Here is a 72,089-nt window from a genome sequence, read left to right on the forward strand (position 1 = left end):
GGTAACATTACCGCCCACGTCCGTCTTCTTCTTAAAGATCCATTTATCTCAATGGCTTGCCGATCATCGGGCAAGTCCACCAAAGTCCATACTTTGTTCTGATACATGGATCCTATCTCGGATGTCATGGCTTCTAACCATTTGTCAGAATACGGGCCCACCATCGCTTCTCCATAGCTCGTAGGTTCATTGTTGTCTAACAACATGATATCTAAGACAGGATTACCGTACCACTCAGGAGTAGTACATATCCTTGTCGACCTACGAGGTTCGGTAGCAACTTGATTCGAAGCTTCATGATCACTATCATTAACTTCCTATTCAATAGACGTAGACGCCACAGAAAACATCTTTCTGTGTTGCATCACTCTCTGGTTGAAGTAAAGGTTCGACAACCTCATCAAGTTCTATCTTCCTCCCACTCAATTCTTTCGAGAGAAACTCCTTCTCGAGAAAGAACCCATTGTTACGACAAACAATTTGCCCTCGGATCTGAGATAGAAGGTATACCCAACTGTCACCTTTGGGTATCTATGAAGATGTGTTTGTCCGCTTTTGGGTTCGAGCTTCTCCAGCTGAAGCCTTAAGCATCGCAGCCCCAAACATTAAGAAACGACAACTTTGGTTTCTTGCCAAACCATATTCATACGACGTCGTCTCAACGGACTTAGATGGTGTCCTATCTAAAGTGAATGCAGCTGTCTCTAACGCATATCCTCAAAATGAAAACGGTAGATCGGTAAGAGACATCATAGATCGCACCATATCTCATAAGGTTCGATTACGACGTCCGTACACACCATTACCCTGTGGTGCTCCAGGTGGCTTCAACTACGAAACAATTCCACAATGTCTTAAGTGATTGCCAAACTCATAACTCAGAAATTCTCATCGATCAGATCGTAGGAATTTGATCTTCTTGTTATGATGGTTCTTAACTTCACTCTGAAATCACTTGAACTTTTCAAATGTTTCAGACTTGTGCTTCATTAAGTAAATATGCCTACATCTACTCAAATCGTCAGTGAAGATGAGAAAATAGCGATATCCACCGCACGCTTCAATTCTCATTGGATCACACGCATCAGCATGTATAATTTCCAACAAGTCACTTGCCTGTTTTATTTTACCTGAAAACGGGATCTTAGTCATCCTGCCCATGAGGCATGGCTCGCATGTGTCAAGCGATTCAAAATCAAGTGACTCCAAACATCCATCGACATGGAGTTTCTTCATGCATCTTACGCCAATATGACCTAAGCGGCAGTGCCACAAGAAAGTGGTACTATCATTATTAACTCTACATCTTTTAGCGTGAACATGTGTATTACCACGGCCGAGATTCAATGTACCATTCACATAGGGTGCATGACCATGAAAGGTATTATTCATGTAAACAGAATAACCATTATTCTCTAACTTAAATGAATAACCATATTGCAATGAACATGATCTAATCATATTCATGCTCAACGTAGACACCTGATAACATTTATCTAGGTTCAATACTAATCCCGAAGGCAGATGGAGCGTGCGATGGTGATCTCATCAACTTTGGAAACACTTCCAACACACATCGTCACCTCGCCCCTAGCCAGTCTCCGTTTAGTCCGTAGCTTTTGCTTCAAGTCACCAATAATAGCAACTGAACCGGTATCCAATACCCAGGTGCTACCAGGAGTACTAGTGAGGTACACATTAATAACACGTATATACTTTGTTGAAGTTGCCAGCCTTCTTATCTACCATGCATTTGGGATAATTCCGCTACCGGTGACCGTTCCCCTTACAATAGAAGCACTTAGTCTCGGGTTTGGGTTCAACCTTGGGTTCCTTCACTGGAGCGGCAACTGGTTTGCCATCCATGAAGTTTCCCTTCTAGCCCTTGCCCTTCTTGAAACTAGTGGTCTTGTTAAGCCATCAACACTTGATGCTCCTTCTTGATTTCTACCTTTTGCGGTCTTAAGCACCGCGAACAGCTCCGGGATCAACTCCATCCCTTGCATGTCATAGTTCATCATGAAGATCTAGTAGCTTAGTGATAGTGGCTAGAGAACACTATCAATCACTATCTTATCTGGAAGTTTAACTCCCACTTGATTTAAGTGATTGTAGCACCCAGACATTCTGAGCACATGCTCACTAGCTGAGCTATTCTCCTCCATCTTGTTGGCAAAAGAATTTGTCAGAGGTCTCATACCTCTCAACACAGGCATGAGCCTGAAATCCCAATTTCAGCTCTTGGAACATCTCATATGTCTTATGGCGTTCAAAACGTCACTGGAATCCCGATTCTAAGCCGTAAAGTATGGTGCACTAAACTATCAAGTAGTCATCAGGATGTGTCTGTCAGGTGTTCACAACATCCACAGACGACGTTGTAGGGGTTTGCACATCGAGCGGTGCATCAAAGACGTAAGCCTTCTGTGTAGCAGTGAGGACACTCCTCAGACTACGGACCCAGTTCGCATCATTGCTTACAATATCTTTCAACTTGGTCTTTCTCTAGGAACGTATTGAAACAGGGAGCTACAACGTGAGCTATTTATCTAAAACATATTTGCAAAGATAATTTAGACTATGTTCATGATAATTAAGTTCATCTAATCAAATTATTTAATGAACTCCCACTCAGATAGACATCCCTCTAGTCATCTAAGTGAAACATGATCCGAGTCAACTAGGCCATGTCCGATCATCATGTGAGACGGACTAGTCAACATCGGTGAACATCTTCATGTTGATCGTATCTTCTATACGACTCATGCTCGACCTTTCGGTCTTCCGTGTTCCGAGGCCATGTCTGTACATGCTAGGCTCGTCAAGTCAACCTAAGTGTATTGCGTGTGTAAATCTAGCTTACACCCGTTGTATTCGAACGTTAGAATCTATCACACCCGATCATCACGTGGTGCTTCAAAACAACGAACCATCGCAACGGTTCACAGTTAGGGGGAACACTTTCTTGAAATTATTACGAGGGATCATCTTATTTAAGTTACCGTCGTTTTAAGCAAATAAGATGTAAAACATGATAAACATCACATGCAATCAAATAGTGACATGATATGGCCAATATGATTTGCTCCTTTTGATCTCCATCTTCGGGGCTCCATGATCATTGTTGTCACTGGCATGACACCATGATCTCCATCATCGTGTCTTCTTGAAGTTGTCTCGTCATCTATTACTTCTACTACTATGGCTAACGCTTTAGTAATAAAGTAAAGTAATTACATGACGTTTATGTTGACACGCAGGTCATAAATAAAGACAACTCCTATGGCTCCTGCCGGTTGTCATACTCATCGACATGCAAGTCATGATTCCTATTACAAGAACATGATCAATCTCATACATCACATATATCATTCATCACATCCTTTTGGCCATATCACATCACACGGCACATGCTGCAAAAACAAGTTAGACGTCCTCTAATTGTTGTTGCAAGTTTTTACGTGGCTGCTATAGGTTTCTAGCAAGAACGTTTCTTACCTACGCCAAAACCACAATGTGATATGCCAATTTCTATTTACCCTTCATAAGGACCCTTTTCATCAAATCCGATCCGACTAAAGTGGGAGAGACATACACCCGCTAGCCACCTTATGCAACTAGTGCATGTCAGTCGGTGGAACCTGTCTCACGTAAGAGTACGTGTAAGGTCGGTCTGGGCCTCTTCATCCCACGATGCCGCCGAATCAATATAAGACTAGTAACGGCAAGTAAATTGACAAAATCGACGCCCACAACAACTTGTGTTCTACTCGTGCATAGAAACTACGCATAGACCTAGCTCATGATGCCACTATTGGGGATCGTAGCAGAAATTTAAATTTTTCTACGCATCACCAAGATCAATCTATGGAGTAATCTAGCAACGAGGGGAAGGGGAGTGCATCTACATACCCTTGTAGATCGCTAAGCGGAAGCGTTGCAAGAACGCGGATGAAGGAGTCGTACTCGCAGCGATTCAGATCGCGGTTGATTCCGACCTAAGCGCCGAACAACGGCGCCTCCGCGTTCAACACACGTGCAACCCGGTGACGTCTCCCACGCCTTGATCCAGCAAGGGAAGATGGAGAGGTTGGGGAAGACTCCATCCAGCAGCAGCACAATGGCGTGGTGGTGAAGGAGGAGCGTGGCAATCCTGCAGGGCTTCGCCAAGCACCGCGGGAGAAGAGGAGGACTTGGGAGGAGGGGAGGGCTGCGCCAGAACTTGGGTGCGGCTGCCCTCCCACCCCCCACATATATATAGGGGCAAGGGAGAGGGGGGCAGCCCCCTCAGATCCAATCTGAGGAGGGGGCGGCGGCCAGGGGGTTGCCTTGCCCCCCAAGGCAAGGGGGGCGCCCCCCTTTAGGGTTCCCCCAAACCCTAGGCGCATGGGCCCTAGGGGGGGAGGCGTCCAGCCCACTAATGGGCTGGTCCTCCACACACAGCCCATAGGGCCCTCCGGGGCAGGTGGACCCTCCCGGTGGACCCCCGGAACCCCTTCGGTGGTCCCGGTACAATACCGGCAACCCCCCGAATTATTCCGGTGACCGTATGATGACTTACCATATATAAATCTTTACCTCCGAACCATTCCGGAACTCCTCGTGACGTCCGGGATCTCATCCGGGACTCCGAACAATATTCGGTAACCACGTACATCTATTCCCTATAACCCTAGCTGAAGGAAATATGCCCTAGAGGCAATAATAAAGTTATTATTTATTTCCTTATATCATGATAAATGTTTATTATTCATGCTAGAATTGTATTAACCGGAAACATAATACATGTGTGAATATATAGACAAACATAGTGTCACTAGTATGCCTCTACTTGACTAGCTCGTTGATCGAAGATGGTTAAGTTTCCTAACCGTAAACATGAGTTGTCATTTGATTAACGGGATCACATCATTAGGAGAATGATGTGATTGACTTGACCCATTTCGTTAGCTTAGCACTTGATCGTTTAGTTTGTTACTATTGCTTTCTTCATGACTTATACATGTTCCTATGACTATGAGATTATGCAACTCCCGTTTACCATAGGAACACTTTGTGTGCTACCAAACGTCACAACATAACTGGGTGATTATAAAGGTGCTCTACAGGTATCTCCGAAGGTACTTGTTGGGTTGGCGTATTTCAAGATTAGGATTTGTCACTCCGATTGTCGGAGAGGTATCTCTGGGCCCTCTCGGTAATGCACATCACATAAGCCTTGCAAGCATTGCAACTAATAAGTTAGCTGTGAGATGATGTATTACGGAATGAGTAAAGAGACTTGCCGGTAACGAGATTGAACTAGGTATTGAGTACCGATGATCAAATCTCAGGCAAGTAACATACCGATGACAAAGGGAACAACGTATGTTGTTATGCGGTCTGACCGATAAAAGATCTTCGTAGAATATGTAGGAGCCAATATGAGCATCCAGGTTCCGCTATTGGTTATTGACCGGAGACGTGTCTTGGTCATGTCTACATTGTTCTCGAACCAGTAGGGTCTGCACGATTAACGTTACGATGACAGTTTCATTATGAGTTTATATATTTTGATGTACTGAAGGTTGTTCGGAGTCCTGGATATGATCATGATGAACCAATGTAGCGACCTGACCCGAATGGATCACGTCTACTGTGCTACGGTGTCATCCCTGGATCAGTAATGCTGACACCACACAGTACATCGAGGTTTTATAGCAGAGTTGCAATCACACACTTATTACATCGATGGCTCAAAAAGAACTTATTACACTGAATATGGCTTAAGGCCATATAATAAAAATAACAGCGGAAGACTTGGAAGATAAATGGGTCCATCAACTCCAGCGGCATCACTGAGTATAGGGCCACGACCTAAACGCACCTCAATCGTCGTCTGAAAAGTCTGCAACATTAACGTTGCAGCCCGAAAACGGGTCAGCACATGGAATATGCTGGCAATGTAACACATAGAGAATAATGGAAAGAAACAGCTATACTATATGCACATATGGCTGGTGGAAAGCTCTATGGTTACAGTTTTGCGTAAAGCCAATTTTTCCCTACTGCAAAGGAATAAATTTATTTAACTATCATGGTGGTTGTGAAACATTGAGAATGGTTGACAGCATTCTCAATCCCAATTAAAATAATTAAAAACCCAACAACATTAATTAGAAGTAACATGTTGAGATTCACAATGATATTCAAGTACTAGATACTCAAGTTGTCCATAACTGGGGACACGGCTAATCATGATTAGTTTGTACACTCTGCAGAGGTTTGCGCACTTTTCCCCACAAGACTCGATTGCCTCCGTTTGTTTTCTCGCACTACATGGTGTTTGAGAAGACGGATGACCGAGACACAGTCTTTCAGAAGCGCTAGCACCTTACATGTGGGGTAGACCGTACCACCTACAACCCCTACATCTGCTAGTCCACCCCGTAAGAGTTCGCACAACTTAGTCAACTATGCCAGAGCCCATAATGGCTTGTGGTTGCACACGGAAGTTTCTAGCATGAAAGATCTTATGATCCCTTTGAGCCTGGGTGGCGGTCCAAAAAAAAATAGGCAAGTCCTGATAGACATCAGGTGCCTCAATCCACCCAGATGTGTGTTTAAGTTGCCACCTTAGATAAACCTTTAAAACTTAACAACTCACATATGTCATGGATATTACTCACCCAATCCACGTCTACTAGCATAGCATGGCATAATAAGCAAACGTAGAAGTAACTCCCAAAGGTTTCATAATAATACAGGTAATAGGTACTACCTCATCTACTTCCCATCCCACAATTTAATTAGATCCTAATCATGCAATGTGTGAGGATTGATCTAATGCAATAAAACATGGGTTGTAGAAAAGGTATGATCAAAGTGTTACTTGCCTTGCTGATGATCCGCGAGTCCTAGGGTTTCGAAGTAACAAGCGGCGCAATCCGGGTAATCTATCGCAGACAAACAACAAGCATACAATAAGTACTCATCTAATGCACAGGTAAAACTCGAACAAGAGAACGAACCAGAAAGTTCAATTTAAGAACTCCGGTTGCAAAGAAAGAACGAACCGAACAAAGAAACGGAAAACAAACGGCGGAAGAAAACAACTCGGTTCTAGCAAGTTGAAACTAGGTCAAATTTTTATCGGGGCAAAAGCTTGTTCAAGTTGATTAGACGGAACAGAGGTTTCGAGACGAAACTCCAGGCGCTTGAATCACCTGATTCCGATAAACGAGCGAAAAGAAAAACTAGAAAGAAGATCGGATCTAAGATCGCGATTGCGGAATAAATCCGACGAAAAGAAAAAGAAGAACGGTTAAACGAACGGACGTCGTTAACCTAGAAAAATCCGGTGATCACGTTCGTTAGGACGAACGGTCCGGCGAACGGTCCAAAGACAACTAAATCGGAGAAGAAAACGAATCCGATCTAGGGTTTCGGAGAAGAAAAACCGAACGAAAAACCGATCTAGAAAACCGGAACGGTTTAGGGAAGAAAAGATTCGGAACGATTAGAAGAAAACGATCCGAGAAAAAGAATAGATGTAGCGCGGGGCTACCTCCGGCGAGGTCTCCGGCGAGGGGCTCCGGCGGCGTGGGCGTGGGGCAGCGGCGGCAAGGGCGGCGGCGGCGCGGGTGTGGCGGCGGCTTAGGGCGGCGCGCGGGTGTGGCGGAGCTCTAGGCTTTGGGTTTGATGATTTAGAGGGGGGTGCTTGGGTATTTATATTGGGGAGGGAGGGGTTTACTTGGGGTAGAGGGCAAGGAATTAGACTAGGAATAGGAAAGAATATACGGAGTAGGATTAGGAATAACGAAACAATGGAAAAAGGGGCAAGGGCTACCCTAGAATCCTAAAAGGATTCGTAGAGCAAGAGGCGGCGGCGCCGGCTCCCTGGCGCCTGGCGCTAGGCGCGCGGTGGCCTTCGGCCCGGCTGGGCCTTGGCCTGGCCGGCCTGCTCCAGTTTTTTTATATATAAACGGTTCAGCGCGCAGAGAAAAAAACAAAAAGAGATCTAAACGAACTCCGAAAAATCTAAAGTAAATTTTCCCCGACTCCTAAAAATGAGCCGAACAAAATGAACTTTTCTCCGGACCTAAAATGCAATTTTCGAAAACGCGCATTTTTTCCTATCCAAATAAAATGCAAATAAAACTCCGGCAAACAAAAATTGATCTATTTATTAAATCTTCATTTTCCTAAATTTTGGGAAAGTCATATTATTCCCTCTCTCATATTTTGACACCGGAAAATTTATTGAAGATAAAACAAATAAATCAAACGATCCTCTTTTCAAAATTTGAGAAACTCTCAAATATGAAAATAACGAAATCTCCAACTCTCTCCGAAGGTCCTTGAGTTGCGTGAAATTTCTAGGATCGGCCAAGATGCGAGAAAATATGTTATGCATGATGATCTAGTGTATAACATTCCAAATTGAAAATTTGGGATGTTACAAACCTACCCCCCTTAAGATGAATCTCGCCCTCGAGATTCGGGTTGGCTAGAAAATAGGTGAGGGTGGTCTTTGAGCAAATCTTCTTCTCTCTCCCAGGTGGCTTCATCCTCTGAATGGTGGTTCCACTGAACCTTGCAAAACTTGATAATCTTGCTGCGGGTAACTCTGCTGGCATAATCGAGAATCTAGACTGGCTTCTCCTCATATGTTAAGTCGTCCTTCAACTGAATCGCTTCAAGCGGCACGGTATCTCTTAGCGGTACCTCCGCCATCTCGGCGTGACATCTCTTCAACTGAGAAACATGAAATACATCATGAACTCCTGACAGTCCCTCTGGTAATTCTAACTTATACGCGACTTCTCCCATATGTTTCAAGATCTTAAACGGTCCAACGAAACGCGGTGCTAATTTTCCCTTAACTCCAAAGCGCTTAACTCCTTGAAGTGGGGATACTCGAAGATAAACTCTGTCTCCGGTTTCGTAAACTATCTCCTTGCGTTTAGAATCTGCATAGCTCTTCTGCCTGGACTGGGCTACCTTGAGCCTATCGCGAATCAACTTAACTTTCCGTTCAGACTCCTTAATCAAATATGGTCCAAAGAATTGTCGGTCTCCAACCTCGTTCCATGACAACAGTGTCCTGCACCTCCTTCCGTATAAAGCTTCGAAAGGTGCCATCTTCAAACTGGTTTGATAACTGTTGTTATAAGAAAACTCCGCATACGGCAAGTTATCGTCCCAACTAGATCCATAATCTAGTGCACAAGCTCTCAGCATATCTTCCAAAATCTGATTGACTCTCTCGGTCTGTCCATCTGTCTGCGGATGAAAAGCTGTGCTGAACTCTAGTCTGGTTCCCAAAGTTTCATGCAACTGATTCCAAAACTTTGAGGTAAATTGGGTTCCTCTATCTGATACGATACTCCTTGGAACTCCATGCACACAAATGATCCTAGTCATGTATATCTTTGCCAACTTAGCACTGGTGTAAGTGGTCTTAACTGGAATGAAATGTGCTACCTTCGTCAAACGATCAACTACTACCCATATCGAGTCATACCCTGCTTTCGTCCTGGGTAGTCCTGTGATAAAATCCATGCCTATCTTATCCCACTTCCATTCGGGTATCGGCAATGGTTGTAACAATCCTGTCGGCTTCTGATGCTCTGCCTTTACTCTCTGACATACGTCACAAACTGCCACATATGCTGTAATATCCTTCTTCATTCCGGTCCACCAGAATGTTTCTTTCAAATCCAAATACATCTTGGTATTCCCTGGGTGAATCGAATACGGTGAATCATGTGCCTCCTGCAAAATCAACTTCCTGATCTCCGGGTCATTGGGCACATAAACACGGTCCTCAAACCATAGGGTATCGTGCTCATCCTCACGAAATCCCTTTGCTTTTCCTTTGCTAAGTTTCTCCTTTATAGCAGTAATCTCTTTGTCAGATTTCTGAGCTTCTCTGATCTTATCCATCAATGTTGATTGAATCTCCAATGCGGCTACATAGCCTCTCGGAACTATTTCTAAACATAGCTCACGAAGGTTTTCTGCTAACTCCTTGGGTATTTTCCCTGTCATTATCGTATTGACATGGCTCTTACGGCTCAATGCGTCAGCTACTACATTAGCCTTTCCGGGATGGTAATGCAATCTCATGTCATAATCCTTGATGAGCTCCAACCATCTCCTTTGTCTGAGGTTCAACTCCTTCTGCATGAAAATGTACTTCAAACTCTTATGATCCGTGTACACCTCACAATGATTTCCAACGAGGAAGTGTCTCCACGTTTTCAATGCATGCACTACGGCTGCTAACTCCAAATCATGCGTGGCATAATTCAACTCATGAGGCTTCAGTTGTCGTGAAGCATACGAAACAACTCTTCCTTCCTGCATAAGCACTGCTCCAAGTCCTCGACGTGAAGCGTCGCAATACACCTCATAATCCTTGGTCTGATCTGGCAATATCAACACTGGTGAGGTAACCAATCGTTTCTTCAACTCCTGAAAACTAGCCTCACACTCCTCAGTCCATTTGAACTTAGTATCCTTCTTCAACAATTCCGTCATAGGCTTCGCAATCTTTGAAAAATTCTCAATAAATCTCTGGTAGTATCCTGAGAGTCCAAGAAAACTCCGGATCTCTCCAACTGTTGTTGGTGCTTCCCATTCGGTTACGGTCTCAACCTTTGTGGGGTCAACTGCTATACCTTCTCCGGATATAACGTGTCCGAGGAATCCTACTTCCTTCAACCAAAACTCACATTTGCTAAATTTGGCATATAACTGATGTTCCCTTAGTTTCTCCAAAACCAAACGCAAATGTTCCTTATGTTCCTCTTCATTCTTTGAATAAATCAGGATGTCATCAATGAACACTACGACGAACTTATCCAAAAACTCCATAAATACCTTGTTCATTAGGTTCATAAAATAGGCAGGTGCGTTAGTCAATCCAAATGACATAACGGTATACTCATACAATCCGTATCTCGTGGTAAATGCTGTCTTAGGTATGTCCTGCTCTCGAATCTTCAACTGATGGTACCCTGGTCGCAAATCGATCTTGGAAAACACTTTAGCTCCTTGCAATCGATCAAACAGATCATTTATCATCGGCAGTGGGTACTTGTTCTTGATGGTTACTTCATTCAATCCCCGATAATCTACAACCATCCTTAATGATCCATCCTTCTTTTCCACTAGAAGTACGGGTGATCCCCAAGGTGAAGAACTTGGGCGAATGTAACCCTTATCCAATAACTCCTTAATCTGATTCTTAATTTCCAACAAATCCTTTGCTGGCATCCTATATGGTCGCTTCGATATTGGGCCTGTGCCTGGCAATAACTCAATCAAAAACTCAATGTCTCTATCCGGTGGCATGCCTGGCAATTCCTCAGGAAATACATCAGGAAAATCCTTTACCACTGGTACTTCTTCTTGCACAACTCCTGTTAGGCAATTCACTTGTGTCCTTTTTGGTACATGCCGGGATACATACTTGATCCTTCTCCCTTCTGGTGTAGTAAGCAAAATTGACTTACTAGCACACTCAATATTCCCTTCATACTTTGATAACCAATCCATGCCTAATATCACATCCAATCCTTGAGATTCCAATACTATTAGGTCTGAGGGAAACACATAGTTACCAATCCTTAATGGTAACCGATCACACCATCGTGTAGCCATAAACTCTGCTCCTGGTGAGCTTACTAACATGGGTGACCTAAGGGCTTGGGTTGGCAGGTTATACTTATCCACAAATCCCCTTGATATGTATGAATGCGATTCACCAGTGTCAAAAAGAACGAGTGCAGTAAATGACTTAACCAAAAACTTACCGATTACCGCATCGGGCTGATCTTCAATCTCCTCCACATTAACGTGGTTCACCTGTCCCCTATTGAAAGGGTTCGGCTTCTTCCCAGAGCTTCCATTGCCATTTCCATTCTGGCCTTCAGGACATTCATTGGCATAATGTCCGGTCTTCGAACACTTGAAACAAGTGACATTACTCAGATCTCTCTTGGTTGGGGTCGATGGGATGGTGCGGTTCTATCCATTGCTTCCTCCATTCCCATTACCATTCTTGTGGCCATTATGGTTGTGCGTGCTACCTCCTCCATGGGTGTGCTGAAACTGAAATCCCGGTTTAGGGGCAAAACGGGGCTTCTGCTGGGCTCCAGAGTTATACTTCCCCTGTCCATACTTCCTCTTACGGTTCTCAATCTGTTGTTGCTTCCCTTCAATCATGATGGCACGATCTACCAACTCCTGGTAGTTGTTGAAACTCGCTACCATCAACTGCATGCTTAGTTCATCATTCAGTCCTTCCAGAAACTTCTCCTGCTTAGCTGCATCTGTAGCAACGTCATCTGGGGCATAACGGGCTAGCTTACCAAACTCCTCCACATACTGGCCAATAGTCCTTCCTCCTTGGCGTAAGTTGCGAAACTCACGCTTCTTTATGGCCATAGCTCCTGCTGAAACATGGGCAGTGCGGAAAGCTTGCTGAAACTGATCCCATGTGACAGTGTCAACTAGGTAAGTGGCTGTGAAATTCTCCCACCATGCTGCCGCGGGTCCGGCAAGCTAGTGTGCGGCAAACTTCACTTTCTCACCATCCGTGCATCCTGCAGTGGTCAACTCCCTTCCTATCTTACGGAGCCAATCGTCTGCTACTATTGGCTCGGTGCTACTGGAAAACACCGGCGGATTCAGCCTAAGGAAACGGGCTAAGTGGTCAACAGATGGTGGTGGTGGTGGGTTGTTGTTGTTCTGTTGGTTCTGAACTAACATCTGCATCAATTGATTCTGCTGCTGGATCAACTGAGTGAGCTCCGGTGGAAATCCATTGTCACGTCTTGGAGGCATCTGAGGGTTTAGAAAAGACGAGAATTAAGAATAGAGGGGTCTAAAGGGAAAACACTACCCATATGCACATGAGGCAAATGCACACAAAATCACTTCAATCAATCAAACAAGGGCTTACAATCGGTCTAAAACTATCGCAAAAGTGCTCGACTATAATGTTTACATGGGGAAAATACTACTACTATCTGGCGGTCATCTAGAAATTTGAACCGGTGGAAGACTCCATGATATCTGCTCTAGCTTCGTCTTCAAAGTCGGGTTCACTTGGATCCGAATCGGTGTCGTCGATGATGATGTAGTTGTCCGGACATGTGACGTACTCGTCGTCCTCCTGGGATACTAACTTGCTCTTGAGTTCTTCAATCTCCTACTTAAGATCGCAATTGTGCCTTGCTAGAGCTACGATCTCGTCCATGTAGTCCTTGCGTGTAGACTTCAGTTCTCTTTCTAGCTCAATGATCCTTGCCTTCGCATTCTTCAACTCTATCATATCATTGCACATCTGGTTCTCGTGGCGTCGAATGTGCTGGTTTAACTCCTAGATGAATGTTGCAATGGATCTATCCTTCTTGGTGCTGACTAACTCCCATTGTTCATCTCGGCGTCCGCAAATCTGGTAGATAGTGTCCTTGAGATCTTCTTGATAAACTTCTCCAATGCGTCCTATGGTGATATGGGCTGCCATGCTCCTTCCCAGACTCCAGGTTGGTGCATTGAAAACACTATCTATGGGCTTCGTGCTTGGTGCGAATGTCCTTCCCGGAACATGAGCTTGAATCTTCCAGCGCTCCTCTTCAGGCAGAGTGGCCTTGAAGGTTCCCGTGAAGCTTGGTAATCCAATGTTCAGGTACTTGGTGACTTCCTTCAGGTGAAATCCAAATGGTGTGCCCTCATCCGGTTGAGCGTACTTAATCTTCACGTTCGTCATCCTAATAGAGTAGAAAAGATGAGGAGTCAGAAAATGAGGAGAGAATAGTGATCTATGGCTTTAACTTAGTGGTCGTGTCCTACAGTCAGCGTGTGCTCTGATACCATCTCTGTAGCGACCTGACCCGAATGGATCACGTCTACTGTGCTACGGTGTCATCCCTGGATCAGTAATGCTGACACCACACAGTACATCGAGGTTTTATAGAAGAGTTGCAATCACACACTTATTACATCGATGGCTCAAAAAGAACTTATTACACTGAATATGGCTTAAGGCCATATAATAAAAATAACAGCGGAAGACTTGGAAGATAAATGGGTCCATCAACTCCAGCGGCATCACTGAGTATAGGGCCACGACCTAAACGCACCTCAATCGTCGTCTGAAAAGTCTGCAACATTAACGTTGCAGCCCGAAAACGGGTCAGCACATGGAATATGCTGGCAATGTAACACATAGAGAATAATGGAAAGAAACAGCTATACTATATGCACATATGGCTGGTGGAAAGCTCTATGGTTACAGTTTTGTGTAAAGCCAATTTTTCCCTACTGCAAAGGAATAAATTTATTTAACTATCATGGTGGTTGTGAAACATTGAGAATGGTTGACAGCATTCCCAATCCCAATTAAAATAATTAAAAACCCAATAACATTAATTAGAAGTAACATGTTGAGATTCACAATGATATTCAAGTACTAGATACACAAGTTGTCCATAACTGGGGACACGGCTAATCATGATTAGTTTGTACACTCTGCAGAGGTTTGCGCACTTTTCCCCACAAGACTCGATCGCCTCCGTTTGTTTTCTCGCACTACATGGTGTTTGAGAAGACGGATGACCGAGACACAGTCTTTCAGAAGCGCTAGCACCTTACATGTGGGGTAGACCGTACCACCTACAACCCCTACATCTGCTAGTCCACCCCGTAAGAGTTCGCACAACTTAGTCAACTATGCCAGAGCCCATAATGGCTTGTAGCTGCACACAGAAGTTTCTAGCATGAAAGATCTTATGGTCCCTTTGAGCCTGGGTGGCGGTCCAAAAAAAACAGGCAAGTCCTGATAGACATCAGGTGCCTCAATCTACCCAGATGTGTGTTTAAGTTGCCACCTTAGATAAACCTTTAAAAATTAACAACTCACATCTGTCATGGATATCACTCACCCAATCCACGTCTACTAGCATAGCATGGCATAATAAGCAAACGTAGAAGTAACTCCCAAAGGTTTCATAATAATACAGGTAATAGGTACTACCTCATCTACTTCCCATCCCACAATTTAATTAGATCCTAATCATGCAATGTGTGAGGATTGATCTAATGCAATAAAACATGGGTTGTAGAAAAGGTATGATCAAAGTGTTACTTGCCTTGCTGATGATCCGCGAGTCCTAGGGTTTCGAAGTAACAAGCGGCGCAATCCGGGTAATCTATCGCAGACAAACAACAAGCATACAATAAGTACTCATCTAATGCACAGGTAAAACTCGAACAAGAGAACGAACCAGAATGTTCAATTTAAGAACTCCGGTTGCAAAGAAAGAACGAACCGAACAAAGAAACGGAAAACAAACGGCGGAAGAAAACAACTCGGTTCTAGCAAGTTGAAACTAGGTCAAATTTTTATCGGGGCAAAAGCTTGTTCAAGTTGATTAGACGGAACAGAGGTTTCGAGACAAAACTCCAGGCGCTTGAATCACCTGATTCCGATAAACGAGCGAAAAGAAAAACTAGAAAGAAGATCGGATCTAAGATCGCGATCGCGGAATAAATCCGACGAAAAGAAAAAGAAGAACGGTTAAACGAACGGACGTCGTTAACCTAGAAAAATCCGGTGATCACGTTCGTTAGGACGAACGGTCCAAAGACAACTAAATCGGAGAAGAAAACGAATCCGATCTAGGGTTTCGGAGAAGAAAAACCGAACGAAAAACCGATCTAGAAAACCGGAACGGTTTAGGGAAGAAAAGAATCGGAACGATTAGAAGAAAACGATCCGAGAAAAAGAATAGATGTAGCGCGGGGCTACCTCCGGCGAGGTCTCCGGCGAGGGGCTCCGGCGGCGTGGGCGTGGGGCGGCGGCGGCAAGGGCGGCGGCGGTGCGGGTGTGGCGGCGGCTTAGGGCGGCGCGCGGGTGTGGCGGAGCTCTAGGCTTTGGGTTTGATGATTTAGAGGGGGGTGCTTGGGTATTTATATTGGGGAGGGAGGGGTTTACTTGGGGTAGAGGGCAAGGAATTAGACTAGGAATAGGAAAGAATATACGGAGTAGGACTAGGAATAACGAAACAATGGAAAAGGGGCAAGGGCTACCCTAGAATCCTAAAAGGATTCGTAGAGCAAGAGGTGGCGGCGCCGGCTCCCTGGCGCCTGGCGCTAGGCGCGCGGTGGCCTGGGGCACGGTGGCCTTCGGCCCGGCTGGGCCTTGGCCTGGCCGGCCTGCTCCAGTTTTTTTATATATAAACGGTTCAGCGCGCAGAGAAAAAAACAAAAAGAGATCTAAACGAACTCCGAAAAATCTAAAGTAAATTTTCCCCGACTCCTAAAAATGAGCCGAACAAAATGAACTTTTCTCCGGACCTAAAATGCAATTTTTGAAAACGCGCATTTTTCCCTATCCAAATAAAATGCAAATAAAACTCCGGCAAACAAAAATTGATCTATTTATTAAATCTTCATTTTCCTAAATTTTGGGAAAGTCATATTATTCCCTCTCTCATATTTTGACACCGGAAAATTTATTGAAGATAAAACAAATAAATCAAACGATCCTCTTTTCAAAATTTGAGAAACTCTCAAATATGAAAATAACGAAATCTCCAACTCTCTCCGGAGGTCCTTGAGTTGCGTGAAATTTCTAGGATCGGCCAAGATGCGAGAAAATATGTTATGCATGATGATCTAGTGTATAATATTCCAAATTGAAAATTTGGGATGTTACAACCAATTAGTGAGGAAGCTAATGATAATGATCATGAAACTTCAGATCAAGTTACTAGCGAACCTCGTAGATCAACCAGAGTAAGATCCGCACCATAGTGGTACGGTAATCCTGTTCTGGAAGTCATGCTACTAGATCATGATGAACCTACGAACTATGAAGAAGCGATGGTGAGCCCAGATTCCGCAAAATGGCTAGAAGCCATGAAATCTGAGATGGGATCCATGTATGAGAACAAAGTGTGGATTTGGTTGACTTGCCCGTTGATCGGCAAGCAATTGAGAATAAATGGATCTTCAAGAAGAAGACTGACGCTGACGGTAATGTTACTGTCTATAAAGCTCAACTTGTTGCAAAAGGTTTTCGATAAGTTCAAGGGATTGACTACGATGAGACCTTCTCACCCGTAGCGATGCTTAAGTCTGTCCGAATCATGTTAGCAATTGCCGCATTTTATGATTACGAAATTTGGCAAATGGATGTCAAAACTGCATTCCTGGATGGATTTATGGAAGAAGAGTTGTATATGATGCAACCAGAAGGTTTTGTCGATTCAATGGGAGCTAACAAAGTGTGCAAGCTCCAGCGATCCATTTATGGACTGGTGCAAGCCTCTCGGAGTTGGAATAAACACTTTGATAGTGTGATCAAAGCATTTGGTTTTGTACAGACTTTTGGAGAAGCCTGTATTTACAAGAAAGTGAGTGGGAGCTCTGTAGCATTTCTGATATTATATGTGGATGACATATTATTGATTGGAAATAATATAGAATTTCTGGATAGCATAAAGGGATACTTGAATAAGAGTTTTTCAATGAAAGACCTCGGTGAAGCTGCTTACATATTGGGCATTAAGATCTATAGAGATAGATCAAGACGCTTAATTGGACTTTCACAAAGCACATACCTTGACAAGGTTTTGAAAAGGTTCAAAATGGATCAAGCAAAGAAAGGGTTCTTGCCTATGTTACAAGGTGTGAAGTTGAGTAAGACTCAATGTCCAACCACCGCAGAAGATAGAGAGAAAATGAAAGATGTTCCCTATGCTTCAGCCATAGGCTCTATCATGTATGCAATGCTGTGTACCAGATCTGATGTGTGCCTTGCTATAAGTCTAGTAGGGAGGTACCAAAGTAATCCAGGAGTGGATCTGGACAGCGGTCAAGAACATCCTAAAATACCTAAAAAGGACTAAGGATATGTTTCTCGTATATGGAGGTGACAAAGAGCTCATCGTAAATGGTTACGTTGATGCAAGCTTTGACACTGATCCAGACGATTCTAAATCGCAAACCGGATACGTATTTTTACTAAATGGAGGAGCTGTTAGTTGGTGCAGTTCAAAACAAAGCGCCGTGGCGGGATCTACATGTGAAGCAGAGTACATAGCTGCTTCGGAAGCAGCAAATGAAGGAGTCTGGATGAAGTTCATATCCGATCTAGGTGTCATACCTAGTGCATCGGGTCCAATGAAAATCTTTTGTGACAATACTAGTGCAATTGCCTTGGCAAAGGAATCCAGATTTCACAAGAGAACCAAGCACATCAAGAGACGCTTCAATTCCATTCGGGATTTAGTCCAAGTGGGAGACATAGAAATTTGCAAGATACATACGGATCTGAATGTTGTAGACCCACTGACTAAGCCTCTTCCACGAGCAAAACATGATCAGCACCAAGGCTCCATGGGTGTTAGAATCATTACTGTGTAATCTAGATTATTGACTCTAGTGCAAGTGGGAGACTAAAGGAAATATGCCCTAGAGGCAATAATAAAGTTATTGTTTATTTTCTTATATCATGATAAATGTTTATTATTCATGCTAGAATTGTATTAATGGGAAACATAATACATGTGTGAATACATAGACAAACATAGTGTCACTAGTATGCCTCTACTTGACTAGCTCGTTGATCGAAGATGGTTAAGTTTCCTAACCATAGACATGAGTTGTCATTTGATTAACGTGATCACATCATTAGGAGAATGATGTGATTGACTTGACCCATTTCGTTAGCTTAGCACTTGATCATTTAGTTTGTTGCTATTGCTTTCTTCATGACTTATACATGTTCCTATGACTATGAGATTATGCAACTCCCGTTTACCGGAGGAACACTTTGTGTGCTACCAAACGTCACAACGTAACTGGGTGATTATAAAGGTGCTCTACAGGTGTCTCCGAAGGTACTTGTTGGGTTGGCGTATTTCGAGATTAGGATTTGTCACTCCGATTGTCGGAGAGGTATCTCTGGGCCCTCTCGGTAATGCACATCACATAAGCCTTGCAAGCATTGCAACTAATAAGTTAGCTGCGAGATGATGTATTACGGAACGAGTAAAGAGACTTGCCGGTAACGAGATTGAACTAGGTATTGAGATACCGACGATCAAATCTCGGGCAAGTAACATACTGATGACAAAGGGAACAACGTATGTTGTTATGCGGTCTGACCGATAAAAGATCTTCGTAGAATATGTAGGAGCCAATATGAGCATCCAGGTTCCGCTATTGGTTATTGATCGGAGACGTGTCTCAGTCATGTCTACATTGTTCTCGAACCCGTAGGGTCCGCACGCTTAACGTTACGATGACAGTTTCATTATGAGTTTATATATTTTGATGTACTGAAGGTTGTTCGGAGTCCCGGATATGATCACGGACATGACGAGGAGTCTTGAAATGGTCGAGACATAAAGATTGATATATTGGGCGGCTATATTCGGACACCGGAAGTGTTTCGGGTGATTTTGGAGAAAACCGGAGTGCCGGAAGGGTTACCGGAACCCCCCGGGGAAGTATTGGGCCTTAGTGGGCCTGAGGGGAGAGAGAGGGCAGCAGCCCAGGAGGTGGCGCGCCCCCTCCCATGGGGAGTCCGAATTGGACTAGGGGAGGGGGGGCGCGGCCCCTCTTTCCCTCTCCCTCTCCCTCTCTTTCCTTCCCCCTTCTCTCTTCCTAGTTGGACTAGGAAAGGGGAGTCCTACTCCTACTAGGAGGAGGACTCCCCCCTCCTTGGCGCGCCCCAAGGGCCGGCCGGCCTCTCCCCCTTGCTCCTTTATATACAGGGGCAGGGGGCACCTCTAGACACACAAGTTGATCTTTGTGATCGTTCTCTTAGCCGTGTGTGGTGCCCCCCTCCACCATAATCCTCGATAATATTGTAGCGGTGCTTAGGTGAAGCCCTGCGATGGTAGAACATCAAGATCGTCACCACGCCGTCGTGCTGACGGAACTCTTCCCCGACACTTTGCTGGATCGGAGTCCGGGGATCGTCATCGAGCTGAACGTGTGCTAGAACTCGGAGGTGCCGTAGTTTCGGTGCTTGATCGGTCGGGCCGTGAAGACGTACGACTACATCAACCGCGTTGTGCTAACGCTTCCGCTTCCGGTCTACGAGGGTATGTAGACAACACTCTCCCCTCTCGTTGTTATGCATCACCATGATCTTGCGTGTGCGTAGGAATTTTTTTGAAATTACTACGTTCCCCAACACTAGCGCCATCGAACCTTAAGTGTGTAGACCCTACGGGCTCGGGAGTCATGCAGACATGGCCGAGAAAACTCTCCAGTCAATAACCAACAGCGGGATCTGGATACCCATGTTGGTTCCCACATGCTCCACGATGATCTCATCGGATGAACCACGATGTCAAGGATTCAATCAATCCCGTATACAATTCCCTTTGTCTATCGGTACGATACTTGCCCGAGATTCGATCGTCGCTATCCCGATACCTTGTTCAATCTCGTTACCGACAAGTCTCTTTACTCGTTCCGTAACACATCATCCCGTGATCAACTCCTTGGTCACATTGTGCACATTATGATGATGTCCTACCGAGTGGGCCCAGAGATACCTCTCCGTTACACGGAGTGACAAATCCCAGTCTCGATTCGTGCCAACCCAACAGACACTTTCGGAGATACCCGTAGTGCACCTTTATAGCCACCCAGTTACGTTGTGACGTTTGGCACACCCAAAGCACTCCTACGGTATCCGGGAGTTGCACAATCTCATGGTCTAAGGAAATGATACTTGACATTAGAAAAGCTTTAGCATACGAACTAAACGATCTTGTGCTAGGCTTAGGATTGGGTCTTGTCCATCACATCATTCTCCTAATGATGTGATCCCGTTATCAACGACATCTAATGTCCATGGTCAGGAAACCGTAACCATCTATTGATCAACGAGCTAGTTAACTAGAGGCTTACTAGGGACATGTTGCTGTCCATGTATCCACACATGTATCTGAGTTTTCTATCAATACAATTCTAGCATGGATAATAAACGATTATCATGAACAATGAAATATAATATAATAATAACTAATTTATTATTGCTTCTAGGGCATATTTCCAACACTCCTTCCTTCCTTGACGTGGGGTCCAAGTCCATCGGGTGGCTTTCGTTTCGAAAATAACTTCTCTAGTTGATTTTGTTCTGTTTCGACTCCGTCTGATATTCCTTTTCTTCAAAACGCTAAAATAGGCATAAAATAACAAGTCTGGGCTGGGCCTCCGGTTAATAGGTTAGTCCCGAAAGTAATATAAAAGTGGATAATAAGGCCCAATATTGCCCAAAACAGTAGATAATATAGCATGGAGCAATCAAAAATTATAGATATGTTGAAGACGTATCACCTCTGCACAAAGAAACATCAACCAAGAAGTAAAAATACAATCAAGACCGAATGATCCTCTGAACTTGACACCAACGCTCGTCACCTACCTCTGGCGCCACCACAGCAGCCACCAAAGAAAATTTGACAGATCACCTCCTCACCCGAGCTCGACGCGGCTTCATCGCCGATATGCAGCTTTCCGACCTCCAAGGTGGCTCACTGAAAGTGAAACCATTACCGTTGAACGAATCAAACCGGGGCAACACCCTGGTCACGCCATCTAGCGCCATATCTGACACCTTCACACGACTAAGACGTCCAAGGAGTAAACCATACCTGCCATCCACGAATCACGAACGCAGCACACGGTCCACCATATTTCAAATGTCGTCGATGCGGACCACAATCTGCATCCGCTCCTGGACTACATCCCAACCTCCGCGTCGGCGCTGGAGTAAACACCGTCGGAACGGCGAGCCCGAGGACACAGGTCCACCACGAGGATAACGTCGTCGCCACATCATCCTTGCTTTAATAGACTGGTTTTTAAATTCATCCCTAATCATAGGACCGATCGCCTCGTCAGGAAAGGATCTGAAAAACTTTATTCAGGCCACCATCGTAGTCGTCGAAACCAAGACGATGAACAACCTAAAACACCCAGACTACAAAGACCTAAAAATAATTCACACGCATGGATCCGGTGCTCCCCTCACCGTCGACGACTGAGGTCATTTGCGGAGGGGAGCCGCCGAAGGGTGGCGCTGAAAGATTGGCATCCTCTGGCGGCTAGGGTTGCAGCCGCCAGGCACCCACAGGAAAGAGCGACCGCGGGTTTGCCAAGTCCGGTTTATAGATACTCTAACGCATGCTAGCTTGCCAGCTTATCCTCCCATCGACTGACATTAATTTTGGCGATCTCACTCGTCTCAGATTAATCTTAGCCGCTACGTTAGCCAGCCGTGGGGACGGACGACCGCCACCCAACATTTCGCACGACGATTTCAATGCCAATGGCGACATGCACGTGCTTCGACGTAGTGCGTACTACCTCTGGATAACCATCGCTGTGCAACGGAAGAGCAGGATTATTAACACTGCCGTCGGGTGCCCCAGGGAGCGGCGCCGCCGCCGGGGAGCTGGAGCCAAGGTGACCAATGGGCGATACGGCGGGGCCGAATGATTGTCCGAAACGTCCGTGGTCGCTGGATCATTGCCCAAATAATTCACGACAGATCCACGATCCAGCACGCGGATATCCCACATGGCCTCGTCTCCGCCCGGTCAACCACCCCAGTTAACAATCCCCAGCACTGATACGCTCAGGTTACAGTTACGGCGCGCATCAATACGTACACTTGGGCACCTTTTGATCGGCGGCGAGCCTATAAATTCGCACCCGCCCTGCTGCATTTTCACTCACACTGACTACTCAAACGCACAGCAAGCGCTTGCAGAGAAGCCATAGAGCTGCCCGAGATCGGTTCCAGCACCAGGCGCCGCAGGCCGCAGAACAAGTTCGAGAGCTAGAAATGGCGCCGGCTTCGTCGTTCCCGATCATCGACATGGGGCTGCTGGCCGGGGAGGAGCGACCCGCGGCCATGGACCTGCTGCATGACGCATGCGAGAACTGGGGATTCTTCCAGGTGAATACGCTGGATCATGAACGAGCTGCATGAATAGTTTCGTGCCGTTCTTGTTGACTTGTACGTTGATTTTGCTTTGCTCTTGTGTGGTGCGTGCGCGCGTGCAGGTCCTGGACCACGGCATCTCGACGGAGCTGATGGACGAGGTGGAGAAGATGACCAAGGGGCACTACAAGAGGGTGCGCGAGCAGAGGTTCCTCGAGTTCGCGAGCAAGACGCTGCAGGACGGCGGCAGGGCGGCGGAGAACCTGGACTGGGAGAGCACCTTCTTCGTGCGCCACCTCCCGGAGCCCAACATCGCCGAGATACCTGACCTCGACGACGACTACCGGCGGGTGATGAAGCAGTTCGCGTCGGAGCTGGAGAGGCTGGCGGAGCGGCTGCTGGACCTGCTCTGCGAGAACCTCGGCCTCGATAAAGGGTACCTCACGCGCGCGTTCCGGGGCTCCAACGGCGCCCCCACCTTCGGCACCAAGGTCAGCAGCTACCCGCCGTGCCCGCGCCCGGACCTCGTCAAGGGCCTCCGCGCCCACACCGACGCCGGCGGCATCATCCTGCTCTTCCAGGACGACCGCGTCGGCGGGCTCCAGCTGCTCAGGGGCGGCGAGTGGGTGGACGTGCCGCCCACGCGCCACTCCATCGTGGTCAACCTGGGCGACCAGCTGGAGGTGATCACCAACGGCAGGTACAAGAGCGTGGTCCACCGCGTGGTCGCGCAGGCCGACGGCAACCGGATGTCCATCGCCTCCTTCTACAACCCGGCTGGCGACGCGGTGATCTTCCCGGCGCCGGCGCTGGTGGAGGCGGAGGCGGCGGGCGGGGCGTACCCCAGGTTCGTGTTCGAGGACTACATGAAGCTGTACGTGCGCCACAAGTTCGAGGACAAGGAGCCCAGGTTCGAGGCCTTCAAGTCCATGGACAGCCACAGCTCCAACCTCATCGCCACCGCTTAGAACCAACAACTACGTACTACGCCCTTGCTCTGCTCTCCGAACGTGGCCTCGGTCAATGGTTGAGGACGATGGCACATAGGATGCTCCAGAGTTTGTACGTACGTACGTACTAAACCACTGGCTGCTGTTTGGTGCCGAATAAACGAGCCTGCTGGCTTGTGTGCTACGCCTAGCTAGGAGGATATGTAGGAGGAGTGTTTGTCATTTTCGCTGTGTTGTGCTGCTTCCGACCAGCATGAGAGCTGTACTGTTCTGTGTCTGTTCTTATTCCCACGGGCATCGTATCGATTGTCAATTTTAATATTTACGCGCTGCCTCCTTGTGTGAGGGTACTACAGCTTCTACCAGTGCGCTGGTTGGCGCGTGTGGCAGCATCACGCCAACACGACAGCATCGCGAAGAACTGAATTTTTACTTGCCTCTTTGGCGTGCGAGAAGAGACATGCCACCACTTGTGTTATTCGAGAACATTGCCAATATTTTCTGCGTCAGGCTTGCCGATCGACCGCATTATGTAGTGCAGTGTGCACAGCGGTGCCGGAATTATTACTCTTCCCAGAGGTGGTCACCCCTTTTCTCGCGCTAAGAAAGCCTAGGGCCGTACTTCCGTACCCAAAAATGCTAAACTCACCGACATTTTACTTGCTTTTACGGGGCATAGCGTAATAGGACGGGCGTGGATGTACTGTTTGTAGTGCTTCCTTTCGCCGGACTTTGAGCATCTACAACGGCAACTCACAAATGTGCCCCCTCTATATTTCTCCGTGGACAGCAACCGGTCATCCCTGCCTTCTTCATGTCCGCAACCGTCCCTCACAAATCCATGCTATCCATGCAACGTGATCAACTTACTTAGATAGCAAAAAAAAAAACTTACTTAGATAGAACTTGAACATAAAAATAGCAAATATATATGTTGGGGATAACAAATTTCGTCCGGACACAAAATGTTCATCATCACCTAGGTACAATAAGCATAGACGATAGATAAACTAGAATATTTTAAATATCAAATTTCTAGTATTCTTTTGAGAAGGATGCACATTTTTCTAAATTTCAAACATTAGAACAAAGAAAAAAGAGAAGAAAAACAAAAAACAAAAAGGAAAGTAGATAGAGCTGTAAAAGAAAACAACGGTTTAGGAACTTCTATAAGGACCCAAAACTTGTCGGTAACCTTCCAGAAGGTTCCTAAAACCGTTCGGTGCGGTCACTTCACCTTGATTTTTAATGGGCCACACTAGTCGAGCGATCGCTATAAAAACGATTGTTATCAACGATATATAGTAGTTGTGAGCATCTGCCCTTGTTTTGACTAGATTACTAATTAAGGGGCACCGCTTGCAAAGGTCACTCCACCTTTTTTAAGTGTTGACATGTGCACAAAGCATGTGCGACTCTTATTGCAACTGGGTGTTTTTTTGATAGATTTGTTTTTCATAATGTTTTGTGTCTTGAACCGTGCATCCAAATCACAAACCGTTTTTACCGTCGGATTTCTCGCGTCGATATCTTTGAAACTGAATCTCATGTTAATAGGTTTCGATGATCTTTTTCACTAAAAAACCAAACAAGGGACAAAAAACCAAATACCCAAAAGGCGGAAATAAAAAACAAAACACAAAATAACGAAACTGAAAAGGTAGGTCTAAACAAAAAAATAGCAAGAATCTGGAAGCACAATTGTGCTTTTTTCACTTTTTTTAGAAGCACATTGCATGCTTTTCTTTTTCGGAAAGCATAGTTGTGCTACTCGTGGAAATAGAGACTATGCTTTTCCCTTTTCAAGGAAGCACTATTGTTCTTCTTGTGGAAACACATATTACGTTTTTTCTTTTTGCGGGAAAGCACAACTGCCCTTCTGATGGAAGCACAATTGTGATTTTCCATTTAAGTAAGCACAATTGTGATCCTCGTGTAAGCACATGCTTTGTTTTTCCTTTTTCGAGAAGCACACATTATGCTTCTTAGAGAAGCACACATCATGCTTCACGTGGAAACGCATTGCTTTCTAAAAAAAATACCTGCAAAACCTTGGAAAAATCAGACAAAAACCAAAAAAGCCAAAAAAAATCTTCTAAAATCCAAAAACGCGTATATAATAAAGAAATGCATAGGAAGCGCCCAATACGCGACACGTGGCGACAGCTTACACACTAAAGTTTACCCTTGCGACAGACCGTTAATTAGTTGCATCCTCGTTTTGAACATTGTCTTTGGATTTTCCAACTCCGCGCATAGACGACGAGCGAGCGACCACACGCGTAGCCCCCGCCTCCCCCGCTGCGTACATGTGGGCCGACGCAAGTAGCTCATGTCCGGTTTTGGAAAGGTTCTAGAACCTTCCCAAACCTGTTTATTTCTTGTTATATCTTTCAGTTTTTTCTCTTTTCCTTTTTTCCTTTTTTCCTTTATCATTTCATTTTCTTATTTTTCCTTTTTCCCTTTGAAGATTTCATGAACATCTTATGAAAACCAAGAGCATTTTTTCAGATCGGTGAACATTTCTTGAAATTTGAACATTTTTTCAAATTGCAGTGAGCATTTTTGAATTCTAGATTTGTTATTGGAATAAAAAACATATTTTTTTTGGCATTTTCAAGCATTTTTTAAATTCGTGAACATTTTTTATAACTTCTTGAACATTTTTCGAATTCACAAATGTTTTCTAAAATCATGAACATTTTATGAAACCATGAATAGTTTCTGAAATCATGAACATTTTCAAATTCATTAATATATTTTAGAGATAGTGAATATTTCTTAAATTCAAGATTATATTTAACGAATTCGTTAACATTTCTTGGAATCATGAATATTTTTTTGAATTTCATGAACATTCTTTTGAAGTTGCCTACATTTTGGAACGTTGTTAACATTCTATAAAATATCCATGAAAATTGTTTTAAAAATTCCATGAACGTTATATGAATACACATTCATTTTTTCTTGAAACCCTAAACATTTTTTGTATCCTTAAGCATTGATCATTTCCAGGACTTTTTTTCAAATCATGAACATTTTTTTGAATTCACAAACATCTTTTTGAAATCTCACAACTTTTTTGAAATCCTAGATTATTTCAATAAAGGTAAAGGAAAAAGACTGAAAACGGAAAAAAGAAAAGAAAAAAAAACAAAGTGGCTTCCCGCCCTGCTCATGGGCCAGTTTATGAGGGCGCGTTCTTTTCTTGTTTCTGTCGCGCTGGTCTCGTCATCATCTTTCCATTGGCGAGATTTACTCGGAAAAAAAACCATTGGCGATATCACCAACAAAAAAAAAGAAAAAGCTGTCACGACCAGTACAGTGGGCACCAACGAGACCAAGGGCTATGACCTTGGGGCCCCAGCAAATGGCGAAACAGGCGGGCAGGAGGAGAAGAAGACGTTGACGAGTGGGCCAGGCAGCGAGTGAGAGCGTGTGTGTGAGTTGGCCTACGTGCCGGGCAAGTATATTATGAGGCGTGCGTTAGCAAGTGAAGGTATCGAGAATTATTGTAACCGAATATTCTATGAGAAGCTGATCTTCTCTGGCCTCCTCCTTCTCCTCCCTGCTACCTACTCCTCCTTCCCCAGATCTAGATCGGACCCATTATAGTTGGTATCAGAGGTCAGCCGACCTGGAGACGGCGTACCCCCGACCGCGCTACACCACCAAGCAGGCGCTCAAGACGGCGGCGATGGAGGAGCAACTCGCGGCGTTGATCCAGTCGGTCAAGGAGGGTCGCGCCGCCAATGACGCCAAGCTAGAGGCGATCCAGCAGTCGCTGGAGCTCTGGCGACCGGCAGTCCAGAACCTGCAAGGTCAGATCGACGAGCTCCGAACTCAAGTGGGTCGGATCGCGCTGCATCCAGTTCTCGCGGATCCGGCGGCCACCGAGGAAGAGACCGCGCGGGCGTCACCGCCTGCCGCGTCGGAGCACTCAGGGCCAAGTGGCCACGGCGAGATCGACGACTCCGGGGGCTTGGTTCACGGGGTGGTCACCACCCTGGTACCGCCTCCGGTCAAGGGTGCGTTACCTTCTTCCTTCTCGGCTAATCCAGTACAAGGGGATCTGGAGTTGGTTCATGGGTCGACGAGTGAGGGGCCGCAACATCACGCCCAGCACGCGTCGCTCGCGCATTGGGCTTTGCCTAAGCTTGATTTTCCACAATTCGATGGGGATAACCCTCAATTCTGGAAAACTAAGTGCGAGAAGTATTTTGATGTCTATGGAGTCAGTAAGGATGTGTGGGTGCGGGTGGCGACCCTGCACTTCACGGGTAACGCTGCTAGATGGTTGCAATTGTATGAGTCGGGGATGAAAAACATAGAGTGGGAAGGGCTGTGTGCTGCACTCTGTAGCAAATTCGGACGTGACCAATATCAGGCGCAACTCCGTCAATTTGCTCAGTTATCACAGACGGGTTCGGTGTCGGATTACATGACACAGTTTGAGAAGTTGATGCATAATCTGCTAGCTCACAATCCTGGGTTTGATCCACTGTATTTTACTACCAAGTTCTTAGATGGGTTGCGTTCAGATGTTCGATCTGGTGTAGTTTTGCACCGTCCGAAAGACCTCGATGCTGCCTATTCCTTGTCTCTGTTACAGGAGGCTGTTGGAAGGACAGCCACGACGCGATTATCGGCGACAGGAGCAGCCGCCGGCGCAGGGCCAGCCACGTCTGGTGCTGGCGCCACCGCCCCAGAGAGCCTTGTTGCCTGCGCCACCAGCAGCAGCAGAAGATCGTCGGGGGTTGGATGGAGCCCGGGGGGCGGAACGACGGCCTGAACAACCACCGGCTCGTGGCGAGGATCGAGTCGCAGCACTGAGAAACTATCGCAGAGCTCGGGGGCTTTGTTTCAAGTGCGGGGAGAGATGGGGGCAAGGCCACCAATGCGCCCCCACTGTTCAACTGCACATTGTCGAGGAACTGCTGGAACTGTTGCAGGAAGAAGAAGCTGAGTGCCAAGAGCAAAACCCTGAACCTGAGGAAGAGCAGCTGATGTCTAAATCTAAACTGGCCACCACAGGGCAGACGACACCGAGGACGATACGACTGCTGGGTCACATTGATGAACAAGAGGTGCTGATATTGGTGGACTCGGGGAGCTCGCATAGCTTTATCAGTGAGGCAATTGCGGGCAAGTTTCCAGATCGTGTTCAGGCAATGGCTCCAGTGTCAGTCAAGATAGCAGATGGGGGACTGCTCTCGTGTTCAGGTTACATTCCCCAGTGCAAATGGGAGGTGCAAGGACAGGAATTCTCCACGGACTTGCGGGTGCTATCCTTAGGCTGTTATGACATGGTGATAGGTATGGATTGGCTTGAGAGCTGTGGACCTATGATGGTGGATTGGGTGCGCAAGACACTGACATTTCAGCACGAGGGGGATACAGTGTTGCTGCAAGGGCTATGTCCGAAGATGCAACAACCAGCCCAGATTTCCCTATCCCAGTTGGAAGAAATGGAACGAAATGACTCTATTGTGCATGTGGTGTTGCTTTACACGAGTGAAGTCGAGGACCAGCAACAAATTCCTTCCTCCCTCCAAGCAGTGCTCGACCGATACCCGCAAGTGTTTGAGGAACCATCAGAATTACCACCGAGGAGTCCGTGGGATCACGCGATTCCGTTGATGCCAGGGACCAAACCAGTAAATATACGGCCATATCGTTACACCCCAGAGCAGAAGAACGAGATTGAAAAGCAGGTGGAGGAAATGTTGCAAATGGGATTGATCGTTCCAAGTACCAGTCCCTTCTCTTCTCCGGTGCTCCTGGTCAAGAAAAAAGATATGACATGGCGTTTCTGTGTGGATTTTCACCATCTAAACACGATTACAGTGAAGTCCAGCTATCCTATGCCAGTCATTGATGAGATGCTCGATGAGCTCGCAGGATCACGTTGGTTTTCCAAGCTAGATTTGCGAGCGGGGTACCACCAAATCCGTCTCGTGCCTGAAGATGAACACAAAACAGTGTTCAAGACGCATCAAGGGCATTTCCAATTCTGTGTGCTTCCATACGGAGTGACAGGGGGCCCTCCCACTTTCCAAGGAGGGATGAACACGGTCCTGGCCCCACTCCTGCGACATGGTGTATTGGTGTTCATGGATGACATCTTAGTGCATTCGGTGACCTTGGAGGAGCATGCACAACTTTTGAAGCATGTTCTGTGCCGACTGGATCAACATAAATTGTACGCGAAACGATCCAAGTGCACGTTTGCACAGCCGAAGATCCATTACTTGGGGCACGTGATTAGTCAAGAAGGGGTAGCCACCGACGACAGCAAAGTACAAGCAGTCCAGGAATGGCCAGTTCCAGAAACAGTCAAGGAATTACGAGGGTTTTTGGGTCTTGCCGGTTACTATCGCAAGTTCGTCAGAAACTTTGGGGTGCTAAGCAAACCGCTCACTGATTTGCTACGCAAAGGTGCTGTTTTCGTGTGGACACCGACGACAGATGCTGCGTTTGGTGCACACAAGAAAGCACTCATGGAAGCACCAGTGCTCGCATTGCCAGATTTTACCAAAACATTCGTGGTGGAGACGGATGCGAGCGCACTGGGGATAGGGGCTGTGCTAATGCACGATTTTCACCCGATTGCATACCTGAGCAAGGCGTTGGCACCCAGGAACTTGGGACTCTCAGCTTATGAGAAAGAGTGCCTGGCGCTGCTGCTGGCAATTGATCATTGGCGCCCGTACTTGCAGCATGCTGAATTCGTCGTCAAGATGGATCAAAAGAGTCTTTTGCACCTTACGGACCAGCGGCTTAATACCCCAATTCAGCAATGTGCCTTCACTAAGTTAGTGGGACTGCAGTTCACAATCCAGTACAAAGCTGGGATGCTGAACCGAGCTGCAGATGCCTTGTCTCGTCGGACCCACGTGGAAGAACCATCCCCGTCAGCGCTGTCAGTGTGCAAACCAGCATGGTTGTAAGCAGTTCGCTCCAGCTATCACGAGGATCAAGCGACCAAAGACCTTCTCCCGCATGGCAGTCAATCCTGACAGTGAGCCAGACTACAAACTTGTCAATGGCATTCTTCGGTTCAAAGGGCGTGTGTGGATTGGGGCCGACACAGAGACTCAAATGCACATCGTGCGAGCATTGCATGCCAGCGCAGTGGGGGGACATTCAGGGTTTCATGCAACGTACAACAGAGTGAAGTGCTTGTTCGCTTGGAAAGGATTGAAACAGCAAGTCAAGCAGTTTGTGCAACAGTGTATGACCTGTCAGCAAGCAAAAACAGAGCGCATCTCACCGGCTGGGCTATTACAGCCACTTCCCATTCCTCGGTGACCGTGGGCAGTGATATCCTTGGATTTCATTGAAGGACTGCCCAAGTCTGGGGGCTACAACACCATCTTGGTCGTGGTTGACAAATTCTCGAAGTATGCTCACTTTATCCCGCTTGCCCACCCCTTCACAGCGCTGGATGTGGCAAAAGTGTTCATGCAAGAGATCTACAAACTGCATGGACTACCACTGGGGATCATTTTAGATCGGGACCGGATCTTTACAAGTCAGGTATGGCAAGAGCTGTTCAGATTGTGCCGCACGGAGTTGAACATGAGTTCATCATATCACCCACAGACGGATGGGCAGACAGAGCGGGTGAATCAGTGTTTGGAAACATACTTGCGTTGCTCGGTGCACTCATGCCCGGGGAATTGGGCGCGATGGCTAGCTCTTGCAGAATACTGGTATAATACTTGCTTTCACTCGGCTCTGGGACGTACTCCATTCGAGGTGATCTATGGACACTTGCCCAGGGAGTTTGGCATCTCGCAGGTGGATGAGAGCACCGTTTCGGATCTGGCAGCCTGGCTACAAGAGCGGGAGGTTCTTATGGAGCACTTACAGCAACAACTTAAGAAAGCACAAGATAGGATGAAATCCCAGGCGGACAAGCACCGCACGGATCGTTCATTCGCTGTGGGAGACAAGGTGCTGCTCAAACTCCAGCCCTTCATTCAGACTTCGGTAGCCAAGCGTCCATTCCAAAAGCTTGCGTTCCGGTACTACGGACCCTTCACGATCCAGGCCAAGATTGGTGCGGCAGCATACCGTTTGAACCTGCCAGCCACCAGCAAGATCCATCCGGTGGTGCATGTTTCCTTGCTGAAACGAGCATTGGGAGCCATAGTTCCGGTAAGTGCTGCACTACCACCGACTAACGCTGTCCTGCAGGCGGAACACGTGCCCACACGCATCCTGGACTGGAAGGGTGTCCAGAAGCTCGGCAAACATCAAACACGAGTGCTGGTGCAATGGGATGGCTTGTCGCTGTCATTAGCAACATGGGAGGACCCGGATCAGTTGCAGAAGGCGTTTCCAGCTACGCCGCCTTGGGGGCAAGGCGGCCTACAAGGGGGGGGGGAATGTCACGACCAGTACAGCGGGCACCAACGAGACCAAAGGCTATGACCTTGGGGCCCCAGCAAACGGCGAAACAGGCGGGCAGGAGGAGAAGAAGACGCTGACGAGTGGGCCAGGCAGCGAGTGAGAGCATGTGTGTGAGCTGGCCTGCGTGCCGGGTAAGTATATTATGAGGCGTGTGTTAGCAAGTGAAGGTATCGAGAATTATTGTAACCGGATATTTTATCGAGAAGCTGATCTTCTCTGGCCTCCTCCTTCTCCTCCCTGCTACCTACTCCTCCTTCTCCAGATCTAGATCGGACCCATTACAAAAGCCCACCAACACACCCGAAGCGCACTGCCCATAAATTTGAACAAAAACACGCCCGAGGCTCATATGCGCGACCTATAGCGACGATATGTCCTTGCCGTCTTTTTATCACCTTAAGCGAGACAAGCACCAGCTCTCACTGAAGCTTTTTCGCCCCTCACGGCGTATTGGATCGGCCAATTTACATGCGCAACTTGGTAAAAAGGAAATGCGAGAAGGGAGGCAAGCACCAACTCTCGCTGAAGCTTTTTTTCCCCTCGCGACGTATTGGGCCCCGGCCCATTTACATGCGCAACTTAGTAAAAAGGAAATGCGAGAAGGGAAAGTTGGAGAAAAAGCTTTTTCTCCCCTCGCGACATACTGGGTCCGCCCATTTACATGAGCAAATTTATAAAATGGAAATGCGAGAAGGGAGGCTCGATTCTTGGTCTTCAGGTTGAACGCGCGCTGCGCTAGCCATTCCGCTCAACCACCTTTTGTGGTAATAACAAAACAAGGGGTGCCACCTACTTGAGGCTACTCGAGCCGTATTCTTCGAGATTTTTTCCTTTATTTTATTTTATTTCTTTTTATCCGTTTTTCTTTATTCTCCTTTTTCTTTATTTTATTTTGATTCTTTTTTCTTCTCTATTTTTCCATTCCTTTTGCATTTTTCTTTTGTTTCTTTTGTTTCTATTTTCAGTTTTCTTTGCTCTGTTGGTTATTATTCTACATTTTTTGTATATGTCAACAATATTTTTTAAATACACGTCTAACATTTCTTCTCCATTTTTGTTTTTTCTTATGTTTGTCTTTGTTTTTACTCGGCATTTTCGTATAGTTCAAAAACACGTTTTTAATAAGTGATCAACATCTCAACATTGACCGAACGCTTATTCAACCTTTTTTAAATACTTGTTCAACATTTCCAAATGCACGTTCAACATTTTTTAAATAATCATTCAATATTTTTTAATATTTATTTATCAATTTGAAATACTTGTTCAACATTTCAAATACTTCTGCAACATTTTTGAGTACTTGCTCAACATTTTTAAATACTCGTTCAACAATTTTAATACTTATTCAAAATTTTAAAATATTTGTTCAACATTTTCAAATATTTTTCAGCATTTTGTAAGACTTATTAATTTTTTTACAAATACTTATCAACATTTTTTAAATTTATTTTTTAACAGTGTCTTTCGTACATATATGTATAACCATATAGGTCTACCAAAAATGTCTACCCAGGAGTGTCTGAACAAGAAGACCTTTTTTTTAGAACACTCCCGTGCACCTTCCTCAAAAAAAAAAACCGTGCACCCAGTCCTCCAACCATGCCACGGTCGCGACCAATCCCGTCGCGCCAAGGAGGCGAAACCATACCGACGTGGCAGAGCACCAGACGTGGACGCGCACGATTGGTCCGCACACGCGTTCGTCTCCTCTCTCGCGAGCAAACTTAAATCCGCACCACCACGCCCCGGTGACGCAGCCGATCGATCGCCACCATCCAGCCCCCCCTCCGGCTTCCAGAAGCTTTTCAACGACGCCATGCGTCCGGCCATCCTCGCCGCCGTCCTCCTCCTCCTCGCCGCCGCGGCCTCCCCGGCCGCCGCGCTCTACTCCGCCGGCTCCCCGGTCCTCCAGCTCAACCCCAACAACTTCAAGAAGGTCTCGCTTCTCCCCCGTCGCCAGATCGGCCCTCCTCCCATTTGAGCTCCTCTCTGACCGTGCCGACATTCGCTTGCGCGCAGGTGTTGAACGCGAACGGGGTGGTGCTGGTGGAGTTCTTCGCGCCGTGGTGCGGGCACTGCAAGCAGCTGACGCCGATTTGGGAGAAGGCCGCCGGCGTCCTCAAGGGCGTCGCCACAGTCGCCGCGCTCGACGCCGACGCGCACAAGGAGCTCGCGCAGGTGAGCACGGCCTCTCGTTTCCTTTTGATCCGCACACACTCCACATGTGCGTGCTGATCTGCTTGTTTCCTGATGTGATCTCGGCATCGGTAGCAGCGATGTCACAGTAACTTATCGATTGTTAGCGTATAATTGCTTTACTGGCGCATCGGCCGTGCAATTTTGTTGGATAGAAAGGCATTAACCAGCTCAGTACCAAAATTATGCACTTGTAGTGGGACATTGTAGTTCAGACAGTAAATTTTACTAAGATGCTTCGATGCTTTTTATATAGTAAATGAACTTGAATTCTGCTGAAGAAAGACACAGTTTGATAAGGGCTTATCAGTAGTCAGGATTTGGTCACTTGCTAATGCTGTTTTGGTATCCTCCCAGTCCCATTTGATTACTAGCCTGGTTTTGTTTTCATCCTCCAAACCATCTCGTGTTCCACATGTGCATTACTATTGATGGTTGTAGGCTATTAACTACAGCGTGGTTTTAAGTTGTGTTTAGCGTAGCAGACTGATAGTTAGGGCCAGAGGAGTGAACATCAAGTCTATTGTGGCGATGAATACAACAACAACAACAACAAAGCCTTTAGTCCCAAACAAGTTGGGGTAGGCTAGAGCTGAAACCCATAAGAATCTCGCAACCCACTCATGGTTATTGCACATGGCTAGTTCTTTGTTGATACTCCAGTCCTTCAGATCTCTCTTTACGGACTCCTCCAATGTCAAGTTCGGTCTACCCCGACCTCTCTTGACATTATCAGCACGCTTTAGCCGTCCACTATGCACTGGAGCTTCTGGAGGCCTGCGCTGAACATGCCCAAACCATCTTAGACGATGTTGGACAAGCTTCTCTTCAATTGTGGCAATGAATACTTTAGTTAAAACTAACTTAGGCAACATGCATCTGGACTACTTTCTTTCGCTTTCCTCTACAATTGTATGCCTGAGTCACTTCTTAAACAGTTTATATTCTAAATTGATGACAATAACACAAAATTTCTGGCTTTTATAATTAGAATTAATAAATACTTTTATGGAATGCTACTAATACAATTTGTGATGAATTATGTTACTTTTGCAGCAATATGGAATACGGGGATTCCCAACCATAAAAGTATTTCTCCCTGGCAAGCCACCAGTGGATTATGAAGGCGCAAGAGATGTAAAGCCAATTGTAAATTTTGCTCTGTCGCAGGTTAGTTGCAGCAAACCCTATTTGTCTTGCAATTCTATTTTGCTCCACTAATTTGCATGATATGTTCTCAATTGCATTTTCTTATGTTGCACAAGTTCTTTATACTTTTGATGTGATGTTTCCTCTGCTACTCCACCAATATGTACATCCTTTTCCCCGGAGACATTATCTGTTTTATCTGAATGTGAAGAGTAAAATTTGTATCCACTTAAATAACTTTGGATCTTACAGGATGTGTAATACTATGAACAACAAGTGCCATCTTTCTGTTGGCTGAAAATGGTGTCTTGGGTAGCCCATGATTCTACTTACCAACTTCTCCTAATGACTTTGAGGCAGCCACTCTGCATAGCTTGGCATGCAATGATCCTTCTTACTCCGTTTTTACTCTTCTCTGAAGTTTAGTAATTACTCTTTACACTAATGTTGGCTGACTTGAGTTTCTTCAACATGTCATGTGTTTCAATTTAATTGTTCGTTGTTCATCACCGTTGCATGCTGTGAATCGACAATCTTCGTTCTTTATATTGTATTATTTTGCACTCCCTCCGGTTTGGTTTATAACTCAGGCATGGGTTTTTAGGTCTTCAATTGAACTAGGCAAACGTTTATATGGATCAGGGGAGTATAAGGAATATATCTTTTGATTCTAACCATATAATTTGTGATATATTATACATGTTTTATTTGCCAAATCAAAGACCTTTAAACCCTTATACCCGACTTATAAACCCAACCGAAGGGAGTACGAATTTGTCAGTTATGTTGCAAAAGTTGTGAGCTTCCACTTTCATTACAAGGTAAAATATCTGTTTGTTTTATGATGCACAGGTCAAAGGTCTTCTCAGAGATAGGTTGGATGGTAAGACATCAGGAGGTTCAAGTGGCAAAACCTCTGGTGGCTCAAGTGAGAAGAAAAATGAACCAAATGAATCAGTAGAGTTGAATTCGAGTAACTTTGATGAACTCGTCGTCAAAAGCAAGGATCTTTGGATTGTGGAGTTCTTTGCACCGTGGTATGTAGCTGAATACCCATATTGTTCATCATGTTAATCGATTCTTTACTTGCTATTGGGTGTTTTCTCCAAACTAAGAGAATTATATACATAATTCTGCACGATGTAGTCATCTCTTATTAATTTTTATGTATACTCTAGCACATTCTTGATTAACTATAGGGCTTCAGAAGAGTTATAACCAAACCATAGAAATTTGAGTTTGTATGGTTGTATGCATCTGAGGATGCAGAGGCTAGGAGGTTTAACCTTCCTTCTCAAGAAAAAAAGAATATTAAGTTCGTGATTTTGGTTGACATATATGAGGCCTACCTTGTAACTAGACTACACGAGCTCACATGATGCTAAAGTAAAGTTGATGCATCCCCTTTCATCGGTTGCCAATATAGAGAGATAAGCCTTTTCCATGGGATCTTGCTTGATTTGGTTCCTATGCTTAAGCTTTGTCCGATCTCCTACTGTTCGTACACGTTATCACATTTTACAAGTTAATCCATTTGTTTGATGTATTGGACTTTTAGTATTGTATTTCTGCTACTTGTCTGTTGAGAATAAATCCTGTTAACTGAATACACTTTTCGGCTCATCAACTAAGGTGTGGGCACTGCAAGAAATTGGCTCCTGAATGGAAAAGGGCTGCAAAGAACTTGAAGGGTCAAGTGAAACTAGGCCATGTTGATTGTGACTCTGATAAGGTACGACCTTGGGATTATATCCTCATTTAACATTTTCATCTTCTGGTTGAACTTTGTCCTAGGAAAAAAAATATTTCATGCCAATATTATAGGTTAAATTTAATAATGTATTTGCCATACTAATGAATCTGCACTTTGATTTCACTAAAAATTGAAATTATACAAGGAAATTGTTGTTGGTAACATTTGGTTTGAAAATCTTGGCGAGTTCTTGGCATTCTTGTGATCAGCAAGACTGGAATGAAGTGTTTTTTTTCGCAGTTATTGCAATATTATAATGAAACTAACTCAGCAATATCACTTTGGGGTCACATCATAAATTTGCATATCATACAAATGCTGGAGTGTGGCAGCAAATAACTATGGTTATCTTGGAAATTTTATCGAGGAAAGCTTCAGTTGGCTAACTTATCCATGAGCCATTTGATTGAGTTGTCGCCTATGTTTTGTATGAGGTGCCTTTTTAACATGATGACATGATAATACTACAATACTTTGAACTTTAATAGGCCAATCAGAAGATTCAACTGAATTACTAGGTTTGAATGATTTTCCGAAATGTTTCAGGCAGTGTATCAGACTATCAGAATAGTTAGAGTTGAAACTCAGACATTTTGAAAGCATGCATGCATGTGCCACCAAATAGTTCGTTGGGCCTACCATGCAGCTTCTTTCTCGAGTACATATTGCAAGTATATATTTTTAACTTGTGATTTTTGCAGTCCTTGATGAGCAAGTACAAGGTAGAAGGTTTTCCAACTATTTTGGTATTTGGTGCCGATAAGGAGAGCCCATTCCCCTACCAGGGGGCTAGAGCTGCTTCTGCCATCGAGTCCTTCGCATTGGAGCAGCTGGAAGCGAACGCTGCACCACCTGAAGTTTCTGAGTTGACTAGCGCGGTAAGCCTTCATGATATTCACAATATTTCTGCAGATCAAGTAGTGATGATTGATGTTCTGATGTGGGGTTGGCTTTTCTTTAGGATGTGATGGAAGAGAAGTGTGCTTCTGCTGCCATTTGCTTTGTGTCTTTCCTTCCAGACATCCTGGACTCAAAGGCAGAAGGAAGAAACAAGTACCTTGAGCTGCTACTTTCTGTTGCTGAGAAATTTAAGAAGAGTCCATACAGGCAAGTTGTCAACTGATCCAGTTACTTGAATTTAGCCTACATCTGTTTTTTTTTGTGTGAGAAATGCATGCAGTTTCTAATTAATACAGCTCGTTAGTGAGTTGAACGAAAAAACAATGAAGTGTAACATTTGGAAGCAACTTGTTTGTATTCCACATACATTAAACAATCAGATCAAATGCCTTCGGCATTAACAACTTGTTTGGAAGCAACTTGTTTGTATTAAACAATTAGAGTATATATCTAATTTGAGCATTTTGTGTTAAAACTTCCTGATTGTTCTTGAGATGGACCATACTGAGCCAAGGATAGCGTTGCTTTGCAGTTTTGTCTGGGCAGGTGCCGGCAAGCAAGCTGATCTGGAGAAGCAGGTCGGAGTCGGTGGTTATGGGTATCCAGCCATGGTTGCTCTCAACGTGAAGAAAGGCGCATACGCTCCACTTCGTAGCGCCTTCGAGCTCGCCGAAATCACGTAAGCTCCCTGTTGCCATGGCTTCGATCGTTGCATTAGGTTCAAAAATCAGGCACACGATTAACAAAAAAGAATCGTCTCCTGCAGCGAGTTTGTGAAGGAGGCGGGGCGCGGCGGAAAGGGCAACCTTCCTCTGGAAGGCGCCCCGACGGTCGTAGAGTCAGAACCATGGGACGGCAAGGACGGAGAGGTCATCGAGGAGGACGAGTTCTCGCTCGAGGAGCTCATGGCCGACAGCTCTGCGCCCAAGGACGAGTTGTGATTTCTCAAACCGTCTTAGCGTTTAGAGGAACACTGATGCTTCACTTGCTCTGATGTGTACAATGTACAATTTGGACGGACAATTTTTGGAATGCTTTTCTTTTGTCGATGTTAGCAGTATTGTGGGAGAAAGCTCTGATGTGCAAGGTGGGGTTGGGTGTCTTTGCCCCTGAAATAAAACCGGTTCTGATTTTAGATGCTTGTCCATCATTGCAGTTGCAGGAGAGGCAGATGACGGAGCATTCACTGAGTCTGCTCTTTATTTAAGCGCTTTGGTACAGCTGAAATCATTGGCGTTTTATCTCGCGCGCTTCGCGAGGCTGCCGATGTGCCGGTACAGTACTACCCCTGTCGCTCCTCAGCGTCAGCGTCGGCCTTGCCGGCGAAAGAATGCGTTTTTGTCCAAAGTCACCGGCGTCCGGACGTCATTGACAGGATCCTTCGAAATTTAGTACTCCCTTCGTTTTTATTTACTCTGCATATTAAAGTTGACTGAAGTTAAAGTTTGTTAAGTTTGACCAAATATATAAAAAAGAATATAAATATTTATTATAAAAAATCTATATGATGTGGAAGTACATTCAACAATGAATCCAATGGTATTGACTTGTTATTGTATATGTTAATATTTTAGTCTATAAACTTTGTTAAAATTTATAAAGCTTGACCTTGATCAAAGCTAATATGCGGAATAAATAAAAACGGAGGGAGTACACGACTTATAAAATCTCTCAGTAGGCTGCACTACGCCTCCGGAGAATTATCTTGTCAAGGAAGACTCGTGCTGCTTGAGAAAGTGACGAGTTACTATTTAAACTAGGGATATTTATTGCACAGTGCACTCACTCCACCCAGAGACAGTGCACTCGCCCTCGCCATGCCTGGGGAAGCATACGGTCAGAAGCAAGTTGCAGTAAAAACTCAGTAGAAATCGCTTTGATTATGTTTTAAAAGTTCTAAAAAGGGTATTATGTTAGAAAGATGATGTTCCATAAACTTGTGGAATATGAAGTTCAAACTAATTCACGAAATTGGTTGTTATGTACTATAAATGATGATGTTGCACTTTTTTGTCACTACCGCTGAATTTGCTTTTTCATACCACGTAAATGATTTTGATTTTGAATTAGGAATCTTATAAGTTTGCGGAAAATAACCTCCTCAACATACTGCATATTTTTCTTGAGAATGTTATAGAAACCTTGAACCTTAGTTTTTACTTGACTAGCAAAAAGACCCGTGCGTTGCAACAGGAGAAAAAAAAATCACACTCTTAATTTACAAAAAATATTCTATAATCTGAGAAGTTTTAGCTATTTTTTAAATACATGAAGAGTTGTTAAAAAGATACAGGATTTTTCAATCTTAAAAAGAGATTATTTTTGTCTGCAAAAAAGTATTTTTGTATAGTCTCCTGTTGACGCGGGTACTTGCGCCCCTATTTCATCACTATTTCTTGCCATACATGTCATAGGTATTGCTCCTTGTTTCATCACTATTTATATCTTATCAAACTTGTCTTTTATTTTTTATTTTTTTAATGCATGCCTTCTTTTTACTTTTTTTTTCATGCATGTCATCTCTTTTTTCTTTTTATATATAGGAGAATAGCGCAACATCTCATCTTTATCGGATCTTCTCTGCATTTTCTTTTTTATTTATTTTATAGCAGACATCCCATCTTTATTGAGTCCTTCTTTTATTTTTTTTGTCATGCATGTCCTTATTTATTGGTTGTCTCTAGCAAATTTATTTGAGGTGTTCATGTCCAATCCTGATTTTGTTGAGGTGTTTATCCCCAATCTGAATCAGTATCGGTATGGAAAAAAGACAGATAATGCATTGTTGATTAATATTGCAGCTTAGATAGTATTTTTTTAAAAATTGCTAACAGGTAAAATAACATCGTATTTAGATTCTACATGTTTTTCTAATCAAATTTCATATATGACATGTTAAATTTCGAGTTACGGTTTAGAAGATATGAATATTTTAAAAAACATCTGATATGTACTGCAGGTTTAAAATCAAAAACGTCAGAGGGTTTCTACAAAATAACACGACGGACTAAGAATACCTATTTCTTTTATTAGTAGGTATAGATATAGATTTTCATTGGTCCCTCAAGCCTGGGTTGGTGGATAGTGAAATCTAACGGAAGCAAAGCTATACTTCGCGTGAACCGACTTGAAATCCTATAACATTATATTTCACCCGCGCCGGAATCAATAGTCATTGCTTTGCGGTTATTTGTTTCAAAAGCTAAATAGTGCATGTTTACCCTGGAAGGATGCAGATGCTTCAAGCCTTGAACTACGTTTTTCTATGTGGCTGATTCGCCATAGTTTTTTCAACAGTGTCGCATGTTTCAATTGTACCTCCCTTTTAACATGATTGTGTTTCAAACGCACTTTTTCGACTATATCATGTATTTTAATTATATATTTTTAATCTGCATCATGCGTTCTTACGAAGGGGTTGAGAACCCTGGACTTGCTTCCTTAATTGCGACAATCAGATATCAAGTAGGCAGGGAGGCTTTGGGACACACACCAGGAATGACAGTCTCTAGATAGAGGATGAAGGGACGCATGCCATTTGTGGCGCCTCCTTGTTGTAGTGGCGCGGGTTCTGAAGATCTACGACGATCTCATCGGCCAACTTATCAGATTGGAGGGTCATGATGTTGGTTCGAGGGCATGGAACTAGCACGGTGGTTTCCTAAGAGCATCTTCAATAGATGATGCAAATTTGGAGATGTAAACATTTACATCTTCAAAAAGTGCCTTTTGCATCTTCAAAAAAGGACCAACTCCAAGAGATGATGTAGGAGAGAGATGTAAAAGCAACTCCAATAGATGATGCAAATGGAGATGTAAAATTCAACTACTACTTCATTTCAACATAGTTCAAACTACTTCATTTCAACATAATTCATAAAATTCATACATAAATAAATGACTAGCACAACTAATCCAAACTACTCGTCGTCCGAGGGCATCCAGTACTACTCGTCGTCGTCATCTGAGAGGCCCCAGAACTCCTCGTCGTCCTCATCCGAGGACTTGATGGGGATCATCGTCGAGGGGCCGGCCTCGTCCTCCTTCACCTCCTCCTTCTCCTCCTTCTGCTCACCGTCATGCTTCCAGAAGAACTCCTGCTCAACCTGGATGTACTCCGGATGCTCCCGCACAAACCTCGCCATTGCCGCCTCGTCTCTATCCCTGGGACTGATGACAATGGCCGGCCTCTTCTTTGACTTCTTCGCCGGAATCTCCTCCATCTGAATGCCATGCGGCACGAGCATCTCCGCATCTGCCTGGGTCTCGATCTCCGGGATGTTGAGGTCAAACTTTGGCCTTTAGGCATGCCACACCGCCACGTCGTGGGCATGCGTGGCCTCGTCGGTGGTGAGGTAAGTGCCGAGCCTAAAGCAACAGCCGGTGTCGGAGAACTCCACCCCAAAGTCACCGGGCGGCTTGGCCCGCACACCGAAGAACCTGGTGCTGCTCTTTGGGGTCTTCTTCTGCGGCATGGCGGCAGTGGTGGATGTGGGCGGACGGCGGCCGACTCGGCGATGGGGCGGGGCTGCGATGGATGCAGCCGAGCGGGGCTTTAGGTGGCGGCGGCGGTGGATGCGGGTGGGCGGGCGGGGGATGAATCGGGGTCGGGGCGGTGCTTCGGGCGGCGGTGGCGGTGGATGCGGGCAGGGCTGCAGGCGATGCCGGAGTGTGGGCGGGGCGGTGGCGGTGGTGGATGCGGGTGGATTGGAGATGTGCGGGTGGGGCGACGGTGGCGGCGTGCAGTTGTAGATTCACAGCGCCCAGCGGTCCAAAGGCGGCGTAACCACCAGCGGAGGTGCAGGAGGGGGTGGATCTAGCGCGGCAGTGTGGTGGTGGCGCGCGGCGGGCGGCAGGAGGAAGAATAAGAGGTGGGAGGAAGTGAAATGAACTGGCAATTGGGCGGTTGGCGGGCGACCGCGTTTTTACATCTCCTAGAGGTGGAGATGCAAATTTGCACCGCGTGGTGTTGTAGTTTACATCTCCGGGAGGCGGAGATGTAATTTTTTTGCATCTACACCATCTGTTGGAGCAGCGTTTTGGGCCTCAGAGATGCAAAAGGTAGTTATTTTTGCATCTACATGTTCTATTGGAGATGCTCTAAAGGATGGAGAGTGTGGGCATACTTGCTCTTCGCAGTCGCATGTTGACAATAACCTGGATTAGGGCATGCACATCACGTCGGCCAGCGATTCATGGACCTGGCCGAAGACCCATCAACAACTGAAGAATGGGCCACGTGAGCCGCGACCCTCTACGTACTCGAGAGGGAATCCTCCAAAGACTTGGCATATACTTCAAGGCATATTCAAATGATCAGCATGTTATCCTTAGTTGTAGCTGACATACTTGTAACCCTAGCCACCCCCAATGCCTATATAAGCCTAGGGGTTTAGTCTGTAGAGGCAAGATTTTAGAGGTTAGAACTCATGCATACAATCTTGAAGTAGATCATCCGATACCTTGAACCCCACCCATAATCAATATAACAAGAGCATGACATAGGGTTTTATCTCTTCGAGAGGGCCTGAACCTGGGTAAATACTGTGTTCCCTTTCTTCCTGTTACCATCGTGTCAAGATCACCAGCTTGGGATCCCCTACCGAAGATCCACCAGTTTTCGCACCAATATTGGTGCCCATGCAGGTACCGTTTTGTGGTCACAAGGTTCGATGGCTCATCTTCAAATCAACGATGGCATCAGCTGTCGGAGTACCTTCGTCCCTGACTAGCTTTTCTCCTTTGGTAACATCGTGTTGCACGCCGACTCTACTGGCCGCCTTGGCCAGGTCGAGAACTTCCCTTCAGGCCAGACCATCAGGTTTGGAAATCTAGAATATGTCGTGGATTCCAGTGGCGAACTTGCTTTCTCGGGTTGGGTGCCAGACCAGCCCAAAGATCTTTCCCCCTTCATTTTTCCAACCCCATATTCGATCTCGGGGCCAGACCACGGGATCATAGGCATCACAGATCTAGCTTTGAGCTCGGATTCGAACACCGCATCGCCGGATTAGGTATCATACCCTATCAGCGAAGCTTCCGAGGCCACGTTAGGCGACACCTCGAGAAAACTTCATGTGATCCCCGCCTACTGTCAATAGATGGGCGAGGCCAACATGGAGCTCCTGAACAAGATGTTAGAACTGATTTAGAGCCTTGCAATCTTGGACGATCAGACTTTGGTTCATGATCGGATCTAGGACAAACCTGGAGGAGCTAGAATTCAAGCCCCTCCCTCCACCCACCTAGTTGCTACAGTCAAGGATTTAACCGACGTACTAGACTACGCCTCCTAGGAGGCAGTCGACATGGATGAAGATGCTGACGATTTGTCATACACCGAATCCCCCCTTGCCGCCTCTAACACCGAGCAATGGGCAGCTACCTCCACATACGATATCTACATGGTAGATACTCCCAAGGATGATGAAGGAGATAAAGAGGCACCCAAACGACGCGTAGAAGGCACCGTGGTAAAAACACGGGTAACAGGGGCGCTAGCCATGACACTACTGACCACACCACCACCGATAATGGCGCTACTCCAAACAGTGTCGATGACCAGAACACGGGCGATAAGCCACTGGTGCAAAGACGTCCTATACAAACGGTTTTTAACCCCTTTCGCGACTGAGTTTTAAATCGTCGCTTGGCCAGTGTGTGCGATATGGGGGGGGGGGTCCTTCCCACACGACCCAGAAACCGTCGGGGATAGGTCCTCCGGTCACACACGCGGGGCAAAATGAGCTCGTGTGCAATCGGGTGAGGCGTCAGAGACAATTATACATGCCCAATCATTTCTGTTCGTATGTACATCCCACACAGTGAATCTCAGAAAAATGTTTTTGTTCGTATGTATATGACACACAATTTTTTTATGTGTAAACGTTTGTGCAAGGTGGACTAACGCAAACAGTTCTCTAGTCGAAATCGTGTGTGATTCTTCATTGATCCAACATGCCTACTTTCTAGAAACCGTGTGGGTTGTTTGAGCTCATTGCCCACGGTGTTGTCTGAGAAACTGTCTACAATAGGAAAATCCAATAAGCAGGCTGATTGGCCTATTATTGATAACCCATTTAGTAATCAAATTGACATTTCTTATAAAACACACCATATATTTCATATATGTATTACGGTAACCAGGATTACATAATTGAATTACATCAGATAGCTTCAGCACTCAGTTACACCATATAGGCATATAGCTAGCTACGCCATTACACAACAGCACCAAGTTTCACATGCGACATCGAAAACATTTGGAAAGTAGCATGATACATGGTAAATAGACAGATGAATCCCATCTGGGAAACTGCTGAAGCGGAAGGCGAATATTGAGCCTTTAGTGATGTTGAATGTCCTTGCAACTTTAGGCCAGTGGCTATGGATAATTGCCCGCCCAACCATCGTCCTTTTGAGGAAGACTTCAATATTGTACCGTGGGTGTTGAATGAATACCTTCCTCGCCTCTTGACCATGCAAGTGGTTTGAGAGGTAAGCAGCGGTGAACTTCTTTGGAAAGTACTAAAAACAAAGATATGCATAATATCCTATTAGCCAAAGGACCATGCATGTGCAAACCTCGATGCTAAACCTCATTGCCTCCCATTGTTTCTCTGCAACACATATAAGGCAGATCTTGATTAGGTTATCTGAGAGTTGGCATACTATCAATATAATATGTTAATGAAAATAGACGAATTGCAGACCCAATAGATTAACTCAATCGATTGAGGCAAATCACAAAGCAACCAAGCCGCTACACACCAACGCCGAAGACCTCTACAACACTACGAAGACCCAAGGATAACACAAACCTTGCTAAACAACTTGGAAATAGAGCAATTGTATATGTTTCTCATGTAGTTAGTACATCCAAGCTTGACTTATTTCTCACATGCATAACACTACAAAACTGTAACCACGACAAATGAACATCAGATTGCAGAATTGAACCAAACAATTAACTAAACAACAGAACAAATGAACCAAACAGTTAACTGAGCACCACATTGCACAAAAAAACCACATACTAGAAGATAAGACAGTTAACCAAACCAATAATGCTTGATAACTACTAGGAAATGAAGCAATTGTTGGACCAAACTGTTAACTGAACATTTCATTTCAGAAGATCAGATTGCATATCCACATTACAGAGGAAAATTCACTAGAAGGCACTGGCGGTGGCGTCGAGAAAATATAACAAACTATATTTTAAAGTAACCAACCGCGTGGCGGCGTCGACGGTGGCCTCGAAGGCGAGGTGCTCATCCAAGATCTGGCGGTCGGCACGCATGGCAGCCATCTCGACCTCATCCGCGCGTGCGGCCGCGATTTTCTTCTCCGCTGCCAGATGCTCCTGAGCTCCTCGCTATACTGCGTGCAAAATGGCTGTGGGCGACGCTTATTTGGAGGACGGGGTAGTGATTTGGACGGAAGGTGTCGCGCCGTCAGTCGGGGCATGTGGGATGGAGAAGGAGGAGGATGGGGATGGGGTGTGGATTACTTAACTATATCGATGAGGCCGCGCAGCAAGAAGAAGGGCTGCCGGCGAGGAGGCGGCGCTGCAAGTTATCAATGAAGGTTTGGACTAGAAAGGAAGGAGGAACAGTTGCTACTTGTGAGTTGCGTTGGGATTTCCCTAAAGAGGAGAGGATGATGTAATACAGTAGAGATAAGTATTTCCCTCAATTATGAAACCAAGGTTATCAATCTAGTAGGATAACCAAGCAACACTATGTAAACAGCACCCGCACACAAACAACAAATACTTGCAACCCAACACGTAGAGGGGTTGTCAAGCCCTCAATGGTTATGAGCAAAATTAAATTGTATAGTATTTGATAGATAGATCCGAAAAATACAAAATAATATAAATAAAATAAAATTGCAGCAAAGTATTTTAGATTTAATATATTTATAAAGATAGACCCGGGGGCCATAGTTTTCACTAGAGGCTTCTCTTGAGGAAATATCATACGGTTGGTAAACAAATTAATGTTGGGCAATTGATAGAAAAGCAAATAATTATGACAATATCCAAGCCAATGATCATACATAGGCATCACGTTCGAGATTAGTAGACCGAAACGATTCTGCATCTACTACTATTACTCCATACATCGACCGCTATCCAGCATGCATCTAGTGTATTAAGTTCATGGAAAACAGAGTAATGCTTTAAGCAAGATGACATGATGTAGACAAGATAAACTCATGTATGAATAAACCCCATCTTTTTACCCTTAATAGCAACGATACATATGTGTCATGTCCCTTTCTATCACTGGGATTGAGCACCACAAGATCGAACCCATTACAAAGCACCTCTTCCCAGGGCAAGATAAATCAATCTAGTTGGCCAAACCAAACCAATAAATCGGAGAAGAAATACGAAGTTATATTAATCATGCATAAAAGAGTTCAGAGAACACTCAAATAATATTCATGGATAGATCTGATCATAAACTCAATTCAGTAGATCCCAACAAACACACCGCAAAAAGTCATTACATCAAATAGATCTCCAATAACACTAAGGAGAACATTGTATTGAAGATCAAAAAGAGAGAAGCCATCTAGCTACTATGGACCCATAGGTCTATGGTAAACTACTCACGCATCATCGGAGGGGCAGCAAGGTTGATGAAGAACTCCTCCGTGATTGATTCCCCCTCCATCAGAGTGCCAGAAAGGGTCCCCAGATGGGATCTCTCGAGAACAAAGGCTTGCGGCGGCGGAAAAAGTATTATGTGGACTCCCTGGTAGGTTTTATGATTTTAGAGTATTTATAGAGGCGGAGTTAGGTCAAACGTAGGCTTGTGGGCCCCACTAGGTACCAGGTGGCACGCCCTAGTGCCTAGTGGGCCACTCCTTCATCTTCTCATTCCTTCCCGAAGCTTGCAGGGTCTCTTATTGCCAGAAAAAATCTCAAAAAAAATCCGTGGCATTTGGACTTCGTTTGGTATTGATTTTCTGCAAAGTAAAAAAACAAGCAACTGGCACTGGGCACTAAGTTAGTAGGTTAGTCCCAAAAAATGATATAAAGTTGCTTGTAAATGCATATAAAACATCCAAGATTGATACTATAATATCATGGAATAATAAAAAATTATAGATACGTTGGAGACGTATCAACAGTGGAAATGTGGCTTTTGGTTGGGGGAAGGGGGCGGGGAGCTAGATATTTCCACGGTTGCCGAAATTTTTCGCTCGGTGCCGCGAGAAACTGGCGCACAAGTGTGGTTGATGAAAGAAATATGCCCGAGAAGCAATAATAAAGTTGTTATTTATATTTCCTTATATCATGATAAATGTTTATTATTCATGCTAGAATTGTATTAACCGGAAACTTAGTACATGTGTGAATACATAGACAAACATAATGTCACTAGTATGCCTCTACTTGACTAGCTCGTTGAATCAATGATGGTTATGTTTCCTAACCATATACATGAGTTGTCATTTGATTAATGGGATCACATCATTAGAGAATGATGTGATTGACTTGACCCATCCATTAGCTTAGCACGATGATCGTTTAGTTTGTTGCTATTGCTTTCTCCATAACTTATACATGTTCCTATGACTATGAGATCATGCAACTCCCGAATACCGGAGGAACACTTTGTGTGCTACCAAACATCACAACGTAACTGGGTGATTATAAAGGTGCTCTACATGTGTCTCCGATGGTGTTTGTTGAGTTGGCATAGATCAAGATTAGGATTTGTCACTCCGATTGTCGGAGAGGTATCTCTGGGCAGTGGGCCCTCTCGGTAATGCACATCAATATAAGCCTTGCAAGCAATGTGACTAATGAGTTAGTTGTGGGATGATACATTACGGAACGAGTAAAGAGACTTGCCGGTAACGATATTGAACTAGGTATTGAGAATTTGAGATACCGACGATCGAATCTCGGACAAGTAACATACCGATGACAAAGGGAACAACGTATATTGTTATGTGGTTTGACCGATAAAGATCTTCGTAGAATATGTGGGAGCCAATATGAACATCCAAGTTCTGCTATTGGTTATTGACCAAAGACGTGTCTCGGTCATGTCTACATAGTTCTCGAACCCGTAGGGTCCGCACGCTTAACGTTCGGTGACGATCGGTATTATGAGTTTATATGTTTTGATGTACTGAAGGTTGTTCGGAGTCCCAGATATGATCACGAACATGATGAGGAGTCTCGAAATGGTCGAGACATAAAGATCGATATATTGGATGACTATGTTTGGACATCGGAATGGTTCCGGGTAAGTTCGGGCATTAACCGGAGTACCGGGGGTTACCGGAACCCCCCCGGAGTATATGGGCCCTAATGGGCTTTAGGGGAGAGAGGGAGGGGCTTCCTAGGGCAGGCCGTGCGCCCCCCAAGGCCTAGTACGAATTGGACTAAGGGGGAGGGGCGGCGCCCCCTCCTTCCTTCTCTTCTCTCTTCCCTTTCCTTCTCTCCTACTCCTACTACATGGAAGGGGGGGGGGAATCCTACTCCCGGTGGGAGTAGGACTCCCCAGGGCGCGCCATAGTAGAGGGCCATCCCTCCCCCTCCTCCACTCCTTTATATACGGGGGAGGGGGAACCCCATAGACACACAAGTTGATCATTGATCTCTTAGCCGTGTGCGGTGCCCCCCTCCACCATAATCCACCTTGGTCATATCATAGCGGTGCTTAGGCGAAGCCTTGTTCTGGTAGCATCATCATCATCATCATCATGCCGTCGTGCTGACGAAGCTCTCCCTCGACACTTTGCTGGATCGTGAGTTCGTGAGACGTCACCGAGCCGAACGTGTGCAGATCACGGAGGTGCCGTACTTTCGGTACTAAGATCGGTCGATCGTGAAGACGTACAACTACATCAACCGCGTTGTCATAACGCTTCCGCTTACGGTCTACGAGGGTACATAGACAATACTCTCCCCTCTCGTTGCTATGCATCACCATGATCTTGCATGTGTGTAGGAATTTTTTGAAATTACTGCATTCCCCAACATTGGCATCCGAGCCAGGTTTATGCGTAGATGTTGTATGCACGAGTAGAACACAAAGGAGTTGTGGGCGTGGGTATATACATATTGCTTTCCATTACTAGTTGTTTCTTGATTCGGCGGTATTGTTGGATGAAGCAGCCCAGACCGACATTATGCGTACGCTTACGCAAGACTGGTTCTACCAACGTGCTTCGCACACAGGTGGCTGGTGGGTGTCAGTTTCTCCAACTTTAGTTGAATCAGATTCGATGAACAGGGTTCTTTCTGAAGATCAAAAAGCAATCACTATACCGCGTTGTGGTTTTTGATGCGTAGATAAGAACGGTTCTTGCTCAGCTCGTAGCAGCCACATAAAACTTGCAACAACAAAGTAGAGGACGTCTAACTTGTTTTTGCAGGGCATGTTGTGATGTGATATGGTCAAGACATGATGCTAAATTTCATTGTATGAGATGATCATGTTTTGTAACACAGTTATCGGCAACTAGCAGAAGCCATATGGTTGTCGCTTTATTGTATGAAATGCAATCGCCATGTAATTGCTTTACTTTATCACTAAGCGGTAGCGATAGTCGTAGAAGCAATAGTTGGAGAGACGTTGATACGTCTCCAACGTATCTATAATTTTTGATTGCTCCATGCTATATTATCTACTGTTTTGGACTATATTGGGCTTTATTTTCCACTTTTATATTATTTTTGGGACTAACCTATTAACCGGAGGCCCAGCCCAGAATTGCTGTTTTTTTGCCTATTTCAGTGTTCCGAAGAAACGGAATATCAAACGGAGTCCAAACGGAATAAAACCTTCGGGAACGTGATTTTCTCGCCGAATGTGATCCAGGAGACTTGGACCCTACTCCAATGAGTCAAAGAGGCGGTCATGAGGGTGGGGGGCGTGCCCCCCTAGGGCGCGTCCCCTGCCTCGTGGGCCCCTCGGTGCTCCACCGACGTACTCCTTCCTCCTATATATACCTACGTACCCCCAAACGATCAGAAACGGGGCCAAAAACCTAATTCTACCGCCGCAACTTTCTGTATCCACGAGATCGCATCTTGGGGCCTGTTCCGGAGCTCCGCCGGAGAGGGCCGTCATCACGGAGGGCTTCTACATCATCATAGCCTGTCCGATGAAGTGTGAGTAGTTTACCTCAGACCTTCGCGTCCATAGTTAGTAGCTAGATGGCTTCTTCTCTCTTTTTGGATCTTAATACAAAGTTCTCCCCGTCTCTTGTGGAGATCTATTCGATGTAATCTTCTTTTTGCGGTGTGTTTGTTGAGACCGATGAATTGTGGGTTTATGATCAAGTCTATCTATCAATAATATTTGAATCTTCTCTGAATTCTTTTATGTATGATTGGTTATCTTTGCAAGTCTCTTCGAATTATCCGTTTGGTTTGGCCAACTAGATTGGTAGTTCTTGCCATGGGAGAAGTGCTTAGCTTTGGGTTCGATCTTGCGGTGTCCTTTCCCAGTGACAAAAGGGGCAGCAAGGCACGTATTGCATCGTTGCCATTGAGGATACAAGATGGGGTTTATTTCATATTGCATGAATTTATCTCTCTACATCATGTCATCTTGCTTAAGGGCGTTACTCTGTTTTTAATTTAATACTCTAGATGCATGCTGGATAGCGGTCGATGAGTGGAGTAATAGTAGTAGATGCAGAATCGTTTCGGTCTACTTGTCACGGACGTGATGCCTATATACATGATCATGCCTAGATATTCTCATAACTATGCTCAATTCTATCAATTGCTCAACAGTAATTTGTTCACCCACCGTAGAATACTTATGCTCTTGAGAGAAGCCACTAGTGAAACCTATGGCCCTCGGTTCTATTCTCATCATATCAATCTCCATCACTTTAATCTTGCTTTGCTTTTTTACTTTGCCTTTACTTTTAACTTTGCATCTCTATACCAAAAATACCAAAAATATTATATCTATCAGATCTCACTCTCGTAAGTGACCGTGAAGGGATTGACAACCTCTAATCGCGTTGGTTGCGAGTAGCTATTGTTTTGTGCAGGTACGAGGGACTTGAGCGTGGCCTCCTACTGGATTGATACCTTGGTTCTCAAAAACTGAGGGAAATACTTACGCTACTCTGCTGCATCATCCCTTCCTCTTCGGGGAAAACGAACGCAAGCTCAAGAGGTAGCAAGAAGGATTTCTGGCGCTGTTGCCGGGGAGTCTACTGGCGCTGTTGCCGGGGAGTCTACGCAAAAAGTCAACATACCAAGTACCCATCACAATCCCTATCTCTCGCATTACATTATTTGCCATTTGCCTCTCGTTTTCCTCTCCCCCACTTCACCCTTGCCGTTTTATTCGCCCTCTCTCTCTATCCTCCCTCTCTATTTGCCTCTTCTGGCCCGTTTGCTTTTTGTTTGCTCGTATGGTTGGAATAGTCATTTATTTATTACTAAATAGAGAACCTAAGATTTTTGGATCCTCATTCTCTTGCTAATCTTTTTAAGAGATCCAGTTATGTTGAACCAATTGCTAGTGAGTTTTGTGCACTAGATTATCTTTATGAAGTTTTGCTTGAAATTCATGAATCTGAAAATTGCAATGAAGTATGTTATGAATTGATTCACGATAGATCTTTGAATAAAAAGCATGATTGCAATGATGTTATTATAAATTCTATTAATGACAATTGTGCTAATAATATGCAAAACCCTAAGCTTGGGGATGCTAGTTTTGTTATGTCCTCTACTTGTTGCAATGATCATGATTGGGGTGATTCTTCTTTTGATCTTGAAAATTTATTTAAACCCCATGATGAATATGAGATTTATTATAATGTTTGCAATAATATTGAAAGTGGGTTTGGAAGAATGTCAACTTTAGATCCCACATATTTAGAGAATGTTCAATCTTGTGAAGTTTTTGATAAAAGTGCGTTTGGGAAGGTCATGACTTTAGTTAATGTTAATCCCACTATTTCGGAAAAGTGCCAACTTTGCATGCATGTGGATCATGTTGAGAATATTTTATGTGATAGCTATATTATTGAATTTGCTTATGATCCTACATGTAATTACCATGAGAGAGGAAAATATGGTGGTAGAAATTTTCATGTTACTAAATTACCTCTCGTTATGTTGAGATTGCTATTGTTTCTTTCCTCTTCCTTGCATATGCTAGTTTTTGCTTGCCTTGATAATTTGTTTGCCTATAAGATGCCTATGCATAGGAAGTATGTTAGATTTAAATGTGTTTGTCCCGTGTTTTATGATGCTCTCTTTGTGCTTCAATTCTTGTCTTTCATGTGAGCATTATTGAAATATTATGCCTAGCTATAAGGCTTTAAAGAAAAAGCGCTTGTTGGGAGTCAACCCAATATTTATCATTGATGTTATTTAGTAAATAAATCATCTAGCCTCTGTTTAGATATGGTTTTATGCTTTTAATTAGTGTTTGTGCCAAGTAGAACCTTTGGGAAGACTTGGGTGAAAGTCTTGTTGATCATGCTGTAAAAAACAGAAACTTTAGCGCTCACGAGAAATGCTGTCATTTTTATTTGAAGAGTGATATTTAGTTAATTATTTTTTAAGATGATTAATAGATAAATTCCTCACGTCCAGCAATTTATTTTAGAATTTTTGGGGTTCCAGATATTGCGCTAGCTACAGATTACTACAGACTGTTCTGTTTTTGACAGATTCTGTTTTTCGTGTGTTGTTTGCTTATTTTGATGAATCTATGGTTAGTAAAATAGTTTATAATCCATAGAGAAATTGGAATACAGTAGGTTTAACACCAATATAAATAAAGAATGATTTAATTACAGTACCTTGAAGTTGTCTTTTGTTTTCTTTCGCTAACGGAGCTCACGAGTTTTCTACTTTAAGTTTTGTGTTGTGAAGTTTTCAAGTTTTGGGTGAATTCTTGTGATGGATTATGGAACAAGGAGTGGCAAGAGCCTAAGCTTGGGTATGCCCATGGAACCACCAAGATAATCCAAGGACACCAAAAAGTCAAAGCTTGGGGATGCCCCGGAAGGCATCCCCTCTTTCGTCCACTTCCATCGGTAATTTACTTGGAGCTATATTTTTATTCACCAACATGATATGTGTTTGCTTGGAGCGTCTTGTATTATTTGTGTCTTTGTGTTTTAGTATGCCACAATCATCCTTGCTGTACACACCTTTTGAGAGATCCATACATGAATTAAAATTTGATAGAATACTCTATGTGCTTCATTTATATCTTTTGAGCTATGTAGTTTTGCTCTATGTGCTTCACTTATATCTTTTGAGCTATGTAGTTTTGCTCTATGTGCTTCACTTATATCTTTTTGAGCTAAGTAGTTTTGCTCTATGTGCTTCACTTATATCTTTTGAGTGTTATAATTTTGCTCTATGTGCTTCACTTAGATCTTTTAGAGCACGGTGGTGGATTCGTTTTAAATAAACTATTGATCTCTCATGCTTCACTTAAATTATTTTGAGAGTCTCTTAATAGCATGGTAATTTGCTTAATAATAATATGCTTGGTATTCAAGATTTGTGAAACTTTCTTTTGAGTGCGTTGAATACTAAGAAAAGATTGAAACATGATAATTGTTTTGAGATATGGAGGTGATAATATTAAAGTCATGCTAGTTGAGTAGTTGTGAATTTAAAGAATACTTGTGTTAAAGTTTGTGATTCCCGTAGCATGCACGTATGGTGAACCGTTACGTGATGAAGTCGGAGCATGATTTATTTATTGATTGTCTTCCTTATGAGTGGCGGTCGGGGACGAGCGATGGTCTTTTCCTACCAATCTATCCCCCTAGGAGCATGCGCGTAATACTTTGCTTTGATAACTTCTAGATTTTTGCAATAAGTATATGAGTTCTTTATGACTAATGTTGAGTCCATGGATTATACGCACTCTCACCCTTCCACCTTTGCTAGCCTCTCTAATACCACACACTTTTCACCGGTATCATACACCTACCATATACCTTCCTCAAAACAGCCACCATACCTACCTATTATGGCATTTCCATAGCCATTCCGAGATATATTTCCATGCAACTTTCCACCGTTCCGTTTATTATGACACATTCATCATTGTCATATTGCATATCCCGGTACACCACCGGAGGCATTCATATAGAGTCATATTTTGTTCTAAGTATCGAGTTGTAATTGTTGAGTTGTAAGAAAAATAAAAGTGTGATGATCATCATTTTTAGAGCATTTTCCTAGTGAGGAAAGAATGATGGAGACTATGATTCCCCCATAAGTCGGGATGAGACTTCGGACGAAAAAAAGGAGGCCAAAGAAGCCCAAATAAAAAGAGGCCATAAAAAAAGAGAAAAGGCCCAAAAAAATAAAAAAATAAAAAAATGAGAGAAAAAGAGAGAAGGGACAATGTTACTATCCTTTTACCACATTTGTGCTTCAAAGTAGCACCATGATCTTTATAGTAGAGAGTCTCTCATGTTATCACTTTCATATACTAGTGGGAATTTTACATTATAGAACTTGGCTTGTATATTCCAATGATGGGCTTCCTCAAATTGCCCTAGGTCTTCATGAGCAAGCAAGTTGGATGCACACCCACTTAGTTTCTTTTGATGAGCTTTCATATACTTATAGCTCTAGTGCAACCGTTGCATGGCAATCCCTACTCACTCACATTGATTTCTATTGATGAGCATCTCCATAGCCCGTTGATACGCATAGTTGATGTGAGACTATCTTCTCCTTTTTGTCTTCTCCACAACCACCATTCTATTCCACCTATAGTGCTATATCCATGGCTCACGCTCATGTATTGCGTGAAGATTGGAAAAAGTTTTGAAAAATTTAGAGTATGAAACAATTTCTTGGCTTGTCATCGGGGTTGTGCATGATTTAAATACTTTGTGTGGTGAAGATAGAGCATAGCCAGACTATATGATTTTGTAGGGATAACTTTCTTTGGCCATGTTATTTTGAGAAGACATAATTGCTTTGTTAGTATGCTTGAAGTATTATTTTTATGTCAATATAAACTTTTGTGTTGAATCTTTCGAATCTGAATATATTCATATCACAATTAAGAAGATTTGCATTGAAATTATGCCAAGTAGCACTCCGCATCAAAAATTCTCTTTTTATCATTTACCTACTCGAGGACGAGTAGGAATTAAGCTTGGGGATGCCTGATACGTCTCCAACGTATCTATAATTTTTGATTGCTCCATGCTATATTATCTACTGTTTTGGACTATATTGGGCTTTATTTTCCACTTTTATATTATTTTTTGGACTAACCTATTAACCGGAGGCCCATCCCAGAATTGCTGTTTTTTTGCCTATTTCAGTGTTTCAAAGAAACAAAATATCAAACAGAGTCCAAACGGAATAAAACCTTCGGGAACGTGATTTTCTCGCTGAACATGATCGAGGAGACTTGGACCCTACTCCAAGGAGTCAAAGAGGCGGTCACGAGGGTGGGGGGCGCCCCCCCTAGGGCGCGCCCCCCTGCCTCGTGGGCCCCTCGGTGCTCCACCGACGTACTCCTTCCTCCTATATATACACACGTACCCCAAACGATCAGAAACGGAGCCAAAAACCTAATTACACCGCCGCAACTTTCTGTATCCACGAGATCCCATCTTGGGGCCTGTTTCGGAGCTCCGCCGGAGAGGGCCGTCATCACGGAGGGCTTCTACATCATCATAGCCTCTCCGATGAAGTGTGAGTAGTTTACCTCAGACCTTCGGGTCCATTGTTAGTAGCTAGATGGCTTCTTCTCTCTTTTTGGATCTCAATACAAAGTTCTTCCCCTCTCTTGTGGAGATCTATTCGATGTAATCTTCTTTTTGCGGTGTGTTTGTTGAGAGATGAATTGTGGGTTTATGATCAAGTCTATCTATGAATAATATTTGAATCTTCTCTGAATTCTTTTATGTATGAATGGTTATCTTTGCAAGTCTCTTCGAATTATCCATTTGGTTTGGCCAACTAGATTGGTAGTTCTTGCCATGGGAGAAGTGCTTAGCTTTGGGTTTGATCTTGCAGTGTCCTTTCCCAGTGACAGAAGGGGCAGCAAGGCACGCATTGCATCGTTTCCATCGAGGATAACAAGATGGGGTTTATTTCATATTGCATGAATTTATCTCTCTACATCATGTCATCTTGCTTAAGGCGTTACTCTGTTTTTAACTTAATACTCTAGATGCATGCTGGATAGCGGTCGATGAGTGGAGTAATAGTAGTAGATGCAGAATCGTTTCGGTCTATTTGTCACGGACGTGATGCCTATATACATGATCATGCCTAGATATTCTCATAACTATGCTCAATTTTGTCAATTGCTCAACAGTAATTTGTTCACCCACCGTAGAATACTTATGCTCTTGAGAGAAGCCACTAGTGAAACCTATGGCCCCTGGGTCTATTCTCATCATATCAATCTCCATCACTTTAATCTTGCTTTGCTTTTTTACTTTGCCTTTACTTTTCACTTTGCATCTCTATACCAAAAATACCAAAAATATTATATCTATTAGATCTCACTCTCGTAAGTGACCGTGAAGGGATTGATAACCCCTAATCGCGTTGGTTGCGAGTAGCTATCGTTTTGTGCAGGTACAAGGGACTTGAGCGTGGCCTCCTACTGGATTGATACCTTGTGTAGCGACCCGACCCGAATGGATCAAGTCTACTGTGCTCCGGTGTCATCCCTGGATCAGTAATGCTGACACCACACAGTGCATCGAAGGATTTATAGCAGAGTGGCAATCACACACTTATTACATCGTTGTCTCAAAGAGAACTTATTACAATAAATATGGCTTAAGGCCATCTAATAACGATAACAGCGGAAGACTCGGAAGATAAATGGGTCCATTAACTCCAACGGCATCACTGAGTATAGAACCACGACCTAAAAGCACCTTACTCGTCGTCTGAAAATTCTGCAACATGAGAAGTTGCAGCCCGAAAACAGGTCAGCACATGGAATATGCTGGCAATGTAACACATAGATAGTAATGGAATGAAACAGCTATACTATATGCATATATGGCTGGTGGAAAGCTCTATGGTTACAGTTTTGCGTAAAGCCAGTTTTTCCCTATTGCAAAGGAATAAATTTATTTAACTATCATGGTGGTTGTTGAACATTGAGAATGGTTGACAGCATTCTCAATCCCAATTAAAAGTACTCATTAACATCCCAACAATATTAATTAGAGTAACATGATGAGATTCACATGATATTCAAGTACTAGATACTCAAGTTGTCCATAACCGGGGACACGGCTAATCATGATTAGTTTGTTACACTCTGCAGAGGTTTGCGCACTTTTCCCCACAAGACTCGATCGCCTCCGTTTGGTTTCTCGCACTACATGGTGTTTGAGAAGACGGATGACCGAGACACAGTCTTTCAGAAGCGCTAGCACCTTACGATGGATAGACCGGTACACCTACTTTACCCTACATCTGCTAGTCTACCCTGTAAGAGTTCGCACGACTTAGTCAACTATGCCAGAGCCCATAATGGCTTGTGGCTGCACACGGAAGTTACTAGCATGAATGATCTTATGATCCCTTTGAGCCTGGGTGGCGGTCCGAAATAAAAACAGGCAAGTCCTGATAGACATCAGGTGCCTCAATCCACCCAGATGTGTGTTTAAGTTGCCACCTTAGGTAAACCATTAAATTATCAATCTCACATCTGTCATGGATATCACTCACCCAATCCACGTCTACTAGCATAGCATGGCATAATAAGCAAACATAGAAGTAACTCCCAAAGGTTTCATAATAATACAGGTGATAGGTACTACCTCATCTACCTCCCATCCCACAATTTAATTAGATCCTAATCATGCAATGTGAGAGGATTGATCTAATGCAATAAAACTGGGTTGTAGAAAAGGTATGATCAAAGTGTTACTTGCCTTGCTGATGATCCGCGAGACCTAGGGTTTCGAAGTAACAAGCGGCGCAATCTGGGTGATCTATCGCAGACAAACAACAAGCACACAATAAGTACTCATCAGGAAAAACTCGAACAAGAGAACGAACCATAAAGTTCAACTTAAGAACTCCGGTTGCAAAGAAAGAACGAACCGAACAAAGAAACGGAAAACAAACGGCGGAAGAAAACAACTCGGTTCTAGCAGGTTGAAACTAGGTCAAATTTTATTGTGGCAAAAACTTGTTCAAGTTGATTAGTCGGAACGGCGGTTTCGAAACGAAACTCCAGGCGCTTGAATCACCTGATTCCGATAAACGAGCGGGAAGAAAGACTAGAACGAAGATCGGATCTGAGATCGCGATCGCGGAATAAATCCGACGAAAAGAAAGAGATGAATGGTTAAACAAACGGGCGTTCGTTAACCGGGAAAAATCGGTGATCACGTTCGTTGAGACGAACGGTTCGAAATAAGAATGAAAACCGATCTAGGGTTTCGGAAGAAAACCGAAACAAAGCCGAAAGAAAAACCGGAAGAAAAAAGAGAAGAACCGGAACGGTTTTCTAGAAGAAAAAACCGAACCGAGGAAAAGAAGAGGCGGCGCGGCTACCTCGGGAGGCGGGGCTCCAGGCGGCGGCTTAGGGCGGCGGCGGCGGCTTAAGGTGGCGGCGGCGCAAGGAGGAGAGGGGCGGCGGGCTTGGGTGGTGGAGGAAAAGAGAGGGGGGGGTGAGTATATATACTAGGAGGGGGGGGGTGTGACTTGGCCAAGGGGCAAAGGGGGGGGGGCCGGCGGCCTAGAGTCCCGCTGGGACTCGGCTTCGCGCGAGGGGCTGGGGGCGGTGGCGGCTGGCTGGACCTTGGCCCGGCTGGCCTGGCGCGCGGGAGCTGCTCCTTTTTTTTAAACGGTTACGCGCGCAGAAAAACAAAAGAAAAGAAAACTAAACGAACTCCGAAAAAATCTAAAGTAAATTTTCCCCGACTCCTAAAAATGAGTCGAACAAAATGAACTTTTCTCCGGGCCTAAAATGCAATTTTTGAAAATGCGCATTTTTCCCTATCCAAAAAAAGCAAACAAAACTTTGGCAAAACCAAAATTTGATTTATTCATTAGATCTTCATTTTTCCTAACTTTAGGAAAGTCATATTATTCCCTCTCTCATTTTTTTTGATATTGGAAAAATAATTGAAGATGAAATAAATAAATCAAATGATCCTCTTTTCAAATTTGAGAAAACTCTCAAATATGAAAATAACGAAATCTCCAACTCTCTCCGAAGGTCCTTGAGTTGCGTGAAATTTCTAGGATCGACCAAAATGCAAGAAAATATGCTATGCATGATGATCTAGTGTATAACATTCCAAATTGCAAATTTGGGATGTTACAAACCTACCCCCTTAAAATGAATCTCGCCCTCGAGATTCGGGTTGGCTAGAAAATAGGTGAGGGTGGTCCTTGAGCAAATCTTCTTCTCTTTCCCAGGTGGCTTCATCCTCTGAGTGGTGGTTCCACTGAACTTTGCAAAACTTGATAACCTTGCTGCGGGTAACTCTGCTGGCATAATCGAGAATCTTGACTGGCTTCTCCTCATATGTTAAGTCATCCTCCAACTGAATCGCTTCAAGCGGTACTGTATCTCTTAGCGGTATCTCTGCCATCTCGGCATGACATTTCTTCAGCTGAGAAACATGGAATACATCATGAACTCCCGACAGTCCCTCTGGTAATTCCAACTTATAAGCGACTTCTCCCATACGTTGCAAGATCTTATACGGTCCAACGGAACGCGGTGCTAACTTTCCCTTAACTCCAAAGCGCTTAACTCCTCGAAGTGGGGATACTCGGAGATAAACTCTGTCTCCGGTTTCGTAGACTGTCTCCTTGCGTTTAGAATCTGCGTAGCTCTTCTGCCTGGACTGGGCTACCTTGAGCCTATCGCGAATCAACTTAACTTTCCGTTCAGACTCCTTAATCAAATCTGGTCCAAAGAATTGACGGTCTCCAACTTCGTCCCATGACAACGGTGTCCTGCACCTCCTTTCGTATAAAGCTTCGAAAGGTGCCATCTCCAAACTGGTTTGGTAACTGTTGTTATAAGAAAACTCCGCATACGGCAGGTTATCGTCCCAACTAGATCCATAATCTAGTGCACAAGCTCTCAGCATATCTTCCAAAATCTGATTGACTCTCTCGGTCTGTCCATCCGTTTGTGGGTGAAAAGTTGTGCTGAACTCCAGTCTGGTTCCTAAAGTTTCATGCAACTGATTCCAAAACTTTGAGGTAAATTGGGTTCCTCTATCTGATACGATACTCCTCGGAACTCCATGCAAACAAATGATCCTAGTCATGTATATCTTCACCAACTTAGCACTGGTGTAAGTGGTCTTAACTGGAATAAAATGTGCTACCTTCGTCAAACGATCAACTACTACCCATATCGAGTCATAGCCTGATTTTTTCCTAGGTAGTCCTGTGATAAAATCCATGCCTATCTTATCCCACTTCCATTCGGGTATCGGCAATGGTTGTAACAATCCTGCTGGCTTCTGATGCTCTGCCTTTACTCTCTGACATACGTCACAAACTGCTACATATGCTGCAATATCCTTCTTCATTCCGGTCCACCAGAATGTTTCCTTCAAATCCAAATACATCTTGGTATTCCCTGGGTGAATCGAATACGGTGAATCATGTGCCTCTTGCAAAATCAACTTCCTGATCTCCGGGTCATTTGGCACATAAACACGGTCCTCAAACCATAGGGTATCGTGCTCATCCTCACGAAATTCCTTTGCTTTTCCTTCGCTCAATTTCTCTTTTATAGCAGCAATCTCCTTGTCAGATTTCTGAGCTTCTCTGATTTTATCCATCAATGTTGACTGAATCTCCAATGCTGCTACATAGCCTCTCGGAACTATTTCCAAACATAGCTCACGAAGGTTTTCTGCTAACTCCTTGGGTATTTTCCCCGTCATTAGAGTATTGACATGGCTCTTACGACTCAATGCGTCAGCTACTACATTAGCTTTTCCGGGATGGTAATGCAATCTCATGTCATAATCCTTGATGAGCTCCAACCATCTCCTTTGTCGGAGGTTCAACTCCTTCTGAGTGAAAATGTACTTCAAACTCTTGTGATCCGTGTACACCTCACAATGATTTCCAATGAGGAAATGTCTCCACGTCTTCAATGCATGCACTACGGCTGCTAACTCCAAATCATGCATGGCATAATTCAACTCATGAGGCTTCAGTTGTCGTGAAGCATACGAAACAACTCTTCCTTCCTGCATAAGCACTGCTCCAAGTCCTCGACGTGAAGCGTCGCAATACACCTCATAATCCTTGGTCTAATCTGGCAAAATCAATACTGGTGAGGTAACCAAGCGTTTCTTCAACTCCTGGAAACTAGCCTCACACTCCTCAGTCCATTTGAACTTAGTATCCTTCTTCAACAATTCAGTCATAGGCTTTACAATCTTTGAAAAGTTCTCAATGAATCTCCGGTAGTATCCTGCGAGTCCAAGAAAACTCCGGATCTCTCCAACTGTTGTTGGTGCTTCCCATTCGGTTACGGTCTCAACCTTTGTGGGGTCAACTGCTATACCTTCTCCGGATATAACGTGTCCGAGGAATCCAACTTCCTTCAACCAAAACTCACATTTGCTGAATTTGGCGTATAACTGATGTTCCCTTAGTTTCTCCAAAACCAAACGCAAATGTTCCTTATGCTCCTCTTCATTCTTTGAATAAACCAGGATGTCATCAATGAACACTATGACGAACTTATCCAAAAACTCCATAAACACTTTGTTCATCAGGTTCATAAAATAGGCAGGTGCGTTAGTCAATCCAAATGACATAACAGTATACTCATACAGTCCATATCTTGTGGTGAATGCTGTCTTAGGTATGTCCTGCTCTCGAATCTTCAATTGATGGTACCCTGATCGCAAATCGATCTTGGAAAACACTTTAGCTCCTTGCAAACGATCAAACAGATCATTAATCATTGGCAGTGGGTACTTATTCTTGATGGTTACTTCATTCAATCCTCGATAATCAACAACCATCCTTAATGATCCATCCTTCTTTTCCACTAGAAGTACGGGTGATCCCCAAGGCAAAGAACTTGGGCGAATGTAACCTTTATCCAATAACTCCTTAATCTGATTCTTAATTTCCACCAAATCCTTTGCTGGCTTCCGGTACGGTCGCTTCGATATTGGGCCTGTACCTGGCAATAAGTCAATCAAAAACTCAATGTCTCTATCCGGTGGCATGCCTGGCAATTCCTCAGGAAATACATCAGGAAAATCCTTCACCACTGGTACTTCCTCTTGCACAACTCCTGTTAGGTAGTTTACTTGTGTCCTGTTTGGCACATGCCGGGATACATACTTGATCCTTCTTCCTTCTGGTGTGGTAAGCAAAATTGTCTTACTGGCGCAATCGATGTTTCCTCCATACAACGACAGCCAATCCATACCAGGAATCACATCCAGACCTTGGGACTCCAGAATAATTAAATCCGTTGGGAAAACATGCCTTCCTATACTTAATGGCACTTGGAAACATCCTTGTCTGGCTATGTACTCTGCTCCTGGCGAGCTTACTAGCATAGGCGTTTTAAGAATCCTAGAGGGCAGGCTATACTTTTCCACAAATCCCCTTGATATGTATGAATGCGATGCACCCGTATCAAAAAGAACGAGTGCGGTAAATGTCTTAACCAAAAACTTACCGATTACTGCATCAGGCTGATCTTCAACCTCCTCCACATTAACGTGGTTCACCTGTCCCCTATTGAAAGGGTTCGGCTTCTTCCCAGAGCTTCCATTGCCATTTCCATTCTGGCCTTCGGGACATTCATTGGCATAATGTCCGGTCTTGGAACACTTGAAACAAGTGACCTGACTCAGATCTCTCTTGGTTGGGGTCGATGGGGTGGTACAGTTCTGGCCGTTGCTTCCTCCATTCCCATTACCATTCTTGTGGCCATTATGGTTGTGCGAACTACCTCCTCCATGGGTATGCTGAAACTGAAATCCCGGTTTAGGGGTAAAACAGGGCTTCTGCTGGGCTCCAGAGTTATACTTCCCCTGTCCATACTTCCTCTTACGGTTCTCAATCTGCTGTTGCTTTCCTTCAATCATGATGGCACGATCTACCAACTCTTGGTAGTTGTTGAAACTTGCTACCATCAATTGCATGCTTAGTTCATCATTCAGTCCTTCCAGAAACTTCTCCTGCTTAGCTGCATCCGTAGCAACGTCATCTGGGCATAACGTGCTAACTTGCTGAAGTCATCAACGTACTGGCCAACTGTCCTTCCTCCTTGGCGTAAGTTGCGAAACTCACGCTTCTTCATGGCCATAGCTCTTGCTGAAACATGGGCAGTGCGGAAAGCTTGCTGAAACTGATCCCATGTGACAGTGTCAACTGGGTAAGTGGCTGTGAAATTCTCCCACCATGCTGCCGCGGGTCCGTCAAGTTGATGTGCGGCAAACTTCACTTTCTCACCATCTGTGCATCCTGCAGTGGTCAACTCCCTTCCTATCTTGCGGAGCCAATCGTCTGCTACTATTGGCTCGGTGCTACTGGAAAACACCGGCGGATTCAGCCTAAGGAAACGGGCTAAGTGGTCAACAGGTGGTGGTGGGGGTGGTGGGTTGTTGTTGTTGTTGTTGTTGTTGTTGTTGTTCTGCTGGTTCTGGACTAACATCTGCATCAATTGATTCTGCTGCTGGATCAACTGAGTGAGCTCCGGTGGGAATCCATTGTCACGTCTCGGAGGCATCTGAGGGTTTAGAAGAGACGAGATTTAGGAATAGAGTGAGGTCTAAAGAGAAAAACACTACCCCAATGCACACAAAATCACTTCATTCAATCAAACAAGGGCTTACAAACGGTCTAACTATCGCAAAAGTGCTCGAACTATTGTGTTTACATGGGGGAATACTACTACTATCTGGTGGTCATCTAGAAATTTGAACCGGTGGAAGACTCCATGATATCTGCTCCAGCTTCGTCTTCAAAGTCGGGTTCACTTGGATCCGAATCGGTGTCGTCGATGATGATGTAGTTGTCCGGACATGCGACATACTCATCTTCCTCCTTGGATGCTAACTTCCTCTTGAGTTCTTCAATCTCCTGCTTAAGATCGCCATTGTGTCTTGCTAGAGCTACGATCTCGTCCATGTAGTCCTTGCGTGTAGACTTCAGTTCTCCTTCTAGCTCGATGATCCTTGCCTTTGCATTCTTCAACTCTATCATATCATTGCACATCTGGTTCTCGTGGCGTCGAATGTGCTGGTTTAACTCCTGGATGAAAGATGCAATGGATCTATCCTTCTTGGTGCTGACTAACTCCCATTGTTCGTCTCGGCGTCCGCAAATCTGGTAGATAGTGTCCTTGAGGTCTTCTTGATAAACTTCTCCAATGCGTCCCATGGTGATATGAGCTGCCATGCTCCTTCCCAGACTCCAGGTTGGTGCATTGAAAACACTATCTATGGGCTTCGTGATTGGTGCGAATGTCCTTCCCGGAACGTGAGCTTGAATCTTCCAGCGCTCCTCTTCAGGCAGAGTGGCGTTGAAGGTTCCCGTGAAGCTTGGTAATCCAATGTTCAGTTACTTGGTGACTTCCTTCAAGTGAAATCCAAAAGGTGTGCCTTCATCCGGTTGAGCGTACTTAATCTTCGCGTTCGTCATCCTAAAAGGGTAGAAAAGATGAGGAGTTAGAAAATGAGAAGAGAATGGTGATCTATGGCTTTAACTTAGTGGTCGTGTCCTACAGTCAGTGTGTGCTCTGATACCATCTCTGTAGCGACCCGACCCGAATGGATCAAGTCTACTGTGCTCCGGTGTCATCCCTGGATCAGTAATGCTGACACCACACAGTACATCGAAGGATTTATAGCAGAGTGGCAATCACACACTTATTACATCGTTGTCTCAAAGAGAACTTATTACAATAAATATGGCTTAAGGCCATCTAATAACGATAACAGCGGAAGACTCGGAAGATAAATGGGTCCATTAACTCCAACGGCATCACTGAGTATAGAACCACGACCTAAAAGCACCTTACTCGTCGTCTGAAAATTCTGCAACATGAGAAGTTGCAGCCCGAAAATGGGTCAGCACATGGAATATGCTGGCAATGTAACACATAGATAGTAATGGAATGAAACAGCTATACTATATGCATATATGGCTGGTGGAAAGCTCTATGGTTACAGTTTTGCGTAAAGCCAGTTTTTCCCTATTGCAAAGGAATAAATTTATTTAACTATCATGGTGGTTGTTGAACATTGAGAATGGTTGACAACATTCTCAATCCCAATTAAAAGTACTCATTAACATCCCAACAATATTAATTAGAGTAACATGATGAGATTCACATGATATTCAAGTACTAGATACTCAAGTTGTCCATAACCGGGGACACAGCTAATCATGATTAGTTTGTTACACTCTGCAGAGGTTTGCGCACTTTTCCCCACAAGACTCGATCGCCTCCGTTTGGTTTCTCGCACTACATGGTGTTTGAGAAGATGGATGACCGAGACACAGTCTTTCAGAAGCGCTAGCACCTTACGATGGATAGACAGGTACACCTACTTTACCCTACATCTGCTAGTCTACCCTGTAAGAGTTCGCACGACTTAGTCAACTATGCCAGAGCCCATAATGGCTTGTGGCTGCACACGGAAGTTACTAGCATGAATGATCTTATGATCCCTTTGAGCCTGGGTGGCGGTCCGAAATAAAAACAGGCAAGTCCTGATAGACATCAGGTGCCTCAATCCACCCAGATGTGTGTTTAAGTTGCCACCTTAGGTAAACCATTAAATTATCAATCTCACATCTGTCATGGATATCACTCATCCAATCCACGTCTACTAGCATAGCATGGCATAATAAGCAAACATAGAAGTAACTCCCAAAGGTTTCATAATAATACAGGTGATAGGTACTACCTCATCTACCTCCCATCCCACAATTTAATTAGATCCTAATCATGCAATGTGAGAGGATTGATCTAATGCAATAAAACTGGGTTGTAGAAAAGGTATGATCAAAGTGTTACTTGCCTTGCTGATGATCCGCGAGACCTAGGGTTTCGAAGTAACAAGCGGCGCAATCTGGGTGATCTATCGCAGACAAACAACAAGCACACAATAAGTACTCATCAGGAAAAACTCGAACAAGAGAACGAACCATAAAGTTCAACTTAAGAACTCCGGTTGCAAAGAAAGAACGAACCGAACAAAGAAACGGAAAACAAACGGCGGAAGAAAACAACTCGGTTCTAGAGGTTGAAACTAGGTCAAATTTTATTGTGGCAAAAACTTGTTCAAGTTGATTAGTCGGAACGGCGGTTTCGAAACGAAACTCCAGGCGCTTGAATCACCTGATTCCGATAAACGAGCGGGAAGAAAGACTAGAACGAAGATCGGATCTGAGATCGCGATCGCGGAATAAATCCGCCGAAAAGAAAGAGATGAATGGTTAAACGAACGGGCGTTCGTTAACCGGGAAAAATCGGTGATCACGTTCGTTGAGACGAACGGTCCGAAAGAAGAATGAAAACCGATCTAGGGTTTCGGAAGAAAACCGAAACAAAGCCGGAAGAAAAACCGGAAGAAAAAAGAGAAGAACCGGAACGGTTTTCTAGAAGAAAAAACCGAACCGAGGAAAAGAAGAGGCGGCGCGGCTACCTCGGGAGGCGGGGCTCCGGGCGGCGGCTTAGGGCAGCGGCGGCGGCTTAAGGCGGCGGCGGCGCAAGGAGGAGAGGGGCGGCGAGCTTGGGTGGTGGAGGAAAAGAGAGGGGGGGTGAGTATATATACTAGGAGGCGGGGGGGGGGGGGGGTGTGACTTGGCCAAGGGGCAAAGGGGGGGGCGGCGGCCTAGAGTCCCGCTGGGACTCGGCTTCGCGCGAGGGGCTGGGGGCGGTGGCGGCTGGCTGGGCCTTGGCCCGGCTGGCCTGGCGCGCGGGAGCTGCTCCTTTTTTTTAAACGGTTACGCGCGCAGAAAAACAAAAGAAAAGAAAACTAAACGAACTCCGAAAAAATCTAAAGTAAATTTTCCCCGACTCCTAAAAATGAGTCGAACAAAATGAACTTTTCTCCGGGCCTAAAATGCAATTTTTGAAAACGCGCATTTTTCCCTATCCAAAAAAAAGCAAACAAAACTCCGGCAAAACCAAAATTTGATTTATTCATTGGATCTTCATTTTTCCTAACTTTGGGAAAGTCATATTATTCCCTCTCTCATTTTTTTTTGATATTGGAAAAATAATTGAAGATGAAATAAATAAATCAAATGATCCTCTTTTCAAATTTGAGAAAACTCTCAAATATGAAAATAACGAAATCTCCAACTCTCTCCGAAGGTCCTTGAGTTGCGTGAAATTTCTAGGATCGACCAAAATGCAAGAAAATATGCTATGCATGATGATCTAGTGTATAACATTCCAAAGTGCAAATTTGGGATGTTACACCTTGGTTCTCAAAAACTGAGGGAAATACTTACGCTACTCTGCTGCATCATCCCTTCCTCTATGGGGAAAACCAACGCAAGCTCAAGAGGTAGCAGACGACAACGATGCTTCGATGGAGATCAAGGTGTCAAGCCGGTGACGATGGTGATCATGACGGTGCTTTGGAGATGGAGATCAAAGGCACAAGATGATGATGGCCATATCATATCACTTATATTGATTGCATGTGATGTTTATCCTTTATGCATCTTATTTTGCTTAGATCAGCGGTAGCATTATAAGGTGATCTCTCACTAAATTTCAAGGTATAAGTGTTCTCCCTGAGTATGCACCGTTGCTACAGTTCATCGTGCCGAGACACCACATGATGATCAGGTGTGATAAGCTCTACGTTCACATACAACAGGTGCAAGACAATTTTGCACACACGGAATACTCGGGTTAAACTTGACGAGCCTAGCATATGCAGATATGGCGCCCTCGGAACACTGAGACCGAAAGGTCGAGCGTGAATCATATAGTAGATATGATCAACATAGAGATGTTCACCATTGAAAACTACTCCATCTCACATGATGATCGGACATGGTTTAGTTGATATGGATCACGTGATCACTTAGATGATTAGAGGGATGTCTATCTAAGTGGGAGTTCTTAAAGTAATTTGATTAATTGAACTTTAATTTGTCATGAACTTAGTACCTGATAGTATTTGCATGTCTATGTTGTTGTAGATAGATGGCCCGTGCTGTTGTTCCATTGAATTTTAATGCGTTCCTAGAGAAAGCTAAGTTGAAAGATGATGGTAGCAACTACACGGACTGGGTCCGTAACTTGAGGATTATCCTCATTGCTGCACAGAAGAATTACGTCCTAGAAGCACCGCTAGGTGACAAACCCGCTGCAGGAGCAACGCCAGATGTTGTGAACACCTGGCAGAGCAAAGCTGATGACAACTCGATAGTTCGGTGTGCCATGTTTTACGGCTTAGAACCGGGACTTCAACGACATTTTGAACGTCATGGAGCATATGAGATGTTTCAGGAGTTGAAGTTAATATTTCAAGCAAATGCCCTGATTGAGAGATATGAAGTCTCCAATAAGTTCTACAGCTGCAAGATGGAGGAGAATAGTTCTGTCAGTCAACATATACTCAGAATGTCTGGGTACCACAACCAGTTGACTCAACCGGGAGTTAATCTTCCTGATGATAGTGTCATTGATAGAGTTCTTCAATCACTGCCACCAAGCTACAAGAGCTTCATGATGAACTATAATATGCAAGGGATGGATAAGACAATTCCTGAGCTCTTCGCAATGCTAAAGGCTGCGGAGGTAGAAATCAAGAAGGAGCATCAAGTGTTGATGGTTAACAAGACCACCAGTTTCAAGAAAAAGGGTAAAGGGAAGAAGGGGAACTTCAAGAAGAACAACAAGCCAGTTGCTGCTCAAGTGAAGAAACCCAAGTCTAGACCTAAGCCTGAGACTAAGTGCTTCTACTGCAAAGGAACTGGTCACTGTAAGTGGAACTGCCCAGAGTATTTGGCGGAGAAGAAGGATGGCAAAGTGAAAGGTATATTTGATACACATGTTATTGGTGTGTACCTTACTAATGCTCGCAGTAGTGCCTGGGTATTTGATACTGGTTTAGTTGCTAACATTTGCAACTCGAAACAGGGGCTACAGATTAAGCGAAGATTTGCTAAGGATGAGGTGACGATGCGCGTGGGAAATGGTTCCAAAGTCGATGTGATCGCCGTCTACATGCTACCTCTACATCTACCTTCGGGGTTAGTTTTAGACCTAAATAATTGTTATTTGGTGCAGCGTTGAGCATGAACATTATATCTGGATCTTGTTTGATGCGAGATGGTTATTCATTTAAATCAGAGAATAATAATTGTTCTATTTATATGAGTAATATCTTTTATGGTCATGCACCCTTGATGAGTGGTCTATTTTTACTAAATCTTGATAGTAGTGATACACATGTTCATAGTATTGAAGCCAAAAGATGCAGAGTTGATAATGATAGTGCAACTTATTTGTGGCACTGCCATTTAGGTCATATTGGTGTAAAGCGCATGAAGAAACTCCATTCTGATGGACTTCTGGAATCACTTGATTATGAATCACTTGGTACTTGCGAACCATGCCTCATGGGCAAGATGACTAAAACTCCGCTCTCCGGAACAATGGAGCGAGCAACAGAGTTATTGGAAATCATACATACTGATGTATGTGGTCCAATGAACATTGAAGCTCTGACAGGACCCCGATCCTAAGTCACACCGATCTAGCATGTAACACATCATATCACTTTGCGGCGTCACGCACGGTATTCCCATGGGTGCCACCTTACCTGGCCTGGGACTGTTAGCGCCTTTTGGATCACGTATATGATAGTGTCGCTAGCATCCATATGACAGAGAACCTGGGCCGACATGACTTGTCATAAAACCCAAAGTGGCACTAACTTACAGGGACAGGCATACATGACCCAGCATCGAACGTGTCGGTCAACAGCAAGTGAATCCGGGCTGTAGTAGCTGGGCTAGCAGGACTCCGGTAAACAGGGCTGTAGCAGGCTAACAGGACTCCGGTATACACCGCGTGACATTTCCCCAAAGGGACAGACACATGATCGAAGTAGGACACATGTGGGCCAGTCTAAGTGTTCCGGAGCAGTAGCAACTGGGCTAACAGGACTCTGGGAACCCCGGGCTATAGCAAACTACCATGGCTCAGTGGAAGCACTAGACTACATTTCCCCATAAGAAAGGCTACCAAGGATAGACAACTAGGTTGTCGGATCCCACACATACCAAGCATTTCAAATCATACACACAATATGCTCGATATGTGCAAATATAACATGGCATCACAACAAGACTCTATGACTCAGAGTATTTATTCATTAGGCTCCGAGGAGCCAAGTATTACAAACATGGGTCTCATGACCCAACATACAGATCATACAAGCATCAAGCACATGCGGAAGCTTAACTTGTCCGAGTACAGACAACTACAAATGGAAAAGGCTGGGAAGCCTGACTATCTATAAGACCCTCCCAAGGGTACAAGATCGTAGCTGAGGTAACAAGCTAAACATAGAAGTCCACGCAGAACTACTAGTGAGACTGAGGTCTCTCTGCAAAAACATAAATTAAGCAAACATGAGTACAAATGTACCCAACAAGACTTACATCAGAACTAACTACATATGCATCGGTATCAACAAAGGGGTGGTGGAGTTAAACTGCAGCAAGCCAGCTTTGACTCGGTGGCTATCCTAAACTACGACTGCACGTAAC

The 72,089-nt window shown here is 44.5% G+C and overlaps 2 protein-coding genes across 2 annotated transcripts; both read left to right on the forward strand.

The window, feature by feature from the left end:
- Positions 1 to 22,739: 22,739 nt before the first annotated feature.
- LOC125509541 (1-aminocyclopropane-1-carboxylate oxidase 1-like) lies at positions 22,740 to 24,244 on the forward strand. The gene is made up of 2 exons (XM_048674527.2): positions 22,740 to 22,984; positions 23,092 to 24,244. Exons 1-2 carry the CDS (start codon positions 22,871 to 22,873, stop codon positions 23,935 to 23,937), a joined length of 960 nt encoding a protein of 319 aa, XP_048530484.2. The 5' UTR covers positions 22,740 to 22,870; the 3' UTR covers positions 23,938 to 24,244.
- A 9,801-nt stretch (positions 24,245 to 34,045) lies between these two features.
- LOC125509523 (protein disulfide isomerase-like 2-3) lies at positions 34,046 to 39,473 on the forward strand. Its single transcript, XM_048674506.2, has 9 exons — positions 34,046 to 34,276; positions 34,360 to 34,518; positions 35,593 to 35,706; positions 36,538 to 36,722; positions 37,318 to 37,417; positions 38,140 to 38,316; positions 38,400 to 38,545; positions 38,871 to 39,017; positions 39,105 to 39,473. Exons 1-9 carry the CDS (start codon positions 34,157 to 34,159, stop codon positions 39,277 to 39,279), a joined length of 1,323 nt encoding a protein of 440 aa, XP_048530463.2. The 5' UTR covers positions 34,046 to 34,156; the 3' UTR covers positions 39,280 to 39,473.
- Positions 39,474 to 72,089: the final 32,616 nt, after the last annotated feature.

This window comes from Triticum urartu, chromosome 5A (genome assembly GCF_056163025.1).
Source record: "Triticum urartu cultivar PI428250 chromosome 5A, HENAU_Tu73, whole genome shotgun sequence".
Taxonomy (NCBI): Eukaryota; Viridiplantae; Streptophyta; class Magnoliopsida; order Poales; family Poaceae; genus Triticum; species Triticum urartu.

What these genes read in the sequence shown, in the direction of transcription:
- LOC125509541 (XM_048674527.2), top strand. Translation starts at nt 22,871, where the DNA reads ATGGCGCCGGCTTCGTCGTTCCCGATCATCGACATGGGGCTGCTGGCC. An exon ending in AGAACTGGGGATTCTTCCAG is followed by an intron (nt 22,985 to 23,091) that starts GTGAATACGCTG and finishes GCGCGCGTGCAG; the next exon opens with GTCCTGGACCACGGCATCTC.
- LOC125509523 (XM_048674506.2), top strand. Translation starts at nt 34,157, where the DNA reads ATGCGTCCGGCCATCCTCGCCGCCGTCCTCCTCCTCCTCGCCGCCGCG. An exon ending in ACCCCAACAACTTCAAGAAG is followed by an intron (nt 34,277 to 34,359) that starts GTCTCGCTTCTC and finishes GCTTGCGCGCAG; the next exon opens with GTGTTGAACGCGAACGGGGT. An exon ending in CGCACAAGGAGCTCGCGCAG is followed by an intron (nt 34,519 to 35,592) that starts GTGAGCACGGCC and finishes TTACTTTTGCAG; the next exon opens with CAATATGGAATACGGGGATT.